The sequence below is a fragment of the Merops nubicus genome, unplaced genomic scaffold (genome assembly GCF_000691845.1).
Source record: "Merops nubicus isolate BGI_N331 unplaced genomic scaffold, ASM69184v1 scaffold11245, whole genome shotgun sequence".
In the NCBI taxonomy this organism is placed as follows: domain Eukaryota; kingdom Metazoa; phylum Chordata; class Aves; order Coraciiformes; family Meropidae; genus Merops; species Merops nubicus.
Window position 1 is genome coordinate 18,120 of NW_008607734.1, and position 69,887 is coordinate 88,006.

Genomic DNA, 69,887 nt, shown 5'->3' on the forward strand with positions numbered 1-69,887 from the left:
GTGCCCAGGTGCAAGCACCTGTCATGTCCCTGGTAAAACCTGAAAATGAAAACATTTACAAAGAAATCTCCTTCTATCTCTAGTTCCTAGAAGTGCAGCTCCTTTTCTCCAGGCTTGCTCTCAGTCTAGCAACATTCCTTGATCCCTGGAACTACAGGAAAATAATCCCTTTGTCATTTCTCTTAGGGCTTGTCTGGTCCCTGCTCCAGACACAAGTTCCTTTTGTCCCTTGAATTTCTCTTTCTGCTTTCTTTAGGGTTCATTCCCCCAAAACACATAATTTGTTGTGCTAAGATACACAGAAAGCTGTGCAGCTTTGAGTCCCAGTGCTGCCTGGCAGCTTGAAGCCCAGAAGCGTCCTTAAGCTCTCCCAGAGAGACCTCACTCTGGGCATCCAGGACAAGGCAAACACCTGAAAAAACCCTTTTTGCCTAACCACAGCCTCCTAAGGAAAGACGCAAGCAGTATCCTTCAGACTAACAAAATCCAAGCCAGATATTACATCTCCCAGCTAAAGACAGGGTAACAACAACACAGTACCGGCACAGGGTCTTCTCAGTTCTCTGAAAATGGCATTCAGGAGGATGTCCATACGCCCTACTTCTCTCATAATCTGAAGTGTTTAAATATCACACTGATAAAACCTCACTTTGTAGCCTGGCTGCCTACAGCTTTTTGTTCTCAAGCAATTGTGCTCATTAGGTGAGATGTTCAAATGCTTCTCTTCTCTCAATTAATTTTGGCAGGAGTATGCACGTACTGTGGTTTAATGCTCTTCTATGGTTGTGTAAAAGCATTTTCATCATGCACAATTCTGAAATAGTAGCATGAAATTAAAATCCCTATTATGGTAAGTGTCATAAATTTTTCAGACTTCCTAATGATGATGAGAAAACTCCAGAACTGGGGAAACCTGGTCTTGCCAAGTTGTATGCAGTGATTGCTAGTGAGATAGGAAAGGAGCTTTCTGTGCCTCTCAGCCCCACCAAAGCTCTGACTGGAGCCAGATATAGAGGTAGCTCCCTGTGACTCACGTGTCTGAGTATGACTCAGGCCCCTAAGCAGAACAATCACCTTCAGGAATTCAGTGCTTGCCAGGCATCACCCTCATAGACTATTACCAGGCTTGACAGCACTTTCCATGGAATAGGAAGCCAATCTTCAGGGTCTGATTTGCTAACATCTGGCAGATGGGCAACGTTCCTATAAGAATAGGATGGAGAAAAAAAAAAAAAAAAAGGGTAACGGTAGTGTGAAAATACCTGGGTTCCTTTATCAGCTTGTTAGCTGTTGTCATTTTTAAATTAATTTCCACTTAAATCAATCTCAAAGGGAATTAAGAGTGTTCATATACTAGATACTGCCAGCAGTATTTAGAATTTGATTGTGAGAAAGCCCTGAGGGATGATCAATATAAACTGCAAAAGGAGTGTACTCAGCTCAGTTAATATTGGGAAGATTAAAACGCTCCCAAAGTTCATAGGCGTTTCTGTTCAGAGCTCTGTATAAAACTGTTTCTAAATATATAGGAATTTGGACAGGAGTCTTCTGTTAGTTATGAATACTGTCAGGTAACATGTCCCGTGGCATACATTCTTCTAGCTAATTCTATACTCAGTTTTAGAGTTTCACAGTTAGACTGACAACCAATCAAAACTTCATATAACATGTTGTTAACAAGAAATGTTGTAGTGTGAAATCTAAGTAGAGATTTGTTTCTTTGCTTGCCACAAAAATGTTGCTTCCCATTTTTATGGAAAAGTAAATTCACGCTGTGTCAGAAATACAAAGGACCTTCCTGTATTACCTTCCCTTTCTGCTACCACCCCTTTCTGAAATTCCCACAGACCACTAGTAATACTAGTGATTTAAAGCTGATGAGCTCTCTACTGAATTAGCCTGAGTCACATATTTTCCCTTTCTCTTCATACAGGAAAAAGCTCCAGGCTAGGTGACACTTTTAGCCCAAGCTAGCAGTCATGGCTGAGCACTAGTGATGGAGAGGCAAAAAAATAAATCATCGAATAGTTTGGGTTGGGAGGGAGCTTTAAAGGTCATTCAGTCCAACCCCCCCCAGTGAGCAGGGACATCTTTAACTGGAGCAGGTTGCTCGGAGTCTTGTCCAACCTGACCTTGAATGTTTCCAGGGATGAGGCTTCTACCACCTCTCTGGGCAACCTGTACCAGCGTTTCACCACCCTCAGTGTAAAAAATGTCTTCCTTATAACTAGGCTAAATCTATTCTTCCTTATTTTAAAACCATTACCCTATATCCTGTTGCAACTGGCCCTTATAAAAAGACTGTCCCCAGCTTTCTTGTAGACCGCCTTTAAATACTGAAAGGCCAGAATAAGGTCTCCCCAGAGCGTTCTCCAGGCTGAACAACCCAAACTCTCTTAGTCTTTCTTCATAGGAGAGGTAGTCTAGCCTTCTGATCATCTTTGTGGACCTCCTCTGAACCCACTCTAACAGGTGCATTTCCTTCCTGTGCTTAGGACCCCAGATCTGGACACAATACTCCAGGTGGGGTGTTGCATGAGCAGAGTAGAGGGGTAGAATCACCTCCCTCAAGCTGCTGGGCATGCTTCCTTTGATGCAGCCCAGGACATAGTTAACTTTCTAGGCTGCAAACGCACCAAAAAGGGGAGGAGTGAGAGAAGTGGTATCTTAATGAAGAGCAAATTTCCTCATACTCCCACCAAGTAATGAACTAGAAGAGGTCAACACTCTTCTGACATTTAAAACCTTTCTCCAGGTAGTCTGCATGAGACAAAGTGATTGGTGGCTCCCAGGCCCCATTGTCTCTTGATCACTGTAAGAAGACCTGCACTGTCAGGAGATCCTTCACTTGTACTCTGAATAGCAGCAGAATGGCTGCCTCAGTATCAGGATTGATTTCAAAGAGCAAATTGGCTTCCAGGTGCAGATATATTTGTCTCTCTGTTAAATTCCAGGTACTGTGACATTTCCACAGACAGTAGCTTTATGATACTGAAAAAGTATGGAGAGGGTGCTGAGCACATAACTCACACAGAGCACTGACAGTTAACCCCAGAAGGCAGGTAAAGAAACATCACTTTGCAAACCATTAAATTGCTTTGACATGGTTGGATTTGTTCTACTTGGGTATGGTGTTTCATTCAAGCCACAATGACCATTTGATCACGTAAAGAAATTTAATGTGAACGGCCAGCTCTTAGAAAGGTCTTGGAAGCAAATCAGAAGTAGCAACAACCCCTACAAAAGTAAAATCCACAGCAAAGCAAATCAAATTGATGTTGAACAGAACAAAAACACCCAGAGCTGGCTGGGTATGTTTTTGCAGTATCATTCACTGCAGAGCTAAATTCCACTCTTCTGAAATCTTGACGTTTATGGATTCAATATATACAGAGAGGTTGGAAAGTACTTGTGTTGATGGCTCAGTACACTTCCCCTTCCAGTACGGGTTTGGCTTACTAAATCTAGAAAAGTTACTTCTCTCAGAGCACTTACCTCTTCTAAAATTGCTTTTGTTACAATTTGCTATAAATTTCAAATGATAAAGGGATTTGTTTCTAAATTCAGTTTATTGTATGACACTAGAGGCCACAGAAGAGCTTATTTTGCAGCAGGATGACACAAACCTTTTAATAGCTCTTTCAGTAGTGATGCAACACCAATTGTAACTCAAGTTTAGTTTAAGAGGTATTATTTCACTGGCAAGGACACCTGGTGTATACCACCGCCATGAAATTTCTTGAAGGGAAAGCTATTACTCCTTTGCTGATGACATTAGAAGTCAAGTTCTTAATTATCTAGAAGGAATGAATTGTAGTCTATTAAAGACACTGGAAATCCTTTTTTCACTGGAATTTCATGGCAGCTTTTTTCTTCCACCTATTTAACGTGCCAGGTTGTTTCTTACATAGATAATTTTATGATTGATGATCCATGTCGACATCCGGCCTTTGGATTAATTGAAACTAAAAGGGGTAGAAAGTAGTTAATTTCTTCTTGTAGCAATAGCTGCAATATCTGTATTTTAATTAATAAATAAGCAAAGTATTCCTCAAGCCTCTCAAAGCTAGTAGCAATACTGATAAGAGGGGATGCATGCCAGCAGGCTTTGTCTTCAGACAGAAACAGCTACAGGAGACTTAGGAGTGAAAGGGGCTCTGGGTGTCTAATCTGCAGTACTGATCCTGCTGGCCAGCCCCCAGAACTGTGACTGGACTACTGTTTTGCCAAAGTCCAGGCCCAACAAAAATGATAGCACCAGCAGGAAGATGAACCAATATGCAGACTGTATTGTGGAAAAAATGTTACTATATAAATGACCGCCGGGGGTACAAACAGGTCAACCAGCTTGTACATGATCGATGCCAACCCCAACAATCCCACAAATGACACAACTTGGCCCACAACAGGTGGTACAAACAGAGACCCGAGGTTTCTCACAGTTGGCATGGAAAACAGCCAGACCAGCAAGCTAAACACATAAGAGAAAGGTGCCCACATAGTGACTCTCACCCGATCCGCCCGCGTTCGCAAAGGTCTAAAGAGACCGGGGCCCAGCTCCAGGAGAGTCAGAAGGTCTGCCCTGAACCAGGAAGCTCTGGGGAGGGCACTCCACAGACAGACACTCCTGACCCCCTGCCAGTGGTCCCAGCTTTTATCCCCAAGCAGACACCTGACCTTTGTCAACTCAGTGCAGGACCCCTGGGGCTCATTTCCCTTCTGGCTCTCCCTGCAGGGCCGGCCGCACCCTGGGGGGAAGCTATAAGGCAAACTCACCACCTCTTTATGAAGGGCTGTGGGAATCACCCATAGGTCAACCTTAATTCAGGGGCTCGGGGTTCAAGCCCCAGCATTTCTACTACGTATGTGTCAGTGGAGACAAAATACAAAATTTCCTTTCTGTCTTTATCCATTGGAAACAGGCTTTTGGGAATGGTGGCACATGCCTGTTCCGATGTTAAGAGTGAGTGGAAGGCAAGCAGTTCAGGAATTAGTCTAGTATAGACTTAATTGAGGAGAAATTACATTTCCTTCTTTATTTGATTTGATTAAATTAAAATGGTATATTTTTAACTGTGGTTGTGGGAACAGAATATACTATTTCGCTGCAAGCACTTTTGTGTACTCTAAATGCATTAACTTTGTGGGATCTACCAGTAAAAAAAAAATTCCTAGAAGAGATAACGATACATAGATAAAAATTATCTAATCTACTGTAAGAACTAATTATTCTGCAACAGGATCAGAACTCTACTTACACTTCTTTGGAGTATTTTAACTTGTCTAACAATGAGTTGTCTGAGCCAGTTCTGTGTGGAAGATCACATAATATTTCTTAAGTGATTTTTGACCAGATTATGTATTGTAACCCAGCACTGCCAGGTCACAACTAAACCATGTCCCTCAGCACCACATCCACACGTTTTTTAAATACGTCCAGGGATGGGGACAGCAGCACTTACCTGAGCAGCCTGTTCCAGTGCTTTACAACCCTTTCTGTGAAGAAATTTTTCCTACTATCCAACCTAAACTTCCTGTGGTGCAACTTGAGGCCATTTCTTCTTGTCCTATCACTTGTTCCTTGGGAGAAGAGACTGGCACCCACCTCTCTACAGCCTCCTTTCCAGCAGTTGTAGAGAATGATAAGGTCTCCCCTGAGACTCCTTTTCTCCAGACTAAATAGCCCCAGTTCCCTCAGCTGCTTCTAGTAAGACTTGCTCTCTAGATCCCTCACTAGCTTCATTGCCCTTCTCTGGACTCACTCCAGCACCTCAGTATCTTTCTTGTGTTGAAGGGCAATATGATGAATACTAACAACGTAACTCCATTTGTTTCAGGCACCATTGAATCAACCGTTAGCAATATAACATAACAATGGTGCTATGCAAATAATAGAAGAGGGAACTTCCTGCTCTGTGAGACACCAAGATTTTCAGTAGTGCTTGATACCATTTGCTATTAGTATAAAGAAGCGTTTGTACCAAGGAGATCTGAAAGTGCTGTGATGGCTGCACTGTGTTCAAGTCAGGAAGCCCTCATGAGCCCTAATAGAAAGGTAACTCACAGAGCAGATATTTTTATTTCTCCAGAACTCAATATGCAGCAATAAAAAGAATAGATACATAAAGCAGAGTACAGTACAACTAAAGTAGAAGAGTATGGCTATCCCAAAGTAGCTAAAATCAATTTCTCAATATCACACTCGTTTTGTCCACGTAGAATCTTAAAATAACCATTTTCTCCCCAAGATTTTCCCCAGGAATTTGCAGCAACCTAAAGAAAAAAAAAAAAAAAAAAAAAAGAGAAAAAAAAATTTTAAAGTTATATTTAAAAATGTAAGGTATAAAATGCAAAAATTAATCTGTTGTGTGAGTTTTTTTAAGAAACAGTTTCTCAGATTTGTTGCACCAGAATATCAGAATGCATCTTTTTCTGATTTCTAATCATTTGTTCCTTTTTGTTTCAATCAAAATTTCAGTTCCAAAACCATAATAAAATGGAATAATATTAATAAAAGTGGAACACAGTTTCTATAAGGCAGTTTGATAAATTGAAGCAGAAATCATTACACAATTCAACTATGGGCTGAAGAAAGTGGTCTTTGAAACAAAAAATGGTCAAAATTCCATTTGCAACTAATCTGTTAAAGAGAGACCGAAGATACGAAAAAGATGACTTTTAATAAATGAAGTTTTATTTAGGTAGCTATTGACACATTGAGCAATTTAGTTTTTGGCAAAGTCAGTAGAAATTTTGCCCCAGATGTCAGTGAAACTACCTACCATAGCCCTGCCATCAGCTACGTAAACTCCAGATTACCTTCTGCTGAACACAGGAATAATGAGATGAGCTGGTAATCATGATCAAGGTGACAAAATCTGACTTATTCTAAACTGCTGAAAACAAATGTGGGGTTTTGTCTTATTTTTCTGATAGCTGGATAGCATTTGCCAACTCTGTTTAAATAGATAGCTTGACTTCTCCATGTTTTAACAAAATATATTGATTACTTTTATTAAGTTTCATTTGCAGGCATCAAAAATACCTGAGTCTTCATGGGAAAGTTGAATAATATTTAAGAATTTGAATAAGATTTGAGACAGAAATGATGGTGTAGGGGAAAACACAGATGAGAGATCAAATGAAACAGTCTTTGAAACTGAGGTAGATGATGCTATAGCTCAAGGGGCAGCATGATAAAATTCATGATACAGAATTGTGCAGAAGATTTCAAGGTGAAAGGAAATAAAATAGATGCAAAGGCAGTGAATTAAAGGAAATCAACTGATTTTAGGTAATCTGTGTTGTAGAGATTTTTTTTCTTCTGTCTCAAAACACAGTACTAAGGATTCACTTACCCAGAACTTCTGTTTACGTCCATTTTTGTCAGGTAATTCTCCCCACCTGTTACAAGAGATGGTACTAGTGAGACCTTTGATGCATAAGTTGACATGTTGTAGCTTGAAACAAGTAACAAAAAAAGAAAAGCTTCTTTAATTTAGTTAGTTGTCCTAATACCAGTATCAGAACAAATATAGAATTTCCATGTTTAAATAACTAAGTGCTGATGAAAATGAAGATAAGTATCGTTCTAGCCACAAGCCAAACTGCCATTCGGGACTACAAAAACTTAATGCAAGACTAATTTTAATTTGTCAAAGCAAAAACCAGTTTTCATTGACAGAATCTCTCCTCTGGAGAGTTTGCCAACTGAACCCAACTGAACTGTATAGGAGTACTGAAATTAATGTGAACACATTTCTTCAATTTAACTGAATATCCCTGGGAACATTTTTATTAAAGACCTCATCCAACACCTTCATAAAAATAGCTGGTGAGTTGGGACTGAAAATGTTCCCAACTTTTCTCAGTTCAAATTAAATTGCTGACAACCTAATCTGTTTTACTGCACAGTGCTAGGGATGATCTGTAAACTTACTTGATGTTTCTTTGACATCTTTGAGGACATGCTAAATGTTGTGGCAATAACCATGAAACCACACAAGGGATTGTCTACACCTGCCAGGTGACAGGACTTTCATAATTGTGTAGTTGTAGCTGGACTGCACAGTGCTCTGAGTTGTTAAGCCTCACTTTGGATATGTATGGGGTGGAAGAAGCTCCAAGGACATTGGATGTAATTCAATGAGCAAAAGCTGCACTGCACTGCACAGCTTAGATAGTTGGGTAGAAATGGTATGCCTACTGATTGCTTAAAGAGCTTGGTCTTCTTTTTGCTATTCACAGGCCGTGATGTTTGGGTGACTATAAAAGGGTCCAAAGAATCAGAAAACCAAAGATGTAATCTTTTGCAGGTTTTTCTGTAAAGAGTGTAGCCAGCAGGTTGAGAGAGGTTTTCCTCTGCTTCTACTCTGCCCTAGTGAGGCCACATCTGGAGTACTGTATCTAGTTCTGGACTCCCTAGTTTGAGACAAGGAAATACTGGAGAAAGTCCAGTGAGGTCTATGAATATGATGAGGGCACTGGAGCATCTCTCTTACAAGGAAAGACTGAGAGACCTGAAGCTGTTTAACCTGGAGAAGACTGAGAAGAGATCTTATCAATGCTTGTCAATATCTGACGATGGGTGTCAAGAGGTTGGGGCCACCTCTTTTCACTGGTGCCCAGTGACAGAAGGAGAGGAAATAGGCAGAAACTGGAACACAGGAAGTTCCATCTCAACATCAGGAAGATCTTCTTTACTTTGAGGGTGACAGAGACCTAGAACAGGCTGCCTGGAGAAGTTGTGGGGTCTCCTTATATGGAGACTTTCAAAACACAGCTGGGTGCAATCCTGGCAACCTGGTCTAAGTGAACCTGCTTTATCACAGGGATTGGACTAGATGATATCCAGAGGTGCCTTCCAACCCCTACCATTCTGTGATTCTGTGTTTCCACAGTTTGAAGTTAATCCTAAAATGCACAGAATGCCATTGACAGGGCATTTATCAGTGTATATCCCACTAATACATGTTTGAGCTGTTCTTGCACTGCTCCATTCACTTTGAAAAGCAATCAGAAAAAGTATGTGCCACACTGTGAATGGGGGTAATCAGGATTTTTGTGTCACCTTTATAAAAAAATTTGAATAGCCATGATGGCATCAGCTCTCCTTGGTCAACAGTGGACACTATTCTCTGCAGAATATTTGCACTTCCAGACAAAGGAAAAAAAGAAAAAAAAAGCCAAACAAATTGGTGACTAGTAGATTAATGAAGTCTGGATTACAGTTACAAGCACAACTTGTAGCTACTGCTCATTAAATGCAAGGAATCATAAAAACACTGTTGGTCATAATGATCATTGAATGTAATTGTTGTTCTTTAAAAAGGTTTCGTGATGCTTTTTCTTTGAATTACCACATCAAAGTTAAGGCATTAGTAATATCTTTTGCAATCTGCAGTAAATATTTGCCATTTCTTTGTGAAATATATTTCAGATAGAATCTGTTACAAGCATAAATTTTTGAAAATAGGTATCTAATAGGCTGTCTGATTTACTATCAGATTATGATTTATTTCTTTCCTCGTAACCATTTTACTAAAAAAATTACATCAGTTGCAGTGTGAAAGTCCAATATTTGTATCAGTCTTACAGAGAGAGGAAAATTGCCTTGAATTTATATTCATGTATTCCTGCATTCAGAACTACACATTATCTCTCCCACTTGTTTGAGTAGGATGATGACCTGTTCCTGCAGACTCACGTTTCTGCAATTAAATATTTTTCTAACATTTCCTATTTTCTTTAAGACAAGTCTTCTAGTTTCATACACTGGTAGAAATGTTTCTAAATGGAAGGAAACTTATAAACCAGAATGGAAAAGGATCCTTTTATTATTATTATTATTATTATTATTATTGATTGTAACATAGCCTTGAGTTTATTTGGACCTTCATCCAAATATTCTGAATTAAAAGACATTAAGTTAAAGTATACAGGAGTGCAGCCAGCGAGTCAAGAAAAATTACTAATACCTTTTACACAGGACCTGACATTCTGCGCACAGAGCGCTGAGCCCAGTTTCAGGCTTGCCCATACAGACAAGACATTGACAGGCTAGAGCAAGACCAGCAGGAGTCCAGTGAAATGTTTGGGATCTGGAGCACATGATGCACAAGGAGTGGCTCAGGGAGCTGGCTTTGTTCAGCCTGCAGGAGAGGTGACTCAAGGGAGAACTATTTGTTGTCATCTGCTCTACAAAGGGCAGGTAAAGACAAGACAGAGCAGACTCCCCTGATACATGCACAGTCAATGGTCGTAAGATGACAGTCACTCTTTTCAGCAAGGGAAATTGCAATAGGAAATAAGGAAAAAAAGTATTTTACAACAAAAGTGGTTAGGCACTACTGAAGTTGGAGGCTGTGGAATAGCTGTCCTCAGAGATATCCAAAGCACAACCTGAGAATCCCCATGAACCTTGAACATAAAGGTGCCTCTGCTTCAAGATGAAGGGTGAAAGTAGATGACTTTCAGAGATTTCAATCTAAAGTGCTCAGTGATCTAAGCAACTTGGTCTAAGATGGCCCTGACAATTTAGGGTGCAGAGATGGACTAAACAACTTCCAGCTTCCGTTAGTTTACAGTTCTGTGAATTATGAAATTTCATATTCAATGTTTAGATTTTGTGCAATAGTTAAATAACTAACTATACTAATAGATTATGATGGGGAAGTGCTTTTGCCACTTTTTTTTTTTTTTTAATGGCTGCAGTCTAAAGAGCAAATAATAATGTTGATTTACAGTTTACTGATCAACACCAGTCTTTAGGATAGTGTGTGAATTAGGAGCAGGACATAGCAGGAAAGGTGGAACGGAGTGTTCACAAATCCACAGAGTGGTAGGAGTTGGAAGGGACCTCTGGAGATCATCTTGTTCAACCCCCTGCTCCAGCAGGTCACTCACAGCACGGTGCCCAGGATCACATCCAGGTGGGTTTGGGATCTCTCCAGAGCAGGAGACTCCACAGCCTCTCTGGGCAGCCTGATCCAGGCTCGGCCACCCTCACAGCAGTGAAATTTCTTCTCCTGCTCAGATGGAACATCCTGGGTTCAGGGTGGTGCCCATTGCCCCTTGTCCTGTTGCTGGGCACCACTATCAAGAGTCTGGCCCCAGCCTCTTGACCTCACCCTTTAGATATTGATCAGTATTGATAAATTCCCACAAACACTGTTAAGATCCCAGTGTTAATAAGCAATGTTAATATGAAAAGAAAACATAATGTTTATATTCTTTTGGGATATTGAAAGCTGTCAAAACAAGAAGGCTTTTAGGATGTGTTGTCTCCATAGGTGCTGACCTTTACCAGCAGCAACTGTGGCACAAGATCCTAGGCCTGTTTACCAAGTCTTGCCTAAAACTTGGCACTCGTTGTTTGGGCTTATTCCAAAGACTGGCTGAGATTCACCAGTTCTCATTTCTCCCAGGCTAACATGCTTCTCCCAGCCTGCAAATGCACTCGGCTATAATGGAAATAGCTGTTGGTTTCTGAACCATGCTCTATACATATTGTTCAATGATGCAGTGTCTGTAGCCACTTGCCAGTTTGATTTGATGTCTTGCTTCTGGGAATAAATGCCTGCTCCACCAAGAGCTTTTTTTTGAGATTCCATGGCTCATTCATACTACTATACCTGCTAAAGGGGAAACAATTCTTTCAGAAAGCCCCTAAGTGAAAAATGATTCTGCAGCAGTATCTTTAGGAAAGGAGAAGATATTTTCTAAAATGGATTTTTCAGCATAAATATTGATCTTTGCAATTTCTCTCTTTTCTTTTTTCTGCCTAAAAAGCTATGCTTCAGTAGTTCTCATTATTTCAGCCTTACTGATAGAGTAAATTCATTCTCCATTGTATCCCTTGGTTGCACCTATCAAATGTCATGGCATCCAAGCACAGATTCCACTTTAAGCTTAATTTAAGTTTACATTCCTCAGAGAAAACAAATATCTAAGAATCTTTTCTGTTGCTAAGGCAGACATCTGAAGGTGAGTTTTCTGAGTTATAAAGAAACATATGATACAAATGAATAATATTAAATTCAGCTTGAATTTTAACTGCTCTTCTACTTGCTGTTCCGAGTACTATTCTTTGAAATATGAAAAAAAAAAAAATAGCTGAGAGGGATTTGTTTAAATGATCAAATAGTATTTAACAATCTGAAAATAAATTCAGAAGAAATGTTAACCTTCCAAAACTCTTAGCCACCCACTAGGCTGAATGGAAACTGAATGGCACAGTATTTCAACAATTCAGAAAATGGTCCTGTTTTGATGGAGTTCATGTCCTGTATGTTTTCTTACATAGACAAGACTCGGCACAAATATCTTTTCCTGAATCTGGGTAATCTTTGAGATTTGATTTCTTTATTTCGTATTTTAAAATAGATATTAGTTGCAAAATTCATTTATCCATAAATTTAAAAGGAGCATTCATGGAAGACACTACAGGAGAAAAATTTAATGTGGGATATTATTGAGAACAACTGTAGAAAGTGATAGCACTCCAGATAATTTTCCTTGGAGACTAAGAACTCAGAGAAAGTGTTGCTTAGTCCCTCAAAATCGTGAAAACCAATATTAAAATAAAATTAAGTATCTAGGAGTATAATCCTGAAGGAGCTAAATAAGCCATTTGGGTTTAAAAGTGAAACCCATGCCACCCACTTTTGGTTCCAGAAAAGTGAGTGATCTGTACAGATTATGAAAGGCACCAGTAGTACAAGGCTATTATTAATTAATGCTAATTTTTCCTTTGGGTGTACTGTAGAAAGACAGAATACCTAATCGTTCCTTTACAATATTTTCCAAAATGTAGTTAATACAGTATGCTACTGTTTTACTGATATCTTCTGAGATTTAAGCAGTACATTGGGATTATTATCTTTAGTGTAATTGTTAATATCAGAACTGGAATTAAAATTTGTCTTTTTCCTGATAGCAAAACACTGTGAGATTTATTTCAAGATTAAAATATTTACATGTATGTGTCCCAGAGTGGTAAAGTATATTCAGCTGAAATGCAGGTGCGTAGGGCTATTGGAGATGGCTTAGGGTGCCTGAGACATTCACAAGTTTCTGACAGATATGACAGAGAACCTATGAGACATCCATGTCCTTTTGGAGACACAGCCAGGTGGGAAGCTTTTCCTACTTCTGCTAGCACCACATATTTGAGGAGGGGAAGGAGGGCAACTAATGGATCTACAGGCAGCTGTAGCTCAGTTGCCCTCAAGTCTCCACTGACTTTACTGACTACATAACCATTTCTGTGATGAGAATTTGGATATCTAGCATATTACACCTGCCTGAATCTCAGATTGAACCCTGACATGATTAACTGCCTACTGAAGTGTGAGATGAGCAAAGGAGAAGACTGGAAATTATTAGGAAACATGCAGAGAATAAAGTGTTAAAATGGGAATCAGGAGGCAATAGAATGTACCAGCTTCCAGAACTGCACAACTGTAACACATGATTTCAGAACAAATTATGGGGAGAATTAAAACATTACAGTCTGAATGACTTGGATTCTGTCTATCTGAAACCACCACGGATAAAATCAAAGAATTTAGAGAAGGTAAAATTATCATAATATACAACATGGAAATTACAGTTCTGATATATATCAGGCTTTCATAATATAACACAAAATCCTAGATGTTACAGTTTGGTTGAACTAAATTAAACCAGGAATGTTTTAAAATCTTCAGCCAATCTAGGATGCACTTTATGTTTTTTTCAAGACTTGGAACAAAAGCTGGTTTGAGGGCAAACAGATTGGCAGGGAAAATGACACTTTAGTTAGTTTTTCCTGTAAAACATCTCTGCCTTAGAGTTTTAATCATGGAACAGAACCTCTTTGTGCTGGGCATTGTAAGTGAAAATGATTTAGTAGAAGAGTAAATACTGTTGCCATTATCTGCTTTCAGAAAGCAATCTAAAGAAAAGAAATATTTGCGAATCTGAAAGGTATCAATATTTTGACTATAAGTTAAAATCAATAGGAATTAATAAATTATATGCACTACTTAAAAAAAAGAACTATGAAACTTTCAGAGTTGTTAGCTGATATGACTTCATTAATACAGTCAATATTGTATCTACTCCTTCAGTTCTTTTTCCTCCTCTGACAGTTCTTGCCCATGGGATCCTGTAGCCAATGCAGCCATCATAATTTTTTCCTAAAGTATACCTATCCACACTACGTGTTCCTGACTAATGACATCATGACCCTGTTGAATTTAATCAGAGATTTCCAGTGTCTCCAGGGAAGTCAAGGCCTTGGAAGCTAATGTGTGTTATAGTGAGCAGCAAGGTACATATAGAGTCTGCTTTAGGTATATTAACAGCATTAGAAAGAGAATCTAAGCAGCTGGGATTAAAAGTAGGGAAGATCATGCATGTTTTAGTAAAAACTATGCAGTGTATGACTATAGTGTGACACTAAATCTGTTAAGTTACTGCTCAGAATAAAAAAATAAAAGAAAAATTGCGAAAAAAATGTCAAAATATATAGACATTAACAACCTAAATGTGTGTAGGGCTCATAAGCCAAGCAGAAAGAGAAACTTCAGAGTCTTATATTACCCTATAGGTAGAATAGGATGAAGTAGTCCAGAAAAGAAGATTATCAAGAAAAAATATCCCAACAATTAAGTAATTTAACTCCCAGTGGAATTAGTTCCCTAGTGGAAATGACAGAGACTGAAAAGTGAGATAAGATATTCTTGGATAATGTCCATTAGAGAACAATATTACATTTTCTGGAAGATGACCAAAATAATCTAATAGTACTTTTCTGTCTCTTCCTTTTGTACTTATTCCAGCTTGATATTTACTCCAAATGAATGACATTTCAAAAGCAAACAGATGCTCGATCTCATCACTCACAGAGAGGGGGATTTTACTGGGGTTATTTCTACAAAGCCTTAGACCATTGATGTCCCCATCTTTGGTATTTTTAGGAAAATTTTTTAACCCTACACCCTCCAAAATTTCCATTTTTATTAAGAAGAAAGATTTTAAGCAATCATTAAGGAGAAAATAACTTTAAAAAGGGAGCTTTCTTCTGCCTGACAAAAATATTCTGTAAGAAACACACTACTTCGCTTTTCCAAAAGAAACTATCATAATCTCCAATAAAAAATAACCTTGAATAAAAAGAAGTAATATCTCCAAACTGCATTCAGTCCCCTTCATAAGAAAAAGTAAGCATGGTATTTCCACTTACTCAAGGGAAACCAGCTCCAATTGTGTCTTTAAAGATAATTCTAGTGCTCTTTCAAATAAAAGAATGAGTACTTGTGTGCTTCCATAAAAGGATTTTCATAATTTTGTGTCCAGTTTTATATAATTGAGACATCTTAGCTGTCCTTTTCAGTAATAACTTTCCCTTGATATGAATTCTGTAGAAGTGGGCCCTGAATGCACAACACTGCCTGACAGTTAGAATACTAGAGTATGGAGACTGTTTCAGTATTCTTCCACAGAATGGAAATTGATTTAATTTGAACAATTCCTAGTTTGTTTTTCAAGAAACTGTACCACTACAATGAAGGTGGACTTCACAAGAGAAGCATAAAGAAAGTTTTCAGAAAAAAAAAAAAAAACATAGTAGTGGATAATTACATATAATTGAACAACACAGGGAGGGAAAAAAGGTAGCAATACAACCCAACACAACAAAAAGTTAACAGTGTGCTTACGTTCATCTTTGTAGGCAAACTGCTGTTACCAGGAGATGTAACAAAGACAGCTGAAGAGTGTTCTAAATAATATAACACACTGTCTCCTTAAGACTGAGGATGTCAGCTAAAAAGAAATAAGGCCTTAAGAGTTAAGAAGCCTCAGATCTCAGGCTATTAATTCCTGCAGATCTGCCAAAGTCAGTGGAAGTCAATGCTTTGCATTAACCAAAGAGTTAAACTCTTTACGGAACACCAGTGCTCTAGGAATCAGTATTCTGCACCATCTTTCTAACTTCTGCCACTCAACAATCTATATCCAGAACAGACTCTTCTCACATTCTGCCAGTCGCCAACTACCAACCAAAAATATACAAACAGCAAAACACATTTTAAAATCACTCTTGCAATTTTTTTTTCAAAACCCTAGAACCGTAGCTATTTAAGTCAATGTAGTGCCTCTATGCTGAATAGACTTTAGCATCTTTACATCATCAGCAAATATGCCTCATGTTTTCTTTCACTATGGACACTACATTTCTCTTCTCTCATTTTTGCCTAGATGGAAGAAAGAAAGCCAGAAGAACAGAAGGAGAAGAAGTTTAAAAAAAAAAAAAAAAAAAAAAAAACAAACCAACAACACTGTTTTTACAGAGAATCTGCTATAGAATAGACTTGATAAGTTTGCTCAGCAACTCTAGCTTAAAAGCATACATCTGAAAGATGAATCTGCTACCAAGTTCATCTTTGATGTGAATTCAGGCTACTTATATTATTAAGAGTCCTTGAAATAAAGGTGACAATTTCACATGCCATTTTTCTGTCATTAGTCTTATTAAAATAACGAAGTCTAGCTGAAAAGTGAAAATTATCACACTTCAACCAATTTGTCTTCCTTAGTTCCACTTCCATTTGCAGGTTCATTGGAGCTCTTTGTTTTCTTTCATGTGTCATTAAGAGTTTTAATTATATGTGTATATACAGAGCTCCATGTATGTGTGAGGGTACATATACACAAATATACATGTGCAAGACATTCTGAAGATACTATCTTATCATAAATACTATGTATCAGTAAGTCATTTTGTTTTTCAGCTACCTTATGATGCCATTACAAGTGGGATTCTTCTAGTCTAGCCTAGACATTTTAATGTCAGCTATGTATGTCTGAGGTTACCCCACAGGTTCTTTCATAATCAGCAAAGAGAAATAAGACCCAACAAAGCAATTCAATTCACTTTAAGACAGATACTAGGCTAGAGCAGCTGACTAAACTTGGAAAATAAAGGGAACCATTGCTGCCTAGCAGAGACATAGGAATCTAACTTTTAAACGTCAAAACTTAGCTGTTGTGAATCCCAGTCTCCGTTTTTCACTTTTCCTGCTTACCTCCCTGTCTCTGCAATACAGACACAGAAACTGCTTGAGAGATCCTGCTCTCTCTAAATGTCAGTGGGGTCAGTCTATCCCATCTTCAGATTGATGAAAGCCCTATTTCACTGTCCAGAGAGAACATAATCAAACCCAAATAGTCTGCTACCCACAACATCTAGCATCTGGCTGTTCCACACTTTCTTCTCCTGCTTCATGGTGTTCAGTCTTTCCCTATTCTCTACCTGAGCCTGATATCATACAGTACCTCACTGGAGATAGATTTGTAGTCCTATCATAGCTGATTTCATAAATAAGAAGCCTTGAAATGATGAAAAACAAGTAGCAGTTTCAGGTTGCAGAACAAGGAAAGACAATAAATGCATTTACAGTCCTTTGAGTCAATGATCAATTAAGCCATTTATATGTGCGCTTCTGCTTTTGTACAAACAGCTCTTGCAAGCTTCACCAAAATTTATTTCCATGTTATGATTCCATCACCTTATATGTTGTACAATTCATGGGTAGATTGAGGCATTCTTAAAAACATTTCTGAGAGATTACAAGTATCAATTCAATATTGTAATTCATTATTATGTCTACCTTTTACAAATATTGGATCTTTTTTACAGAAGTGGTTATAATTTAAAAAATTAGACAACGACCTACACAGAACTGCATTTTTTTACCTTGTGTAAGCATGTGTTTGCTTGTTTTTCTCTCTCCAGTAATAATCTCAGCTAAGCAGAATGCAAATACTCATCAATATTTTCATTTGAAGTCAAACTTCACTGAGATACTTATGAGTTTTTTATTTAGGTCAAGGAATTTGTATTATTCTTTGCTCAAAATATGTTCATTTTATGAATGAATTTATCATTATTAGAAACTCAAGTACACCTAGCGTTATGCTCAAACAATGTCAGTCTTGTCAAACTGTAATTCAGTTTTTACAGTTAAAGACATTTGCAAATGTTTTTATAGGCATCTTCTGGGAGGTCAGAACACATGCGTTAGACAATGAAAGGATGGGTAATTCTTTATATTGCCAGATCCATTGCATTCTTCAGCAATTTTCAATGAAAGCTAGTAAGTAAATGCATTTCCCACGTATTAAACTCTGAAACAGGCTGAAGTTTCTTAAATATCATCACCTTGAGTTTTCTTCTTTTCCCTTCACTTCTCAGGTTCTTATTCAGTGTATCAAACTGCTTGGCTTCCCTCCTACTCAGTATTTTGCACTGACCATTCAACACAATCCTCTGCAGGGAGCTGCCAGTCTCAGTCAAGGTGCTCATTTTTTTTTCTCACAAGTGGGCTGCTATCTTAGTTAGCAGCCTAAAGGCTTCTTTTCCTTGCATAGCCTATCAGTTCCCATTTAAATCAGCATCCACTTCAGCACATTAATAGCCCTCCTCCTCTGTCCCTCCTCAGCCATCACTTTGTCCCCCTGTGCTTAATCGCTCACCCTAGCAGGTTATTCACCATGTATTTGAGGAAGCATGTCTGAGGAAACAGCTGCCATCCTCCTATGCTTGCACCAAGTGTGATTCATAGCCCTCCTAACATCTGCACTCCCAGCATCACAGCAGCTCATTCTTGTACTGAGGCATTTAAACTGCATTGCATATTTTACTGTCTAATTTTAGTGGTTTCTCATGACCTTTGAGATATACCTTAAATACATACACATAAAACAATACACAATAGTAGTCCTTCATAAACAAGCTTTCCTAATTCAGTCCTCCATTTCTTTTATGCTAAATTTCAGTTTCTCTCTTGCTCTTATTGCTTCACCACATTCACTATAAGCGTACTTCAGGAGCTTTTCCTCTACTACTCTGAGCTAAAGCCTTTAGCAAAAATATAGTGTCAAGGGTGATCTTGCACAAGCCTGCTGCTTTTGTTTGCTGCTGTGCCCCTATCAGTCACATTCTTGTAATTCATAGCCAGTAGTCATTTCCACCACCATAGGCGTTTCCATGTCATTTACAAGGATATCTTCACTGAGACCAAAAACACAAGATGCACTTAAATTTGTGACTTCATTTTGTCGAACTACATGTTGAAGATTTCTTAGTAATCTTCCTAGCACATGCTTGAATTTTTATTTCATAATCTAGATCACATGTAAAATATTTGTTTGAGACCCTCCAGTTATTTCTCTATGAAACTATTCAATTGATAATTTAATAAATTCATCCTTGTATATTACCTTCATGTCAAAGAATAAATCATCATGTTGTGTTCTGTAATTTGAGTGCATGCATTATTAGATTCTTATCATCTTAATATAGTGGCACTGGTCTACATTTGAAGGGAAATCCACTAGTGTATTATATACTCTTTTCTGCACCAGTTTCAGTACTGAGTGTGGATTCCTTGTGCATCCCAAATAAAGTCAGCAGCATCCTAGCGGCAGTGATTTCTGTCTGGGGTGTAGAGATCCCAGACTGCTGTGCCAGAAATCTGTGCTTGTTAATTAGGAGATGACTGGCAATTTTTATGTTTCCATTTGCATTCTGCTTGGCAGCATGTTTGGAGGAAATTGTGTCAGTTTTATTCACAACTTGATACGTACACGATCAAGTTCTCAATACTTCTCAATACTTAGCAAAACATTTTCTCCTATAAATCGGTATATTTGAAATTTTAGAACAAATGTTAAAGCAGATTAAAAGATGATGGGTCTATACCTGTCATGGTTACAGGGGCTGGGACCAGTTTATCCTTATGTGGGTAGAACGAAAAACTCTGTATTCTATACTCTCTGTGTCAGTGCTCATGGGCTGTTAAGAAAATCATGGGTAGCAGCTGCCCAGGACAGACCTCACACCCCAGGCTATAACAGATAAGGAAAGAGGTTCAAGGTCAGGGGAGATGTTAACACCTTCCCACCCAGCAGGAGGAGTCCTCCCTGTTAATGGGCCCATCCATGCCTCGCCCCATGACTCATACAGAGCTCCCCCCAGGAGCTATTTCTGTTTAATGGACCATCAAGGACCCACTGCATGACTCACAGACTGATATCAACCCATTGTGAGATGCTCCACCCAGGGGGAGGAGCCAAGTGCTCCCACCTGGATATAAACTGGGGTTCAGTACAGCACAGGGGGCCTTACCCACTGGATTTCCAGAGGACAAGAGCTACCAGATCTTTTCTATGAGACCTCTGTTTCATCTGGACTGCTACTACCACCCTAACTACAGAGTATCAGGTTGTATTCTGACTCTATCTGTGGTTTTCCTTTGTATTATTGCTTTTATTTTATTTTTTCTTATTAAATTGTATTTCTGACTTGGAGTCTCTCACTGGTTTGTTTTCAAACCATTACAATACCTCTTTCCAATGCTCTCTAAAATTCTCGGATAGGTGAAAATTAAACAACAACTGTCTGATGTTGGGAAATAACAGTGATTCACCTCTGTCAGTGAAACCTTTGGATTCCAAAATGGTCATTGACATTTTACTATGTTCATGACTGTCAGAAGAAAAGGGTAACAAAATATCCATTACTCACCCAATGAGTTTGACCGAATGAGTTTTCCATCTAGATCCTGCTTTCTGGGAGTGTCTGTAGATTCCCTCTTTGTAAAGGAAAAAATCTCCATACACTCTCATTATAGCTAAAAAAAACAACAGGAAAAATAAACACAGTCAGAAAATATTGTTTCTATTCTTGTTTCCTCATTGCATTTTACTAGAGATATTTTTGTTCCATGTTAAACTGCAGAAGTGTACTTTGTAATTACACTAAATTCACTAATTGCTCAGAAGTTCCCTGCTGTCACCGAACCAAGGGTTATATTCCCACAGAGTTCTCTCAAAGGTATCTTGATAAGTTATCTGGGTTTCCCTGTCATGGAAACTCACTGTTGTGGACTTCTTACTATACAGTAAGAAGAAATATTGCCTTGTGTAAGCTTGCATCAGTTTTCTCAATTCCAATGAAATCCAATTCAATAAAAGAAATCTCCTTCAGGTTCCTATATAAAATCCTCAGTTCTGGCAAGCATCTGTAAATTTGAGAGAAGTACTTAACAGACAATGTATATTCTGAAATATGGTGGAGAGATATGGATGATTTTTTCTGAAACTCAGAGTTCATTAGTGTAGAGGGAATTTTAACTGCGTCACAAGATGGCGTCCTGGAAGCCGTTATGCGCAGCTCAGGCTACAAGGAAGATGATGAAATACCGGAGGTGAACCTCAAGGACATTGTGCCCTTGAGGCTCTAGGCAGGAAGGACATGGGGGACAGCTCGACAGCATCTGCGCAGATCAAATCTTGGCCAGAACTTGCAAGCAGGAGACCACCCTGTCAGCGCCTTGGCGCGTGGACAGAGACATTTAACCTATGGGGATACGGGGTTAGAGCGTGGCTGTGCAGTGTTAACCAATCCGAGTGTGTAAACTACGCGTGATCGGTCACCGAGTGTATAAATACAGCTGCCTGTGTAGATTAAAGCGGAACACTGACGCACCTTCTGTGAAGTGTGTCGTGATTCTGGGGCTCCCCGCTCAACACATTAGTACACAGCAGTCTCATTATGGAAAACGAGGATGTCTGCACATATGTTCATCTTCACTTTCAGCTAAAAGTGTGGTGAAAAAAAACCCTGGTGTCCATAAAAATATAAGGCCAAAGAGATGATGAACTTGGGGTTTTGTTCAAGAGAATGAAAATTACAATTTACATTTTATGTCTATTCATTGTTTCCTAGGAATATAATCCACTTTTTTTTGGTTTGTTTTTTAAGAAAAAGGTTTTGAGTTTCATTTCTACATTTGCTTTGCTATATGGTGTGATATCAGATCCAGAGAAACGAAAATATTTTCCAGGTCTACGTTACCTTTATATTCCAGTGAATCAGGAGCATTAAATACAAACTTAACTCCAACTTCCTTTTAGTGTATGATTTTAACAGTCTTAGACTGCCACATAGCTTGGAACATGAGAATCAGTGAAATCCAGTTTCCTAAAGTCTTGTAGCTTCGAAGTCCCATGAAGTATAAGGCTCACGGACCATTTTTATATGTTTGGATCATTTATAACACGAGCCTGGTATAGATCTGCAACATCCAGTAAGGTGAGCTCATGCTGCAGTGTTTTTTGTCTGGCACACTTTCAAATTTCTTTTTCCTGCCTGGATATTTTCAGAAACTTGAAGGAAATTAATTATCTTTATAATATTTTGGTCTCTATTATACGTGTCTGAAAACAGACAACATTCACAGATTTTAGGATGTGAAAGAGAACAGCTCAAAATATGGTCAAATGAACCCATTTGCCCAGAAGTCCTGGTTAAAAATATACTTTGCTAATGAGGTCACTCACATAAAAAATGTATGCCAATAACAACACACAGAGAATAAGCAGCCATCATGCTGCCTAGGAGGCAAGCTCTCTGGGGGAGAGCTAAATCAGTTAAATCAGAAAAAAAAAATAAAATTTACGCTTCTAATGAATAATGTTACAGCTCCTACCAAGCTACCTGCAGAACCAAAGTTCATACACACTGACAGCTACAAATTACATGGAAAATAGCATAGACTTTATCCTTGGTTTCTAGCTGCAAGCTCAGGACTCAGTTGGAGCTCTTTGCAAAGGTTTCCTCCCGCCCTCTGCCCCCAGGCTCAACAGTATATAGAGCTAGGAGTCTTAACTCCTGCATATGTCCCTGTACCGCTGCATAAAACACCAGATGCCGAGGTTTCTGAGCTGTGGAGGGAGAGCTTTAAAGAAGTACAAAGGAACAAAAAAGGGGAAGATTCCCACTGGCATTAGTCCAGGTGATGGTGCCAGAGGAGAAGTGAAGGGAATGAGTAATTCAAAAATTACTGTAGAGGCTTCCCTGGATCTTGTTTTGATACCTTGGCCAAAGGGAGACAAAGAAACAGGGGTGAGGGCAAGGACTACAAAAGATGTCTGATGTTAGAGCTCATCTATCAACAGGCTGAGACAGGAGAAGGTAGTTTCATTCCTAAATCACATTGTTCTTTGAAGTCAAGGTTCATATGCTCAGTTTCACAGCACAATTTATTCCTCATCAGCAACTCTATATCAAATACATGTTCTTGGTTCTGTGAAGAAACATCATACCTAAATTATTTCCACTAAAATAAAATAGAAAATCTTGAAGTGTGTTTCAAACATAACTCCAGTCTATGTCAGAATTTTATCCATTATTACATATTATATACCCACATTTAGTGTGTGTATGTATGTATAGATATGTAAATATAGATATAGATATACATAAGCATATATATGTATGTATCCTGCAATCAGGAAGTAAGTGATGGTACAGTCTTTGGAGTTAAGTGTGCTGGGTACATGAAGTGTAAAGTCCTCCTATGCAGAGAGACATTGGTTTCTTCAAAACGAATGGATTCAGGTAATGCATCAGAAGAGGACATAATTTTCATAAGGCTGACTGTAGTTCATGCATGAGCTACCTCGGTCATGCTGAGCTGCCAGATCTATGCATGTAAATGGAACAGATTGTGTCATTCATTCCACTATTAATTCCTCTGAAAAAAAAATTCTTAAATAAGAATGTGTGAGAATTCTTAAAGAATATATGTCTCTAAGACATAGGAAGATACGAAAGCCTAGAAAGAGTTGCTACAAAAAGAGCACTATACATTAATGTAGCCTTGTGCTTTCTCCAGATCTTTTTCTTGTGTCAAACTACTCTTTTTTTTTCCTAAGATAACGATAGCCAAAATGATAAGTTTTATAGGGTCAAAACTTTTATATATTTCCAAAATGTGTTAGCTTTTCTTTCAATTGAGGTCAACGAATGTGACAAAGGATTCTTTTCTGTCAGCACTGTAACTGTCAGAATATTTCCTAAGATCCATTAAAAAAAAAAAGGTGAATGGGCAATAATAGATTGTCCATTTTAATGTTTCCAAAGTATTAATGAAAATTCATTGTGTTTATTTGAAAGCTGACTTTTTAAGAAACTAATGTTTCATCATTTGCATCTGAAAGTGATAACTACTTAGTTTCTGTACCATATAAAACAACGAAGTATGTCAGAGAGAAATGTCATCCAAAATTTAAGCTATATAACAAAGTTTTCAGTTACATTCCTATATCTACTGTTTCACAACTGTTAAAAATTATATATTTTTCTCTAACTTTGATTATGCCCCAAAATCTAAGTACATTCATGATCAAACAGGATAACTTCCTACATCACAGTCTTGAAAGGATCTTGAATGTATTCCAGCTATTAAACATTCCTTAATACATTAGAAAAGACTGGCCTCAAGTTCTTGAGGAATGACAGGTGAATGAATAATGGAAAAATCTCTTGCAGTAGCTGAAGATCATTTGCAGGATGTTTTGGGAAAAAAAGTATGATATGATTTTTAAATTAGAATTATGTCTGATTGCATTTGTGGTACAGGAAGATAGAGGAGAGAACTGGTGACAAATAATTGGGTCATAACTGTGACTCATTTTAAAAATCTCATTATAGCAAAAAAAATATAAAATTGGAAAGTGATTTCACTCAGTGATACGCTCGTGGTTATATATTCTTTAGAGGTTGATTTTTTTCACATAAGGCATTACCTTAATCTGATAGAGATATTTCCTCTGAGAAAGCATTGACATTTCAAAAAGTTGTATGAATTATTGAGTGGTTAAAACCTAACAAAATGCTGAATGTGGACTATTTTGTATGGAAGATTTAGTACCAACAGATTAATCCAGAAAACTCTGCATACAGGGACAACAAATGCAATAGTGGAGCTCTGAAAATTTATCTTTCATTTTCTTAAAACGAGTGGAAACTACTATGTTCAACTCTAGATCAAATGCAGCGTGGGTAAGAATATTTTCCTTGAGCAAACAAATGGACAGAACAAAAAAAGACTGCTAGTACTGATCTTGTTAAGTTTGAGCTTCAAATTAGTTGCAACCATCCACATAAGGAGCTTTAAAAAGGATGTTCAGCTCCATGATGCACTGACACAGATTAAACCTAATAATTAAGACCATTTCAATAATAAATTGGAGGTTATGATAATATATTATGTAATTGGGGACAGCAGAAATCCAGAAGTCCCCTGAAGTCAAATGCTTTGGTTTTGCATCAGCCATTCATTGAAGAGGGATGCACATCCTGCACTATGACCCTTCCCCATCACCTCAAACCCCACATTCCTCAACCTCTCTAGTTACACTAGCCTGGGGTATGAGTAGGAATCTGCATTTTCAGGTGCTGGCAGCACCATCCCTGACTGCAAATGAACAGTGTTCAAGCTGAACGACTCTTCTGCGGACTCACACTTTCCAAGAGGTCAGCAATCTTCACCACAGGATTTAGCAGAAAAATTCATAACAGATAGCCCCGTACAACAAACAAGAGCATTTTAGGTTCTGAAAGGGGAAATTCTGGGAGTATTCCAGCACTGCATGCTTTGCTGGGGGGGCACATATGCTGGAGCACTGCCTTCAGGGGAGAGCAGGCTTGCTGGGTTGGCCTCAGCCAGAGGGGTAATCAATCCCAGCCCTGGAGAGCAGAGATTTGCTAACATTTAACTCCTCCCACACAGCCCCAAATTGCTATTTCATCAATGAGCAAAGAACTGATATGGGGAAAAGGTGCATTTCCAGCACATAGATTTTGCACAACTTTTCATCAAATGCAGGTTAAGGTCATTTTATTCATTACGGACTCTCATGCATGCCTTTAGGGACACTACGTGCCCATCAAATGTCCCTAGATGAACTACAGTGCAAGTATCTGTTTCATTCACTGTGTAATTCAATTTCTATTTTCTAATATTTTGATACAAGTACATTGCATATTTTAATTATTTCAATAATAATATGATCATCCTCCAAACTTAACCATACCTTGCACTGGTCCTTTGTCCATGATTTCTTTCATTATATTGGTTTCCTGAGAGGAGGTGAGAGCAGCAGCAGTGAGGGGCAAGGGAAGATAATACATTCTATTAAATAAAATTAAAACTCATACAAATTTATTGTTGTGTACATATACATACTATAAATTTACCATTGTATTTGTATTTCTGCTAGAGAATATTTGGCTTATCAAATCATCAAAACCTTCAGAAACATATTTAAGAAGAACTAATGCACATTTATGGCTACATACTTTCTTTTCTATCTCTGATTTCTATAGGACCACAAAGCAGCAGCTTTAAAGAGATGATGCAAAACTAAAAAAAAAAAAAAAAAACAACCAATTTTAACTCTTCTGAAATACAAGGGCAATATAAAGGAAAATTCACAGGTCTGGTCTTCGGGTAAACATATTTTGACATGCCTGATAATCTTCAAGCACCAAAAGAAAAAAATGTGGGTGAGACAATGGACGAACTGCATAAACTTACTTTTGAGGAGACCCTGTAGTGAGGAGCACAGCGGTATAACCGATTGGATCGTTCTAACGCATTGGGACACGGCCCATTTGTATAGTTTCTCCCATAGTCACTTGACACATAACAGCGATTTTGACCTGATGGCTTCAGGTGATCATTCCAAAATGATGGATAACAAGCATAAGATACAACCCTGCTCAGATAGTTTAAAAAAAAAAAAAAAAAAAAAAAGGGAAAAAAAACCAAAAAGCAACTTATTAATAGCCATTTCAGTAGTTTTACTTTGTTTCAAGCTTCTAACTATTTACAACTCTTGTATTTCATGTAAATTTACAGAGTCCTTCATTCTTCAAAAGTGTGAATGTCTTCATATCTTCAACTGGAAGGCATTTGCTTCAGTTCGTATGCATGATGTTTATGATTTCAGTTGCAGTAGGCCTCTCCCCACCCTTCTCCAAAGAAAGAGAAAATGTATTTCAGCACTTGTCAGCTAGTACATTGAGCTCATTGACGGTGAATGAAAATTCACACTAAATAAGATCAACGAATTACCAATTGTCAGCAGGATCCATTTAACAGATAATGGTTTGTGAAATGGGCATATTTGCCACAGAAAATTTTTAAGGGAAATAAACCATTTTCTAATTTTATCTACATATTCTACAGGAATGCTGCTGAAAAACTATAGGTCTTTTTCTTTCTTTTATTTAAAAAATGTGTAACCTTCCATTTTTCTGGCATTATAAAAGGAACCTTTTCTCACATTTTGGGAACATTTGTTGAGCTTAAAAGTCCTATATTCATTTTTTGAAGGTTTTGGTACAAATAATTGGTGTCCTGTTGGCATATGAATAAATGTGGTGCTTTAAAGCACAGGTTAAGAGCTGTCCTTGCACCCAAAAATGGAGGCAAACAATGAAGTTTGTTTCTTTCAAGAAGCTTATCCTGAATCGCTCAGCCATTTTGACCATTTGACTAACTGAACATCCTTTTTACCTCAGTAAGTTGAAGGAAACAGAACTCTTAAAATGCACTTACTAAAAATCTGAAATACTCAAATAAAGGCACACTGAATCTTCCACTTATTTTTTTATCCTTTTTATGAAATACTGGGTTCTTTTAGTTTTCTGCATAATACTGCAAGGTGTTTCCAAAACAAAATACACATTTATGTGATAATGTCATGGAAGTCTATGGGAGGCTTTCTTTTAAAGTGCATAATTAAACAGTTTACTGAGAGCATTTTTAAATAGGCAATCACATGAAAAGCATATGTATTTAAATAGTTTGCCAATTATACCGAACTTTCTCAATCTGAAGAACTGGAAACTATTACCATCAATTACTATAACTATTTAGACCAAATATCCACAGGTGTTATTGATCATATTTCTATTGCCAAGTAGAAGGAAACCTTTGGTTTATATACATATATAGTGTTCAGAAAACCTATTTATCTCTATATACATCATCATTCTATTCACCACCTCTTACAGATTTTGAAAAGAAATACAGTATTGCTGCTGAGTGCAATCAAGCCTGCAAGGGAGGTCAGGTGGGCACACACAGTCCTCAGACCACAGTCTAGCATAAGCAGGGCAGGAATAAGTGACTGCAACCCAGTGTAAGGAATGGTATGACATCAGTTCCTCAGGTGTACTTAGAAACACCTCAGAAGGAGACAACAGAGGAGAAATGCATCCCTGGGGTTGGGATGGTTTTTTCCTCTTCTTTCAGTTGGATTGTCCCACTGGGGATGGCACAGATTCTTCATGGAGGACTCTTACTTCTGTGGTATAGGAAGAATCTTATTATTTGGGCTAATGGTGGTTCTGCCCATACAGGGATAACAGTCAGAGGGAACAGAAGAGTAGGAGGTTGTCTTCTTGCTGTGTTCTTTAGGGCTTGCCCTCTAAAAATAGCTTGCTCCAGCTGTTGCAGAGATAACATTAAAATGGATCTCTTGACTTATCTACACCAGCAATTCTTGTGCTCCTGTCTTTGACATGGTAGGCAAGCAAACAGTCCAGTAAGAAAGAGCAGTATTTACTCTTAAGAGCGTGAGTTACTCATTAAAAGCAGCTTGTTCTTCTAGTTACAGAAAAAATGTTGCTTAAAATGTTAAGCTATAACTTTCACTTCTTTGTGAATGAAGCCTTTGCCCCCTGAGGTTCTGAGGGGCCTTTGCTGGGTAGAATCCACTACTACCTATTATAATCACCTAAAAGGTCACTCACTCAAAACCTAGATCAAAATTACTTTAGCATTTAAACTCTAAGATAGAAACACAGAGGAACTCTCAATGTAAACTCTCACTATTACAATACAAAATCCTTGATCAGATCAGAAATTTTTACTTTTGAAGAAAGCAAAATGATCACTTTGTATACTATGTCCATGTGAATGACAGTCCTTTGGTCTTCCCTGGAAGATCATAACTTTTTAACTTCACCTGAAGACCATAAAGACACTGCTAAACTGAGTAAGTCCAGGAGAAGGCACTTAGGAGGCTGAAGTATATGATATGCAAGAGGGTGCCGAGGCAGATTGAGTTTTCAGCCCAGAGAAGAGAAAGCTAAAAGAGAACCTTATTGCTGTCTTCAACTACATAAGGAGAGGTCACAGGAGAAACAAAACAAGGCTCTTCTTGGAGACACATGCTGAAAGGTACCAGTCACAAGCTGTAACATGGAAAATGATGTTTAGATATAAGAAAAAAATATTTGGCAACAAAAGTTGTCAAAGTGGCCTGATGAAAGAAAGGTTGTGGAACCCACATCCTTGGAGATATCCAAAATATGGCCAGGAACATAGCCTGGGCAGTCTGATCTAATTTCAGAGTAAGTCACGTTTTGTGCAGAATGTTGAACTATGTTACCTCTGAAAGTCCATTCCAATCCAAATCGTTCTGGGATTCTATAAATTATTATGTGTCATTATAAAATGGTTCTAGCAGTTCCTGTGGAGTTTGAGAGCTGTAAGCTTTGTTTAGTCCAGCCTGTTAAGGAATAAAAATTTAGGCATAGTCCTTGCTACAGTGTTGCACTCTGGCACAAGCTTGGAATGGGATAATTAAAATTTGCTTTACAGAAAGACAATGTTTGATTCTTTTAGATATTCAGAATGTTGTCCCATGCAACGGGCTGCTTACTCGAAGTTGTTTAGCACAGAGAGCCTGTATCCCAAGAATCACAGGAGTTTTGAGTCTGCTTGCAGTACTGTTTTTGACATCAACAAAAAAAAAAATCCTTTTTGTTGTTGTTGTTAGAGAGACTACCATTTTCCCCAGTTGTATTACAGATAATGACAATACCTGGATGTAATAAGGCTAGGTGGTTGTAGTGTTTTCTCACTGAGAGCCCTCATTCAAAGCGATCTTAATTTATTTCTTTGGGCACACTTCATAGTTCTTGGCCTTCATTAAAGTGACTTAAAGAAGGTGTAAATGAGACAATGTTATAATCCTGGTGAAGCAATACAGCTAATCTGACCTAGGACAGAGCTAAATGCCTCTTTTCCGAAGGGTCAGAAGTCATCCTTATAACACAAGCAACATTGTAACTTAAGCAACAGGTTCAAGTTAAAATAATCCAAATGGGTAGATAAAATATTTACCCATGTGTTTTCAGATATCTCCAAGCACCATCAATACTTCCACCGTTGCAGCCATGTTGATTCCTGATATCACAAGAGATCAAATTCTGAGCAGAAAGGTTGTCTGTGACTTCACCCTGGGAATGAATCGCTATCCTGTCTGCCGCAACACCTGTTTTGATATAATTTTTTGTCAGTAAAACCAAATAACTACTCATAACTTAACACTGATTATTGTGAAAGGGGCACTGAAATACCTCAATCTTTTCTGTTTGTGCAGATATCTTCACAAAACTATACAGATGTAAACTGTACAGACTTTTGAGAGAGAGGATTGTGAAACTGCAAAGCTGCATGAGCAACTTTGTTGTAATATTATAAATCTATAGATTTACTGTTTATCATAAAGTCCACACATCTAAACATCAGATGAAAGCATTTACAGAATTTAGCCTGATAGTCTCTGCAATGTTTGTAAATGCAAATTCATTTCTGGTTGACTTCTGCAGAAGATGCAAGTACTCCCCCACCTCTTTGCAGCTGAATTTCCAAATGTCTTTTCCTGCTTTCCTACTTTTTCTTCCTTTATTTGAGAAAAAAAGAAAAGCAAAAATGAACAGTCCTATGAATAAAATTCAAGACTGGAGACATTTATTTGATTCACTGGAAAGAATATTTGGAAATGCTCAAATTAATGTGTAAATAAAAGATTCATCAGATCTCCTTCCCTTATCACACAAAATCCTTCTCCTGAGATAGACACTTCAGATGTCTGAACTCAATTAGATAGCCATAATTCTATGTACTAATATATTTATGCACTGATTTAAAGTCAGGCTAGGTTAACTAAATTTTAGGTAAAAAGCCATTTCTCCTTTCCTTAATGAGTGACAATGAAACAATTATTAAGCCACAGTCCTAGTCATTATCTGTGCTTAAATTGCATTTGTTATTGCTAAACCTTCATTTTTTAACCTGAAAATAAAGAAATAAACCAAAACACCTTGAAATCTAAAGCCACATCAAAATCAACATTAACTTCAGTAAACTTCAGACAGGACTTCAGAAGGGTCAATCTGCTGATGACAGCTGACAACTGTGCTTTGTACTTCTATGGGGTGTCACACAGGTAATTTAGTTTCATAGGTGTAAAAGCTTTTTAGTGAAGAGTTTTGCAAAACCTATAGGATATACTTATATGATAAGAAATAATACTGATATGATAAGAAAAAAATGATAGAGCAGTGCTTGGATAATCATAGAGCAACAATTAATCTTACAAAGAAGGGTTGAAAATTCAGATTGAAGATGTTAGATGCCTGTTAGACTCAACAGCATAGGAAGGCATCTCATAATATTTAGTGCTGAAAATAATTATGTGAATTAAAATCACTTATGAAAGGGAAAATCCAGACTAAATATCTGGAAAGACTTGCCTTCAGCAAACACTGTTCATCTCTGTAGTAATCTGTCAGGAGAGCTGTTAGAAGCTCTCTTGGTTTTCTCTTTTACAACCACATTAGACAAGACATACTGGTGACAGAGTGTGCAGTCTGTCTTTTGCTGGTAGCTGGGATTAACTGACCCAAATGTTCCTTCACTTCTCTTACTGCTGTGATTTAAAGAACCAGTTGCAGAAACCTTCACCTGTAAAAACACTGGCTGGCTGAAGTCATAAAGATTGATTGCATAATTTTTTTCTCTAACCTTATATATCTAAATATGTGCTGAGATTTATTGCAGCATAACAACATAACTGATCTCTGTAGTTTCTTTGGAAAAAGTGATGCAAACCCTTGTGTCCAGTTTTCATCAAACCAGAGGCACATGAGGTTGAGTTGCATTACTGACATACCTTCGCTTACAGAATTTGAAAATAGTTTCTTCCACAAATATCTGAGCTGTTTCAGGGTTTTCTTCTCACAAAAGTATTGAAAAGATTATACTTTGTTTACTTGAATAGTAAGAGTTGGACAATGGCAGGTGCACAAATATATAAATACATATTACAAAAAAATAAAGCCTACGTGGTTTAAGCTTTCAAGTTAAGCATGTAGTTTAAGCAAAATTCTTCAAAAGCAAATTTTTTAAAGCCAATTTTTTAAAAGCAAAGTTAGTCTACAGTTATGAAACAGTGCATTAGTCAATTGATTTTCTACTTTCTGTCATCAAAAAATCTCCCTATGTTACACTAGCTTACAGAAAGCAAACAGAGCTCTACAAATTAGATTGACTTTTTAAGACTTTGGGACAACTTAGAGGGAAAGCTGCGCCAATTTTAAATGTTCCTCTTTGCCGACTAAAAAGTGAAAAGCAAACTGAAATTACTCTATTACTAATCACTACATATTTTCATCACACATCTAATAACAATTGTATTTTTAAAAGGAGAAAAAAAAATTAGTATTACTTGCAGTTGAAAAAGCCCAGGATGCTCCACAGTTCCGTTGATCCAGAGGATCATGAATCCAGTCAGGCCATGCATAAGTGGCTGCAAAAAATGCAGGAAAGTATTCTTCTGGAAGTGGGTTTCCCTGAAACAAAATGTAGGAGATCTGTATATGCTTCAATTCCTAGTTTTGTCTTAAATTTTTCCCTAATTTTGGTTTTAAAATCATTAATTTTTAGATTGAGAAAACCTAAAGCATTGGCACCTGTGGCTTCCTGAGCATCCCTGTGGTGGTTACCTTGCAACTGGGTGCTGTGGTCCCCCAAGATCAGAGGGGTTCTGACACTCCACTAGCTGCACTGGAAAGCTGAGCTCCACACCTGCCAATTTGATTAACTGGCTAGTTTCTCTCTGATTTCTCTCACCTTGTGAAACACATTAATTATATCCCAGTTAGCTTTTTTTCAAAGAAAAACATTCTGCTACAAATAGCAGTAAAGTTAGGTGCCTGTTACTATGTTCTCTTGACACATGGCTGTAGGTAGGAATTTTTAGTTACCATGGAGGAGGGATCAGCATAGTCTATCATTGACTTGTCTTTTACACAGAGGTTTTGCAATCTCCAGCACTGATTCCAAAACAAAAACCAGTGATTTTCTTTCTGCTTTGCAATCTGATGCTGAGTTGATGAGAATTCATGGTCTGCTCACTAAAGCCGTTTGGACAGCCATTTTTGGCATCTTCAGCTCTCAGCTCTATGTCCTCCAAGCTTTGCACAAATATCAGCATGTGCATGAACCATCTGGTGCAAATGCTGGTAATCTGCTCTGTCTTCAATGTATCAAAACCATTGACTCAATTGGGTTTTTACTGCTGAATTTATGGAATGATTGCTTATACTGCTCAGAGAAATAGGAATGGCCATGCAGATTTGCAATATGAGTCCCTCTAGTCTATCCATTTGTCTTAAACAATTGTTGATAACACCTGTTCCAGAGGAAAATCCAAAATCCAAAATATGATAATCTGTTCCTAAGCAAAATATTTCCCTGAAGCAAAATTTGGCAAAGGTTGTTCAGCACACTTACGCAGACAATGACCACTTACAATGCTACAAATGAGCCAGTTGAGAAAAACAAAATTCTAAATAGATCTTTGGTCTGAGACAATGGAACTTTACATGTTCCTAAACTACTGCCAATGTATTTAATAGCCTCATATTGTAAATGACAGAGCAAATCCCTCATTAACCATCAGCTTTGTCATTTAGAAATGCAGGGGTGACCTGTAGCCAGATACATCAGCTTTCTGTCTGAGAAACTGCTACCCTGATATTGAGAGGCACTGCTTCTCTGTGACAAATAGTAACAATAGTTACTAGTAATCTAGATGATAGTTTCTCAACAGATGCTCCACGGACCAGTATCAACCGGCACAACATTATCAGCAAAATGACTGGCAAACTATTTTTAAAACTTTATAGATGTTCTCCACAGTGAAGTTAGCATTCTGGATGAAGTAAGAAGGCAAGTGGATATAAAAGAACAATGATACAGCAGCTGTGACTTCAGAAAAGCTATATGGCTATCCTGATTTGAGTTAGACCAAACTCATTGTGTTCAGTGACTTTTCGGTTAGATCTCTTCTAACTGCACTTTCTGAAGTTAACGGCACATTTGCACAGATAGCTTCTGCTTCTAGCAATGATAACACTTGATGTTTACAGTTTCTACCAAGGACTGGAGTGAAGATAGGCTCTTGTTTATATTTGCTTCTGTGAAGACTCAGGTCACTGCTAAATCTTGTGTACCTCACTGGGGATGGAGAAAGGAAAAGGCTGCACCTGCAGGGGGGAGCAGACAGGACAGGTGACCCTAAACTGACCAGTGAGGTATTCCATCCCATATACATCATCTTCAGTGTAAAGCTGAGGGATCACAAGGGTCAAGCTCTCTTCTTCAATGGCCAGCACACGAGGAGGACAGTCTCTGTTCTGCCTTTGATCCTGATCTGTGTGTTCCTGAATCCAGTTCCAGTCTGCTACCAAGTTCATGTGCACTTCCCCAGTGTCTACTTCACAGCACCCGTGGTGATGTAATTGCCATCAAGGAGTTTGGATTCAATATTTGGTTTGTATAGATTCTATTTTATTATTATTTTCACTAAAGCTGGTTCAGTTTTCTAATCCGTAAGTCTCTCCCTTTGTTCCCTTTCTCCTCCCCTTTGGGAAAAGAAGGATTATATGTTAATCTGTTATCCATCTAGTGGCTGGCCCAGCCTCTAAACTTTCACAATGGCACATCAGAGACAAAAGGTTGAAGATTACTGAATTTGCAAATGTAGAAATAGTTTTTCCTGAGACAAAGCAATTTTTTTTTTTTTTCAATGTAGGAAAATGCTTCTGGACATCACTTGCTTTGTGAAGACAAAATGGACATGTATGACTTTCAGTTTGCAAGAGAGACCTACAACTGTTGAGCTTCTTTACTGTGAAAAGCCATATATCAGAGGAACAGCTGATGTACTTCGCAACCTTCACATTGTCTCCATGAGTTATTTGAGACTTAATCCAAAATGGTGCCTTATTATAAACTATGTATTCCATTTCCTTGTAAGATGGCACTTAGGTGGGCACATTATTGCCTGCAGGTGCAGACCCTACCATAGCGACGTACCTCTTGCCAAACACGTACGGACAGAATACCACCAAATGTATGTTATAATATGTTTTAAAGTCATGGCAGTTATTATTGTGCTACGTAGAACTTCAAGAATGATTACACTATCCCCAGCGGTGAGTAAACACTCTCAGAACGCCTTCTCAGATAACACGCATGACACTATTAAAAGCTTCAGCTTTGTCAGGAGTCACAACAATTTCAGTGGTGTATTGAGCAGTCAGTCCACGTTTAGGTTTAGCCATACTCTGCAGCAGTGAGTCCTCAGTTCAAATCTATTTCTTGTTCCATATCATTGTCTTTCAGGCATTCTAACATGAAATCATGTTAAACTACCCTTCCAGACATAAGCATCACCTTATTGAGCGTGTATAGTCTTTTATTAATAGCAGAGCTTTTAAAAGCTCAAAAACTTGTGTTTTCCGTAAGATGAAATGTAGCTCTGTCACAGCATTTAATTTAATGTTATATAGCTAGATATGTACTTGAACACAGTCAAAGAAACAACCGAAAAGCTTCCACTCCAAACCCAAATTCTTTAACACTGATGAGAACTGAGACTCTGTTGTAGATGTAAAGTGGTTAACACAAAAGGGCTTTTGATTCTTGGGTCTTTTTTCCATGAAATTGAGTAAGGAGACCCTTCTACAAAAAAAAAAAAATGCTTTTCTCAAGCATCCCCAGAAGACAGCAGAAAATAATCAGAATGGTAGGCCCTTAGGTACCAGAAACTGCCATTTATTCCCTAAATAGTAGACCATTAGCATGCTGAATAAATGGGAGGTTAAGTAAAAAAAAAAAAAAAAATTACATAGCAATGGTTTTCTTTCTACATTATCAAAGCTACCAGGCTTTTAATCAGGTCAGCATAAGATAGTGCTAAAAACTCCTGAACACTAATTGTAGCATTTTTATCAACTAAATATATGAGTTTGGGCAAATGGCTTGCCATTTTCTCACTTGCAAAATGGGAAAGTCAGTAATAATCCCAGAGAAAGCATGAGTATTTAATTAGTTCCAATTTATCCACAGTATGTAAGTAGTAACTTGGCCTGCAGGTGAATTACTGCTCCACAAAGTCACTTAAAGGTCAAGCCATTAAGGTTTGGAGAATATATCTGAAAAATATTAAAAAGTCATTATTTCTGAATTTCATCATTCATATCTTTTTACTCTCTTCTGAGCTGTCACCTAGTTATAGGTAAAGCTTAATGGAAACATTGTCATGGAAACTTACTTGTTCTCTATCAGTTAGGACATGTAAATGTATTAGTATGCTTCACAAAATGTCAGTGACACAAAATCATTCATGGAAGGCAGAGCAGGGGCAAGTATCTCTAAAACTCTGGCAAGATACTGTCTACGTTTAGCCCAGAACTAGGCAGTTGCGCTATCACCTGATGAACCCTCCCTAGCAGAGAAAGAGAATTAGGAAAAGGAGGGAAGAAGACCCATGGCTTGAAATGAAAACAGATTTAATGGAACAGCAAAATTAATCCCAGTACTAGTATAAAGTTATACTCAGCCTAGCGAAGGTACGATGGTCACAATAAACAGGAAAGCAGTCACCAGGAGCAAGAGGAACAGGTTCAGGAGATGCCAAAGCAGGAGGCCCCAGCAAATGACACGACAAACCACCACCTCCCAGCAAACTTCCCCCTTTATAATGAAGATGATGTCTATGGCAAGGGATACACCTGTAGCCAGCTCAGGTCAGCTGCCCAGGCTGACTCCAAACTGCAACTGCCTGCAGACCATGGCTCGTCTGGGATCCTGTCCCTGCAAAACCAGGACAGACACTTACCTTGAAATGTACCTGGAAAATAACCCCATGGCTACTGTTGGTTTGCCAATAGGAAGAATCTGTTGATGTACCCCTATGTAATCCGTGCTATGAAATTGCTAGGTCATGCTGTGGCAGTAGATATGGAGCTGTCTACAAGCCAATAAAAGCTTTTTTTTTAATAAGTTTTGTGAAGTGTTAAAATGTGGCAGATAATAAATTTTCTAAGGCAGAACAAGGACACTAAAGAGATTATATTCTTCTAGAAAACTATAGAAAGAGACAGAATCAGGGAGATTTGGAGCTTCAGAGAAAAATATTTTTACATCAAGACTGGCTAAGACAGAAACCACTGGGGTAAAAGCAAGAAAGTTCTAATAATTCTGAAGAGAAGCCAAGGGTGGGAGATGGGTTCATGTACAGTTCAGAGCAATTTTATGCAAGCTCAAAGAATTCTCCAGAAGTTAAGAAAGTCATACAGAGTTTATTATTATTATATATTTTTATCCTTTGTATTGGAAAGATTTCTTAGAATCCTGTGCAAAGCTTGTGCTTTCCATAACAAGTAGGACTTCCTGAGCACTAAACGCATGAATGTGCAAAGCTGAATTTTTAGAGAAGAATGTACTGAAGCTTCTCAAGTGTTTGGCAGGGCCCAGGGCAGTTGGGTTGTGGCTTATAAAATCCATAAAATATTTATAGACAGAGAAAATGTGCCTGAGAAACGGGTTAGTGGAATAAAGGCTGATCTGCTCAAAGGTCAGGAGGCTCTGCATAGGGATCTGGACAGGTTGGATCAATGGGCCAAGGTCAGTTGTATGAGGTTTAACAAGGCCAAGTGCTGGGTCCTGCAGTTCAGCCACAATAACCCCAGGCAATGCTACAGGCTTAGGGAAGAGGGGCTGGAAAGCTGCCTGGCAGAGAAGGACCTGAGCATACTGGTGTAGTGGACAGCCAGCTGAACATGAGCCAGCAGTGTGCCCAGGTGGCCAAGAAGGTCACCAGCGTCCAGGCCTGTATCAATAACAGTGTGGCCAGCAGGAGTCGGGAAGCGGTGAAGTACTGGGTTCAGTTTTAGGCACCACAGCATAAGAAAGACACTGAGGTGCTACAGTGGGTTAAAAAAAGGCCACTAAGCTGGTGAGGGATCTGAGGAACATATCTTATGAGGAGCAGCTGAGGGAACTGGGATTGTTTAGCTTGGAGAAAAGGAGAACTGAGGGGAGACCTTACTGCTCTCTAACTTGCCCAAAAGAAGGTTAAATTGAGGTGGGTGTTGGTCTGTTCTTCCAGGTAACAAGGGATAGGATGAGAGGAAATGGGCTTAAGTTGTGCCAGGGGAAGTTTAGATTGGATGTTCGCAAGAAGTTATTTACTGAAAGAGTAGCAAAGCATTGGAACAGGCTGGACCAGGGAGGTCACCATCCCTGAAGGTGTTCAAAAAACATGTGGATGTGGTACTTCAGGATATGGCTTAATGGTCGTGGTTGTGTTGGATTGATGGTTGTACTTGATGATGTTAGAGGTCTTTTCAAACACACATTTCCTCTTTAATTGCCTAATGTACCTACATAACTTAAAGTATATTTGCTTTGCTGCAGAACTAATTGGAACATAAATATATGGTAAGAACTGCCACAAAAATAACCATGGCCAAGAGGTTTAGGAAGCTGGTAGTAGAGAATTATCTAATTTTCCCATGCTTCCCATAATTTTACTTTTGATTTGGCCAAAACCCCAGCCTCCTACTGCATCTTTACATTACTTTATCCTATGGGCTATCCGAGCTTCTTTCAGAGATTACTGTTTAGTCTCAGTTGTCAGCCTGAATGAACTATGCCCAGATTTTATTTTTTTTTAAAATTATTACAGCTATGTTTGCAATGATTACAAAATGGAGAAGACAGTATGGAACCATCCTAAAGAAGCAAAGATTTCAAACGCTAGATCTACAATGATAAATTGATATTGGTGCAGAGCTTCCCAATGGTTAGCTTTTGCTTTTGGTCCTCTTTGTTTGATTTGCATCAATAGGACCCCTTTGTAGCTTGGAGAACTATTCTGGGAGTTTCATATTCAACACTGAAGGATTTAGTGTTAAATTACTGAAACATAATCTTAAAATTGTCCACATTTATTTTTCTATGTGATGAAGTTCTTTAAAAAAAAAAATTACACTTGTACATGACACTTACTGGAGCTTCTTTCATGTTCAGCAAGGAATGAGATGGAGGGAAGGTGCCCAGGCGTTTTTTGAAACCTTCTTCCACCGTCATTCCCCAGAACTGACTGTAGTTGTCAGCTTTCCATCTTTCCCAGAGACAAACAAAAAAAAACGGGTTAGAGATGCCACTCACTTTAATACCTGCTCCTTTGTAAGAGCGCTGCTAACAACAACACCCAGAAAGAAATCTTTCAAATTACATTTCAAAACCTTCTATTCAATAGGCATAAGAAAATATTTAGTATGGGCTCTTCAACTGCAAATGAGTGTAGGATAGGGTAGCACAGCAGTACATGAAAAGTAGTGATTTGAGGTCATCATTATGTCAGCCTGCAGGAGATGAGCATGCAATGCTTCAGTCAAGTACTAGAAAACAAGTTCAGTCATAACAACTACTGTTGTCTTGAAGTAATGCTCAGATTATGCTTCAGACCAGATGCCCATAGAGAGCTAACAGCTTCACACAGCAAGATACATTGCCTTCGAGCTCTGGTGCAGCAGCAGTGAGACACTGTTGAACCCTGCAGAAAGCCCAGCGGACAGTTTCTGCCTGAGTTTTACACCAACAGCCAGATTGCAAGTAAACATCTCCCTGTGGCTCTTAAAGAATTTCCTCTCTACTTTCAGGTACTAGACCCAGACTAGAGCATTAACCCTGCAAACTGCATGCACACCAGAAAAAAAAAAACAAAAAACAAAAAACAACCAAAACCTTGCAATCATTCACATGTGGAACACAACGAAATTTCTTATTGTTACTGGGAAAGAACAGAGCCACAAGGGAGAACATTCTCTTTACCCATTTCTTTCTTTCTTGCCTGTGAATGAGGAACAAGGAGGTGGGACTCATGCTGCCCAGATAAGAATCCTCATTGCTCCTAGTCTGTCTGTAGTCAGTGGAGAGAGCAAGCACCTGCAGAAGTTGAGTCATATCACAGGTGGATTTAAACACCCTGTGGCAAACCGTAACTCTTACCACTGACAAGAGAGAGGTGAAGGGCTCCAGGTGCCTAACTTAACTGTTTGTCCTAACTCGGTTGGTTGGACTATCTTCCATGAAGTACAAAATGTTTCAGCACTGAGTCACAGTTTGGAGTCTGGGCAGGTTTCATTGGCTAATTTAGCATATCATCTCCTGGGAAGGAAGCCTCTGTATATATGTCTGTAAACAGCCAGCAGGCTCCCAAGGCACAGCTCTGGTACTGGGGTGTCCTTATTCCCTCTGAACTATCTGGAGCAACTGAGAACTGGTAGCAAGAAAAACGCCAAACCCCACAAATTTCCTGTTCTTGGTCTCCTCTTGGTCTCTTCCAATGTTACCTGGAGTCTTGTTATGTGAAACAATACTCTTAAGGGAGGAGAAAAAATTACATTAAATATCTCTCCCAGGTAAAAAATAAGATAATCTAAATAGTGGTTTGTGAGGAGGAGAAAAAAATAAAAAAACACACAAACCCCACCACAATTGTACTGCATTTGGAGAATGTTTTACATAGGTGTTTGTTTACAATGTCAACTCTTACCACCATGAGACTTTTGGTATCCTTCCACTTAAAACTCTGTAATCTGCCAGAGATCTAGGAGGTTCACTGATGTGCATTTACTGTAAAATTGTTGTAATATTGGAAAAGGACAGAGTGGGGAGGAAAGTTGTGTAACTTGTAATTTGTACATACGTAGAATGGGCAATAGCGTGATTTACAACAAAATCTTAAAATAAAAGTGTGCTCACCCATAATCTCCAGAATTGATGTGATTAATCAAGTCTTGGCGAACAATACATACTTCTTTTGAACACTTCCAGAGACTTTGGAAGCATTTGCTGAAAAGGCAAGAATATCACTGAGCAGAAAATGAATTGTCAAAGAAAAAATAGGCACTATAACAGCAGAAGGAAGATGGACGAAAAAGGTGTAAACAGTATGAATGTCACATAGTACTTATGAAAACACATTGCTATTTCTTCTGGTTTCACTACCTAATGAATCTTAATAGGAACAACGTGGGAAGTCGTATATTATGTGAGAAAGGTCATATCTGAAAAAAATTCATTTCCATCTTCTGAGATCAAACTAAGGAAAAAAAGACAATGTGCCATAAATTAGATGTTTTCAGGACATTTCACTCTGGAAAACCAGAAAGGAGACATGTAGCTGTTAACACCTTGCTCCAAGGACTCTGGACTCAAATCAAGGCAGGGGTAGCCCCAGCCCTGTTTGGGTGCTGCTGGAGCCCCTGGGGCTGCCATGGGGCTGGAAGTGCAGGGCTGGTTTTTGGAGAGGCAAAGCAGGGAGGTGGCTCAGGCAGCTGACTGCCAGGACCAGCAGCAGAGCTCCCCTGCCTGTGCTGTCTACTCCTGTCCCAAGGGAGAGAAGGGGATTCTCAAACAGTTAATCCCTTTCCTACATATATTTTTTTTTCTTCCTTTATGAAATAATGTAAAATCTCATCATTTATGCCAAAGAAATGGAAGCAGATGTTCTAAAATGATACCTTACATTTTAATATTTGTTTTGTCTGCATCAGGTCAATACCCAGATCTAGGATGAAACCATGTTGACTCAGGTCAGAGCCATCAAACTGACTGAGCAGGAAGAGAATTAGGCCAGTGAGGAGCAGATTTTAATACTTTCATTTTCATATCTTGGATAGAAAGTCCATTGATCTCTTGCCATTCTTCTAAATTATCTGTAATCAAGTTCTACAATAGCTTAATACAGCACTACTCTTCCAGCTGTTTTGATTTGATTACATATTTAGTATGAATTTAAGGATGCTCAATACCTTAATTTCTGTTTCATGACATATGCTAAATAAAATTTAATTTACTCTTCTGTGAAACATTACCAGGAATTGCAGTTGTCTTTAATGATTGTTCCTTCTCCATAATATCGGCCATCTTTATAACAACCTGTCAATATAACATATAGGCTTGTGAAAAAAAAAAAAAATCATTTTTAGGTGAATTAACTCAAAACTCTTGATATTATTGAATTAATTCTTTGTATGTGTTATGCATGAATTATTTAGTTGAAAGTCAGCAACATCTACTCTCAGTTTGTCTGAAGCAATGAAGGCAGTTTGACGTATCTTAATTTTTTTTATCAGGTACACTGTCATACATAGTAAATAAAATCAACACCAGATTCAAACCACTCACTGAAAAATTACAACATATGTGTATAGCATTTATTCTTCAAATTAAGTTATTTTCCAGTAATAAAATTTAAAAGAATACATTTCTAATAAAAATAATTTTCTAATTGGCAATTAAAATGGAAAATAATGTTTTCAGTTATAAAATTTAAAAACTAATAGAGAGTCCAAAGCAATTGTAATATATTCTTTTTCCTTACCAGTCTAATTCCTCTTTGGAAAACAGACAAATCAATTGTGTTTCAATGCAAATATGTGTTTCATACACTTTCCAAAAACCCAGTATAAAACCTAAACTGAGTGACAATTTTTCCCATCAAATACATGCCTCTTAATTTTTTTCTTTGACAAAACTTCCCTGAAAAAAGATTCTGTGTGTGTTTTAAGATCATCGATATAAACTGTTTCTTCAGCACGCTTCATTGCCAAAGCTTCAGGAAAAAGATGCAGAATTCCTGTGCAGGGCTTTGGATCACAGATTCACAGATTGTTAGGGATTGGAAGGGACCTCAAAAGATCACATCTATAACAAACATTGTACATTTATCACATGGGTTTTTGTTCTCCAGCCTGTTCTCACACCTGCACTGGTGAGCCTATAGCTAGAGATCACGTTCCTTCCCCTGCCCAGAACCTCCAAGTTCTTCTTTCTCCTCTGTTTTCAAGAAGCTTAAACTATATTTCATATTAATATAGTGTTGACTTGCATTTGCACTATATCAGGCTTTCTCCCCACCAGAGGTGTGAGGAAGGCCAACCCCTTTCACAGCAAGGGCTGGAGTTTGTCTGCCCAGACATACACGTGTGCCTCAGCTGCCTAGACCTCCTCTATTGGCAGGAGAGAAATATGCACTTCTAAGCCATAGCTGATTTCATACCAAAGTGCAGAGACTAGAGCTGATGATTTAAAAACGCCTGTCTTCTCCTGTTAGTCACACAGTAGGTCACCTACGGTAGATATAGGTGAGATATATCTTTCCCAAGAAGACTGAGGCCCAAGTGCCTGCTCTGATTCAGCTTCTGCTAAGATCCAAGGCATTTTTCAGAGAATACCCAAAGCAAGTTACCTAAGTGTCACGATTTGTCACAGTCTGCCACAAAGTCAACACAAGACAGTAGCTGGAAGGAGATATCAAGCAAGATATTTCAAGTATATTGAGGGAAGGAAGTATTGATGCAGCATCCACGGGACAGGACTGAGCCTCACTGGAGCTCTGTTGGCAGGCCTCACTCTCTGTGCCCAACAAAAAAAATGCAAACCTAGACAAGTACAGAAGAAACTTTGTAATAATGTGTGCTTAGGGAATTAAAGATTAAAGCCATCCATTTTCTTTAGTCTAGCCAAATTAAGAGTCAGCAGGTCAGGAGTGTTGCCTGAGGCATCAGTGGCAGAGAGCAGAGATATCTAACCTAAAAGACACTGTTTGCATGAGAACACAACGAGGTTGTCTGGCCATGAATATACCAGGATGGAATATTAATATATTTAAGTAATTAATTACTTTGAAGATGCAGCCTGATCACTTTATGAATGGCATTATATGATGTAAAAATCACGATTGGAAGAGTAATAAACAAGCATTTCCCTCCCACTCCAGTGTTCCTATACCCTTACAGGTTTTATTTTGTTTGCCCCCAGTACTGATGTAAGTACTTCTGTCAGTGAAACGTCTGTAGTTTTACTCATTTATAGGCCAGATCCTGACTGTGTAACATAAAAACAACTAGAAAAATCTCTTAGCAAACTCTCACTTTTACACCACCACCAGGGTGAGATTGAGTGTGTTAACTCTGACAGAGATTTTTGTACTATCAGAGTAATAGAAACGAAAAGATAAAATAAATAAATATAGTAAATCAATAAAACTCAAACATTTCTTTTAATAACCAAAAAAAGCAATGATAATTTAAAAATTTGGAATTTCTGTATCTAAGGCAAGAATGCACACAGTTTCTTCTGAAACTACACAGGAAAGCAATTGAAACATACTGAATGCTGGGTTCATAAAGACAAAGTCAAAGCAGTTCCACATAATTAAATCAAGACTGGCCCTCAGCTTGGTGCACACCCATGGAATAAGTCACAACGTAGCTTACTGCTGCCGTACACAAAGACAAGGATCCAGAAATATAGCACTGCACAGTTTTATTGCTGCTCATTCTAGCCCATGTAAAACACTCTAGTTTACTGGTTTGTTTAAAGAAATCTGAGTTAGGAAGCACTGAGAGTGAAACCATGGACAACTAAAAGATCAAAATCTTCCAGGTGAAAAGTACTTTGGCATATGTGGTCTTCTAGTGCTTAAGTAATTCTTAGCCAAAGGCAGACGTATAGTCTCAGTTACTAAGTCAGCTAATAAACTTACACCATTTCTAAAAATATTTCATGGGTTCTTTAATCTTCAGGCATTCAGTCTTTTTTGTTTCTCCATTTTCCCCTTCCAGTTAGATTCTCTCTTCTCTGTTCCTCAGACATTCCAGTTCTAGAAAGTTCCTTTTTTTTTTTTTCTGCTATATTTTGGCTGCTTTATTATTCTCCTTTTACCCCCAAAATTATTTACACAACAAATATTCAATAAACAGATTTTTAAAAGCTACAGACTTTATTACTTTATACTTCAAGGATCAGAAAAAACAGGATTTTGTTTTGAGATGAGATATTAAAAAAAGATCTAAGCTCACCTACAGGATAAATAAAGGTTCTTGAATAGTGTAAATGTAACTGCCACCTCTGGCAGATATGTACAGTCTAGGAGTTACAAAGCTGTGAACACACATGCAAAAAGATGTCCTAAGAAAGGCAGTAATAGAATGAGTTTAGAGTACTCTTGGAGGAATTTCCACTACAAACTGACTAACAAGAAAGTAAATATGACAGAAACCCTTGTTCTAAACACATCCCTTCATCTACTCGTACAGCTGAGCTGTTGCAGGAAAAATCATGTCCCACAGGAAAGCTATGCTGGATAAAACCAGTACAGAATATTTCAGAGCACTATCATTCAGGATAACCCTCAGTTTTCTTGATGATTTATTTGTACTGATGGATACAAAAGTTCAGAGCTTGCTGTTCATCTCATGTCAATCTGTGAATTTCTATTGGAATTGTTAAGATTACTTTAATTTTGAACCATGGAGTTATCTCTGAGAATTTTCAAGTGAAACAGAAGTTTTGGCCAACAGAAATATGACACAGACAATGCTATAAATCTATTCCTAGAGACAAATAGGGGCAAGCATAATTCTCACTCCAGTTTCATACACAGTGCCTTTGTCAACTATGTAGTCACATATTTAGGATTTGTACACTCTAAAGATTAATCAGTGATTTCACTCCAAGTATGTTTTAATTGTGATGCACTAATACAAACTGAGCATTTTCTCTATACCTACCTGATGCTGGAGGTGGCCAAGGCTCATCTGACCTGGTAGGCTCAACAGGGTGGACACAGACATCCCAGTAATCACCACAACAATCTACAGGGCCAGGAGAACCTGAGGCACAGAACTGGTCACAGTAACATATAGCTGCTTTGGAGGCAATGTTAAAGGTGCAGTCATCATCTCTTCCTGTGCAACAGCCTCGTACCCTGCAGGACCTTCCCTGATACAGACTCCTTTTTAGCCTGTTCCACTTTGCAGATCCACTGTCTTCAACAGAGTAAAGTCCTCGGGGGAAATTTCTTCTAGAGTCAAGCTGCTTTGCCATCCAAACTTCACTTGCAATGCAATAGAAGATAAATAGATGACTTTTGAGCCACATTTTTCAGCCTCTAGCAGTCTTTTTTCAGACTCTCTGTGCTTCTGTTTATCAGTAGATGTTCATTTACTGTAGAGGTAATACCTTCAGTTAGTATTCAGAAAGAAATGTGAACAGAAAGCTGCAGACTATGGTGTTCTGGGAAGACTGTATGTGTTAATTATTAGTCAGATGTTGTAAACTGATTTATTTGCCCAAGATACAGAGATACTGGAAACAGAACCACAGCTATGTATTCATCATTATGAAACATTGAGTGGATTCTTCTGCAAGTAAGCAAGTGTATAGTAAAGATTTCAGAATATATGGGATATATGTGGTCCAACATTTTAGTTCTATATTTCTAACTTTTAAAACCAAAACAATATGAGGAAAGAGTATACAGTGTCAAAGGAAGCTCTCTCTCTTTCTTCATTTTGTTGTAAATAATATTCTTTCTATATGACTGGAAATTATATAACACTTAGATTGCATTTAATCTACATTTTTCTTTCTGATATGCAGGTCTATATCACTGCAACATTTCAATCTTGTTTTCAGTGATCTAGCTTAGCTTTATATGCTTCATTTTGCAATGTTTTACTCTGGTCAAATTCAGAAAAAGTCAGGTGATATTCAGTATAAATTATTAACCAAAGACATTCTTTTAAGCTTTTGAATTTCTTTAGTCAAAAGGAACTTGGCAATCATTGGAAATAACCTTAAAAATACCTACTGATGGGTGCTCATTCCTATTTAAGAAGGAAATGGCTGTGTTAATAAAACCACAAAGAAAACCAGGGCAGATATCAAAAAATAAGTCTAACAGCCTTTATTACTTGATCTCCAGGTTTTTGAACAGCAGAACTAAAGGAATATGCATGGTACTGTTGCCAAAACCTAAAAGGTTCAGAAAAAAGCAGCAAAAAACTTTGAAGTTTCTAGCAGAGATAGGATAGCACATAAGACTAAATTACAAAAAAAAAAAAAATCATGGTTTCAGATCTGAACTCTTACAAGACAATTTAAGACTCCAAAGTTTAACAAATGGAAGTAAAAAGCAGTCACCCTTCCGTCTCCATTTCGTAATGAAAGAGAGAAACCTGGAGAAGCTGATGGCAGACTGTTTTCCAGGGAATGAAGGAGTTCTTTCCCTTTGTGACCTCAGCTGGGCTGTTCCATGCTGCAGGAAGTCACAGCATCAAAGGGCAGCTACTTTGGAAAGCACAGCTGGTTTGGATTCATTGTTATGAATGGCTGAGATGTTAAGAGGGGATGTGTGTGTGTGTATGTGTGTGTGTATATACATATAGGCTTGCAATCCAAATGTTCAAGTCTTTAATACAAATTCTTGCCAGCAGTGCTTTTATTGGACCTGCCTCCCACACTGTCCCCACCACAGCTAAAGAACTGTGGATAAGGGAAAATTGCATCAATACACACAATTTTTATTTTGCTCCATTGCAAGCAGTCTTCTGTGTGGAGGTTAATAGAAAGGCCAAGGTCAGCAACATATAATCACTGTATATCACATAAGAGGACATAAATCTTAGCCTTCAAATTTGCTCTGTTTTGTTGGGGTTTTTTTATTGAGTTATGAGACAAACGTCCGAACAATGTTAAGTCCGTCACTGACTGCTATAATGCATCAAATAAATGTGAAGAAAATGAGAAAAGACATGTTCATGGGAAGTCAAGTGAAGTGCTCACTAGAAATGATAATCCAATTCTCTTCCTTATGTCTGGGTAGCTCAGTCAGTTCTAAGAGAATTACTTCAAATTTGCACTGACACTAGCAAAATGCAAATCTTTGTTATTACAGATATATGGAAATATTGTTACAAATTTATCTCCCTGCTCTGGAAATATGAGACAGAAAAAAAAGCTACTATATGTGATAAATGTTATCAGCCAGTCAGGTTAAGTGAACAGGCATATCTGTTTTAAGTTACAGACCTCTGGTTTCATTTTGTTTTGTTTGGTGTATTTTTTTTAATTTTCAACTTTAAATGCTTGCTGATGATAAACCAGAGGCAATGGATTTGCCTGGCAATGATGTGAGCTAGCCTACACAGGAACGAGATTTCTTTTAATGGAATGTGAAAACATAACTTGTGCTTCTAAACAGATTTGTTTTGTGACAAGAGAAACTGTGCTGAAACTTGATAAAATCTATTTTTCCCAATTGTTGGCGTGTCCTCAAAGCTTTAAAAAAAAATAATTATATATTCTTTTGTGGTTCAGCTAATACTTTTGTTTCAGTATTTTCCTTTGTAAATGAAAGTAGCTGTCTGTTCACTGTCTGAAACCTCATGCTGATTTTCCTGTAACCATCTAGAAACCATTAAACATGATCCTTTTTCTCTATTGAAGATTAACTTATTCCAAGCATAACTGCTCTGCTAAGCTTTTGAGCTAGCATCCTAGTCCTAGTTCTAGTCTGTACAGTTAAATAGAAAAATATATGATTTGTCCCTGTTTCAGCACTACCTGATGTCTACCCTTGAGCTTCAAAAAACACCTCACATTTGGCAAGAATTCAAACAATAATATCGTGGGACACTTGGTGGAGTAACAAATAAAAAACAGTTTCAAATGGCCAAGAATCTCTTTAAAGCTCGAGCAGGGTTATTCCATAACCTTTCTTTCAAAGGTCTCCCTGATTTGCCTGAATGAGCCTATTTGGCATCATAAAAATCTCATTTCTAATCATCTTCAGAGTACAGGTGATAGCAGTGGCCAGCAAGGCTCTAGATGCTGAAGGTCACTCCTGGAATAGATGGCAGAGCCCATCCCATCAGAATGGCACCTTCCTTTCTGCTGGCTGCTGCAAGTGAACTGGGGTCACCCAGACCCAGAGGGAGAATTGCAGGAGTGCTACCTTGTACCAGGAAAATAAAGTGACTCTTGGCCAGTTTAAGAAGAAAACAGGAGACCAAAACTCTGTTCAGTCATTTGCCAGTAGACAATCTCAATGCATCAGAGAACTCATGTAATCGCTTATCTCCAGTTTAAACTCTGCAATGATACAGGACATCCCATTCTTCAGACTCAAAGAGAAACTTAACTGGTGACTCCTTACACAAAATACATCATTTGTAATGGCTGCAATAGTTTCTACTTACTACTCTTTTTTATTGATGGCTGTAATGCAGTAAAAAATTGTAATGCAAAATACTATCCCACAATAACTTCTCCCTCCCATGTACTAATGGCAGAATAACATTCATCCTCCCAAAGTGACTCCCAGTGACTAGCTCCTACGCGTGTTTATGCAGAGAAAGGCTGTGTGTTAAAGTGATTTTCTCTGTCACTTTGGTTTCCATATGTTTGGAGCAGGCACAAGAATCAGGGTACTTTCACAGTATTTGGCAACAGCCTGACAGCTCATTACTGTGGGTTGTTGGCATGATGTCAAACAGTGCCACTTCTAATTCAAACATTTCAGGGCTGCCTATGTCAATTCTTATGATGCTAATCCAGGTTACATGTAATTCAGAATAATGATAGTTTAGCTAACAAATTTTATCAGATGTCTGAGTCCTGCCACAGTTTGACTTGCTATACACAGCTTCCAGGACTAAAGTCCTTGGTTCCTCAGACATTTAAATCAACAGATTTAGGGTCAAAAATCAGAGGTAGAGGAAGAGAAACTGGTCCAAATTGCCCATACCAAAGAAATCCCATTCCTCACACATATAGATTCACACACACAAGTGCTCAAGCACTCAGTCAACAACCAGAGGTAAAAGAAGATGACTTTATAGGTATGATATGGTACTAAGTGGTTGCTACAGCCTCACAGCCTTTTCACTCTTCCCACCACAGTAATTCACCATGCATGCTTCCCACTCCAGCTGCATCACTTTCTCAACCTCAAGGAAGTAGGTGACATCTCATTCTTGTCAGCCATACTCCAGCATTGCCCTGAGGTCAGCAATACAGATTATTGTGGATAGATTTGCCTGTGCATGGCTGCACATAACATCAGAGAGGTGATGCCTGCAGTAAGCTTGCCAATCCCAGACCTCACAAACCAATTAGAGGTGAAGAAGAAGGAGAACATATTGTATTACACTGTCAGTATGAGCTCTCAGGTGTCGTGCTAGTGTTTCATGGCAGATGTGTACCTAATGGTGTTCATCTCAAATGCATAGTCCTATCTGATCCCAGCAGTGAATGCTGGTGCCCTGAGCCTAAACTCTTCTCTTGACCACATGTAGACTGAGAAAGTCAGAGTTAGAAATAGCCTTTGGATCCCCGACAGCTGAGCCCTTGGGCCAAGGGCTGTCCTTAGTCTGATGAAGCAACCAAATTTGTTCAAGTAATGAATTCTGACCTTCCTTCTCATGGCCCATTCTGTGTCACTGCCCAGATACATACCTTGGGCTAGGCAAATCTCCCTTCCAACCACTTGGGCTTTAATAAAACTTTTTTTGCCAAATTGATTTGTTACATATAGCAACAACAGAAACACCAAAAGTATGCACAGGATGGAGTCAATATCGTGTATCACACAGTGAGAGAGGATGAAGGTAAAAAGGGACCATAAATCCTTGCTAAACATAGGCAGGCTTCTGATCCTCTGAGAGATATGTATTTTAACAGAAAAATAATTAATAAAAGCAGGGTAAATGCATCAGAACTTGGACTAAATAGATCACACTGTTGAATAAGCAACATCCACTAATTTTTATAGTACTTCTGAAAAAGCAATCAATTTTTCATGTTGAGTTTTGTGCTTTATAATCTCTCCTTAAAGGTTTTTTTTTTTTATTGGTTTTTCAGGATACACTTCCTAGACTGGAACTGCCACTATACTCTCATTTTTCATTCATAAATGGAAGCTATTTGAACAGATAAGGAAACTGTTTTTTTAATGTATGCACAGATGATCAAAATCACAAACCCAGAGGTCAACAAAACGATTCTACTTTTGCCATTCCTGTAATCACAGTAATTCTTTCTCTTGCTTGTATTCCTTGCACCTGTGGGCTTCAACCTATCACCTAATTTAAACTTAAACCATATCATGTGAATGATTCTCTTGGCTAGACATGCTAGATGGGATTTGGGCTTTATAAAAATGAAATTAAAGAGGAAGAGAAAATAAGCTTTGGCAAAAAAAAAAAAAAAATCAGAGCAAAGCAAATGCATTGAAAAAATGGGCAGGAAATCTTACTAAGACTTTTGAGAATCACATAAATCACAATGGTTCTAAATATGAATTCTGCCCACTTCATCAGTGCTCCACTGAAACCAAGAAATACTGTTAGGTCTTTGGGGGCAGACCTATTAAATCTTGTACAATATTATTTATATTTCATACAATATAGTTATATCACATTTATAGTTATTTCTAGTTACAGGTGTGTTTATATCTATGCATTTAGATCTACTTTTTAAAGTTTTCAATACATTTTTTGTTATATTTACCTATATATGCTGATTTCTGTCCCAATGAACTCTCTGTGGAACTCACTGAAATGCTTTCCTAATATATGGGTTTTTTCCACTATCTGGTTAATGGGTATTGTCCACAAGATGCAAACACGTCAATTTTTTTTCTTTGCAAAAAAAAAGTTAATACAGAAACAAACGTATGTCTATCAATCTGTTCATGACGTATGAAGGACATATTCCACATACATATGTGAAATACACATTTTACCTATATAGAAAGTCTCACTGACTGCTGAACTTTTCACACTTCCAGAGTTCAACAGTTTAAATGTAGACAGGATTGAAATTACACTAGATCAAATAGTGCAAGAAGTCGAGCAGCTTAAGAAATATTCCTTCTAAACCGTTTTTAATTTTAATGTGTTAACTGATCATAAAATCTTATAAATTAGTTCATCTCATTAATTTTAATGAAAGCAGCTGCAATTCTCATTAAAATATTAATCTCAACCACAACACGTAGCAGTGTGTCAGGAGGTAAAATGTTCCTGCACAGCAGGACAGGGCTGCAACACAAAGGCCCTGAACATATATATACATACCTGCAGGGTGATTTTTGGTTCAAAGGATCAAGGGATCAAGGGATCAGGGAGAAGGCAGTTTACTCATGCAAGCATAGACACTCAGACCATTATACTATATTTTGGAAGTGAACTGCTTAAGATCTAGGCTCAGGCAACATTTTGTGGTACCAGCACAGGATCAAAAAAAATGGTAGCACAAAGTGGAGAGGAAAGTGGTGATGCTTCCCACACGGGGCAGGAGTGCAGCTGGTAATTCTGCCTGCACTCAGCAGCTGGCATGGACACTGCCTAGCCAAAAGGGCTATGAATATTGCATGGCAGGGAAGAATCACTGTGCGTGCTGATTGTTTATTCACAAATGAGAATAATTCCTGGAGTATTTCAGAAAATGTCTGTCTTTGTGGCAGCAAAATATGACCAAGATTAAGAGTGTGGGAGCATTCCTTTCTCAACTATGCTAGCATCCGTTCTCACCGATTTGAAATATGTGGAGCTAGATTTCCAAGAATAAAAATAAGAAACACAACAAACACTCTGCAACAAAAATACAGCTTTATTTAATGTCAACATTTATATTATTTCTAAGGAAAATGTGTTGTGTTATATTGGGCATCTCTTAAATGAGCAAGCACTTCAAGAAACAATATTTGACTATGAAACATTCACATGTGTATCTTTAGGATTAATTATGCTAGTATGTAAAATTATTTCTTGAAAGAATATTTGATTGTTATTGCTGCTTTGCATTTAGCATACTGGAAGCAATACTTTTTAAAATGGTGTTTTAAATAACCTTTGTGCTGTGTATTCCTTCTCATTATAGAAACAGGCCTCAAAATACAGTTTTAGGTCTTGATCGTAATTCAGGGCTGCAAAAGAAGAGTTTTTGTGTGAACACAAGTTGTCGAAAATACAGATTAGTAACCTCTATAACATGCACTGTGATCACTTAGTTTTCCTGAATTATACAACCTGACAATCTGGCTAACAAACATAACTCACAGTTTCACAGAAAAAAAAAAAAAAAGGCCTTAAGGATATACTCAGCCACCTTGCCTGTGCTATAGCTGTGGGAGATGACAGCTGGCAGATCAAACTTACCTTGTGAGACACTTGCCTGCCTTTGCAGCAGCCCGAGGTAAACTACTTTAGCACTTAAGATTCCACATAGCTGTAACTGTCCAAATTCTAAACTAAATCTCTCCTCTTGAAATTTAGGCCCATTTCTTCATCTCCGTCTCATAGGAAAGGTGGAGACATGGCTGATATCCCTTTACCTCCATTGCGAAGAGCTATAAACTGCTGTCTCTAGTCTATCCTTAATCCTTTTCTTCTGTGAGAAGACATTGAAACCTTTACATCTTTTCTGAATCCCCCATTTGTTTCCCACGTCCAATGCAACTGATTGTTTACTAATACTGAACAGAGTTGCTTAGTTGCCTCCATGATATTATAAGCACTCCCTTCAACACCTGCCTGGAACGGCATTTTTTATGAATATCATCTCTTCAACTCAGATTCAGTTTGTGGTCCCCTGTAATCCTCAGGTTCACTCCTGCAGTATTATTACTGTCCCTTTTGTGTATTCACTTTTCATCTTCCTTTGTTTTTGTCTTCAGCTAATTTTATCATACTGTTTTCATGCCACTCCTCTAATATAAGGGACCTTTTTTGAATTCTAAGCTGCTTGCAAGTCCCCCCAAATGGCCATTATCTGCAAACTGGGTAAGCTTACAGTCAATGTGATTAAGCAAGTAATTAATGGCGAAGTTTTGTGGTGCTGGAGCTAGAGGAGAGCACTGTGGAAGCCTATGTGAGATGCTCTCTCACCTTAGCAGCAAATGATTGTTCTCAGAGTCCAGCTTTCCAATTAGTTGCCCATCTACCTTATGTGAATTTAATTTAGTCCATATCTGCTTTGCTTGCTTATGAATGCCATGTGGGACTGTGTCGAAGACACAGTGTATCCAATACATCCCCTCTATCTGTTTTGCTGTCAAAGAAGGAAATGAGATTACCTTGATAGGATTTGCTTCTGATGTGTCCCTGTGAAAGTCCTTTTATCTCCTTACTATTCTCCAGATGCCTACAAATGGGTTGTTTAATACTTTGTTCCAGTGTCTTGGAAATGCTATTAGGACTGATTTTTTGTGTAACTCTTTCAGTTTTCCTCCTTTGCTATAAGACATTCTGTTTGCCTTTCTCCAGTTTTCTGGGAACTTACTCATACTGCTAATCACTAGTGTTTGCAAAATTTTAGTTAAGTATTTTAAGGATGAGTTTCATTAGGCTGGGTCATCATGAATAGTCCAATTTACCTCAGTATTCCTTCAGGCATTCTTTTCCTTTCTCTTCATAATCCTACTCTCAAATTCTTAATATTAACTGAAATAAACTTGTAGTCCTCATTAATTTTTTTTTTAATTTTTTTTTATTTTTTAATGTGAAGGCACTGAAACAAACAAAAAGTCATTGAACATTTGAGCCTTTTCTATATCACATGTTTGCTGACCTCCCTTGTTAGGTATTACCTTATACCTACTCTCAAGCATAGCATATAATTTGCAATATACTCTTGCTTAACTCTAGCAAACCATTCATTTTAATGACACTATGTTTTAATGCACTCAAATATAAAACAATATTAATCTTATTTCAACCACATTATTTCACAATCTAATTCCAGACCATACTTCAATTTCTTCCAACTGTTTTATTGCATCCCACTTAAGATGAATTCAGTTGTGACTTTGTTCTGTGATGCTAAGTGGAATTATACTACATTGGTAAATGTTAATAGAAATTATTCACCAAACATAGCCAGCTTAATACGCAAAGATTAAATTGTATAGCTAGTGCATCCTATCATCTTTTTAAACAAAACCATAAAAACTTGTTAAAATGACACTAAGGTAGCCACATAGTGAAAATTTGACTGAAATTAAGTCAGAAAAACAGTAATACTTACCATCATAGCTAAACAGAACCTCTTTCATTGGCAACCTGGAGAAAAAAAAAAAAAAAGAAATAAAAGGTGAAAACAAAGTGGATAGAGGAATAGAAACTGCAGGATGTTAAGCAGGCAGAGTTCTACAAACTCGAGAGCACCTACTTAACTTTTTACTTAAAACAAGGAGATATCATTGGGGCTGGCTAAAAGTATTGCCCAAATGCCCTTTGCAAGTACAAATTTCCTGCTGTACATATGAAGTATTGAAATTTTCAGTTTGATGCATTGCTAAATAGAAAATATGGCTGCTGGGTTGTTTAAAGTTTGTATTTTGGGAATTTACAAAAGTACATTCTTTGGACCTACCTTCCTAGTTATAAATATCACAGAATCACTCTCTCCAGTAGTTTCCTGTCTCTCTTGAACTAGGGAATCCAGAGTTGGGCAGAGTACTGCAGATGTGGCCTCACCAGGGCAGAGCAGAGGGGTAGGAGATCCTCCCTTGACCTGCTGGCCACACTCTTCTTAATGCACCCCAGGATACCATTGGCCGTCTTGGCCACAAGGGCACATTTCTGGCTCATGATTAACTTGTTGTCCGCCAAGACTCCCAGGTCCTTCTCCGTGGAGCTGCTTTCCAGCAGGTCAACCCCTAACCTGTGCTGGTGCATGGGGTTATTCATCCTCAGGTACAGGACTCTACCCTTGCCCTTGTTGAGCTCCATTAGGTTCCTCTCTGCACAGCTCTCTAGCCTGTCCAGGTTAGAAACTGCAGTTTACTGTTCCCCTTTAGTGGCCCATCTATTTAGGAAGTTAAAGAATTTGTCACAGCTAACTAATGAAATTCGTATTCCTTTAGTAAAAGCAGTAGTTATTCCTACTTTTAATGCTCATTTTCAGGGTCATTAAATTTTCAGTTAAATGAATTCTTATGATGATATGGAGAGAGCCTAGGGCTGCAGTCCTTGGATTTGTCAAAATAAGCTAAGTGTGGTGAGACTTGTTTCAGAGAGGTACTATTAATTTTGTTCCAAAATATTTTGGAAGATCAAAGGTCAAATCAGAACAGTTCTCATTTTGGAGGTTAAATGACATCAAAGGATTTTCTAATTTGCACCATCTGAGAACTTTTTTTTCTGTGTATTGCTGTTGCTCTTTCTCTTATCATTTGCTACCTTAATCTCTATGCTTAGTCTCAGTATGCGCAGCATTCTTCATGAAGTGCCTAATGACCCCTAGTTCATTAGATAATTCATAAACTCTGCAAATCAGCAATACTGCCAAGACCACTCTGCCCCTACATCCCAGGTGTAGGAAGAGAGGAGATGCTGGCTGTGTCACAGTGCAGCACACGCATGCTCTCTGGCTCATGCCCTAGCTATGGAGCTGGCAACAATGCCCTGCCATCCTACTGTATACCAGCTCTCCATTGTCTAGAGGACAGGGTTGTAGTTTTGTGCAAGACAGAAAGTACAAAATAGCTAGTGCACCTGTGACATGTCAGATGAGAGCCCATGTTTGTGTCTCCAAGGAAACTACAAGGAGCAATGCAGTCTTTTGCCTCCATATGTCTGCAAGCAAGGAAATTATTTGTCCCAGCACCAAATGGAAGAAGTTGCTTGAACAAAGGAGTTGACGTCTGAGTAGGAGTGGCTCCCAGCACGGTTCCCTCTAGCCTATTAGCTATTCACCATACCCATGTTCATGGTTTAACAAGGATCGGCTTTACAAGCTGAAAAGCTATTAAATGGTATGTGAGAGCTGGCTCATTACAGAACACCTAACCACCATCAGCAGCATCCATCTCCCAGACTGTTAGGATAACCTGGAGGAGAAGGCAAAGTGTACCCCGCCCTCGTACCTTCCCAGCAGAAACAGGGAAGGGCACAGCCCACACTCATCCATCCCTGCTCAAGAGTCGTGATATCAGCTAGTTTTGGGGGGGGATTTCGTAAGCCCTGGGATTCTCTTTGTAAATCCAGGGTACAATTACAGTTTCTTTAACTGGAAGAACATCATTCTGTTCTGATAATGCAATTTGGGTTGGAGCTTTGGTCTAATGTAAAAAACGTTACATAAATTCTTTAGTACAAGGTCTCTTTCATAAAATGGGTGCATTTTCTTCTTATATGTAGAAACTATCAATGATTAATACTAATGTTGACCTCTGACTAGGAACACTCCTTAAGTAAATAAAGATTAAGAGCAACATATAACAGAACTTTGGACATTATTGACATTTTCATAGAATTTCAAATTTCAAGAACTTTTGTTATTAAAGCTGTTTAAAGTGAAGCAGAGCAGATTGTTTCCCTTTGGGGTGGTGGGGGGGAAAGCTTCTTTTACTAAAACTCTCTGCAAATTTTTACGAAAGACAGTCAGTGAAATCCTGTCACCACCACTGAAGTCAATGGAGTAATTTTTTTCTCATGGAGTCTTTTTGTGAATGTTGACCTTACAGATGCTATTATTATCTCAAACAATTACTGCAGATCTTTCAGGAATAACTAACAGATAAGGTAGAGTGATAGCTACAGCAAAAGATTATATGAACCTAAAGTAATTGTAAAATGGACTTGGGATTTTTGCAAGTCATATATGAATAAAGGTAATGAGTACATACTTTTAGCACTTGCATGCAATGCCTTTTTGTGACTACACCGGTACATATGCCCCACGTTCTCGTTAAACATTCTGACTCAGTACAATTCTGGGAATGATTATAACTTCATTCATACATCATAATCTGGGAAAACTCTAGGTTTACTCCAAATAAAGACAGGAAGTATCAGAAATTACTGGTATATCTCTTTGTTAGGTTTTAAAGGAGTATCCTTCAGCTCTCCTCCAACTAAAAAGCACTAGTTATACAGAAGGATTTCCAAAGCGGGAGAATGTCCCTTGTTTTCTTGCTTTCACAGGGAAGTGACAGATATGATTTTATGATTTGCTTTGCTTCACGTTGTTACAAAATGAAGCTAAAGAACAGAGCCCTGTTCTTCTGAACACAAAGGTAACCCTTTTTTTTTTTTTTCCCCCAAACTAATGCTTCACTTTAAGGAAAACTGTATGAATTCCTAAGCAGACAATAGCGGCAGCTTCCTCTCTTGCCCTCTCTCATCCCATCCTAAAGGTCAAGGAGGTGCTTACATATCACAGAGCTTCTGCCCACTTATTCATTTTTGGAATTGCCTAAGTCACACTGACTTTCTCTCACTCTCTTTTTAGTTCTAAAGGAGGAAGATTGCAGGAGAAAAAATTACATATGAACCCATATGTAATTTTAGATAAAGAAGAGCACTTTGGTAAGGTCAGAGCTTATAGTACAGATCTAAGGTTCTTATTATAGCACTAAGAGTAATGTTTGGCTTACAACTTGACATAAATTTTCCTGATCACCCAGCAGTTTGGGTTCAGCACTGAAATGATTTCACTGATAAAAAGAACATTTTAAATTAGGTGGAGACTTGTGGGTTATGTAAATTCATAAAATAAATAAATAAATAAACAGTATAAACAATTCTTCAAGACATGATAGGTTCCTAAATAAAAAGGAACAAAACAGGTGCTTGAAAGATGTGATTTTTAAAATCATCTACCAAGGCCTACCTTCTTTTCATTTTTCATTGTACTGAAAAGTGAAACAGCATAACACATAAGCACATAAAAGAGAAAATGGTAAAAATTTGGTGCAGAACGACCAAATTAGAGATAGCTCAACAACAACATATCTCAAAGAAGCCACCATTCTTGGGGCAGCTAAGAACACCCCAAATATTTTGAGCTGCTGCTTCTGATTCTGTGATGTTCTCCTGTCTGCCTCCAAGATAGCATAAATGTTGATCTCCTTTTGGGTATTGGTGTTGTACACTCTCATCTCCAGCAGTAGATCATGAGGGAAATGAATGACTTTGTTCAGTCCTTCTTGACTGAGAATAAGAAAAGGGAGTTTACTCTAGGTGTGTTTGTCTTCCCTGCCATAGGAAGACATTGCTCAGTCTCAGCTTGGCCAGCATGGTGTTCCCCAGTCACCTCTTTCTGCTAAAACTTAGATCAAAAATTGGGGAAAAAAATTAGATAACATGGCCCATACAAGTACTTTGAAGAGTTCACTGAAGAAGACTTTCTTGGTTATGTAATAGAGAAACCAGAAAATATATCAACTCTTGATGTTATTATATGTATAATATATATATAATATTATATTTCCTGACTGGCTTGTGATGAGCCTGACACTGTCCCTCCTGCTGTATCTACAATGTGGACTGGAGTCCACCTGCATAGCTCTAGTCAGTTACAAAATACACATTAGTGAGAAGCCCCAGGAAACCAGCAGATAATACCCATCTCATTCAGGTGTACTAAATGGTATCTGGCACTTTTTTTAATTTTAAACCTAACCATTTACCTCCAGCTAACATTAGTGTAAGTGGTGAATGACTGTCACCAAGTAAGATGTAAATCAAGGGAAGTACAAAGACTACTGGTAGCAGCCCAGATAAGTCCTCTTCTTTCCAACTGATTATCCTTGGTCTTTATAAATGCAATCATAATTTCATCAAGATCTTTGTTCTACAGGTCACAGTACAAATGTCGCAGCTATTGAAGTACATTGTACACAGTAAAAATTTTTAATAGATTGGTTGATAGAAATTCTGTTTAAAGTGTTTGTTTAAAATAGAAGGGAACTTTTAGAAGACAGTACTATATATTTTATCCACCTAGGAACAGGCCAAGTTGCCATTGTCAATTTGGAACAGGCTACAACTTCATGTTTTCAAGAATTTCTCAGTGGCGGTAGTCAGACTTTACTATGTCAGCGCAAGATGCTTCACTTTCTGAACAGATCTTAATAATACACAAGTTAAATTTTGAGTCTTGTTTCTTAAAAGTGTTCTCTTCGAAGAGATCTGTCTTTCCATTATATCTGCAAAGCTCTCCCTCAGAGTGTAAATTATAAAGAAGAGGGATGAGGAATGGGGATTTAGCTGTTTGCTTTTTTCTATCTTAGTTTTGAATACAGGAAAATAAGCTGCATCATCAGAGGCTACATATATATATATACATACATGCACGCATATATATATGCACACATACATGTACATGCATGTATGTGTATATATATACATATTTTAGAGTGTCTGATGTAGTGTAAATCTGTTTCATCTCAACAATAATTTTATCCTCAGAACTATTCAGTTCCTCCAATGAAATACCTTTACTTCAATAATAGTTCAGAAACTTTCCAAATGGGATGGGAAAAAACAATCTATCTGAGAAGGTCAGCAAGTTATTTATTGTCTAACTTGATTTTGTGAAGGCATCTTGGGGCTTCCTTTGCATAGATCCACAACAGAAATTGCAACTACTGCCTTCAAGAGAAACAAGAAGTTCCTCCTGGGAAGCAGAGGAAAGGGGACTAGTGGTGTAGAAACAAGCAGAAAGGTCAAAGAAAAGGAAAAGGGGAGGAGGCTGGAAGGATGTGATGAAGATTCAAACAAAAAGAGAGTAGAAGTAACTGTAGGTCCCTGAACCCCTACACAGAGAGGCCAGGGACGTACATGAGAATAAAAGGCTACATTCATGTCTCATATTCTTCTGGTGCATTGAAGATCTATTTATCCACCCAACAAGTGAGACATCTAACTTTTTTTCTTTCTTTTTTTCTTCTATTTTTTTTCTTTACCTTCTTTTCAGTGGAAGAAGATAAACTATGAGGATATATTGACAGGCTGTCAGCAAACTCAGAATTGGAAAATCTGCTTCACAAATCAACATGTGAAGGGCTTGACCTCAAAACTCCTTCATCATCTTTCAAAACAAGAAAATTACTCATGTGGTAGCAATTATTGGCAAACATCCATTTAATTTATTTAAATTGTGCTTACACATTTTGCTTCTTTTATTAAGACTAGAATATAATTTTTAAATAATAAATTAAAACTAAACTGTGTTACAAAAATGTATTTATCTTTCCTACCTATATCGTTAAACTCATCAAAAAACTTATGAATAGTTATAAGCATGCACCTGGTAACCAAAAGAGGTCTCAGCCATAAAAAATTCATTCTTGTATCATAAATATAGTCATACTGCTATTAATAGTAGTAAGTTATGCCTTCTTGATTTTCTAAAATAGTATTGAAAATGCCCTTTAATTAAAGATGCTCTATATACATTCCAAAGCTTACAGTAAAGAATATGATAGTTAATTAAATTACATACATTTATTTCAACACTGAGGCTATAATTCAGCTTCATGTTCATTACATTGTTGGAAAAAAAGACTTCTCTGTGCCAGCAGAACCTTTTTAATTTTTATATGCTCTGTCTCAAGAGAAAATTGGTGGTGTGTAGCAGATTGCTTCATCTCTCACTAAAATAATTATCTAGGGTGGTAACCACTATGGTCCTAGAGTTTAAATATGTGAAAATATTAGGGAATTGGTCACTGAATTTAGACTTCAGAAAATTTGTGTCCTTCAAAGTGATGTAAAACTGACACTGAATTTCAATACTGGGCAAACTTGCACTATGTGTTATTATATGTTTTCTTGACAATTCTTTACAAAATTCTCGATAACTAATTATCCTAAGTGCTTCTGGTAGTTGTTCTATCTGGCATTTAAAACACAGCTATACCAGAGACTTCAAATTATGGAATGCATGATTTGAATGGGGCTAGCTGCATAATTTAACAAAACCCTCTTGTTAACTGCCTAACAGCGTTTATCTGCAACCTGAAGTGTAAATGTTAGTGTTACTCCAAATTCACACAAGCAACACAGCCCACAAAACAACTCTGATTTTTTTTCTTCATTAATCATTAAGAATAATTAATACTTATCTAGTCTGTGCAAGAAGATTTAGAAGGTCAGCACATTTTTACTCATCAATTCTAAACAAACTACATAAATAAAAGATAAAGCTAGCATGCAAATTCTTAAACCCATTAAATGCCAACTGATTACCTCCTTAGAGCTGAGTGCTTCATTTTCTGGAATAGGCACTATGGGATGACTGGGCTGCCGAGCCAAGATGTCACAGGTTGGAGAGAGCATAAAGTGTAAAATAGAAAAGGAGAAATCTGTTATCAGTTCAATTTCTATGTAAGATATCACTAAACTTTAATAATGAAAGCCAATACCCTCAGTCATGCAAAAGATAGCAAGGCAATGAGATCCCATTTTTGTTCAACAGGCTCCCTGTTGGACAAGGACTCTCTTCCTACTCCTTGTCTGTATGAAAATCTATCTCAAGGCATGGCCTGTTTTCTGTTATATCATATTCTCATAATTAAAATGATGGAGAGGGGATAAATCACTTTTCCTTTGAAAAAGAGGCATCTCAAGTGAAAAAACAACTGCATCAAGGGCACCTGTCATAATACATTTAGTATGAGATAATGAACATAAAGTTATTTGAAACTGAAACCATATTTCTACTACTTTTATTATGTCTTCTTAACTCCTCTCCAAAAGATCTCTTCTTAATCTTAAATTTCTTAGACATAAAAAAATGCCATATAACAGTAATTAGTATGTGCAGAAAAGAGGTTAAAATCTCAGTAATTTTCCACCATTTTGAGTATTATATAACTTGCATCTGAGTAATGAAGCTTGATGTATGTGACTCAAGCAAAGAACCATACCAATTTCAATGAGATTTTATTTTGAATACAGTTAAATAGATAAGCCAGAGCTTATAAAGGCAATGTTGAGATCATAAACTTGTAAGGTTTTCCTATACAGTGACAGAGACATCCTCTTTAGAGCAAAGGTTGCCGAAAATGTTGGGGTTTGGGCATTTTAGAATTGTGCAAGAACGAGGTTGGAAGAAACCTGCAATCTTCAGTTTATCAAAGGCATCGCTTTGTTCTGGTATTTAATTCAAATAGTAAATTAACAAATCATGTGTTGCTTAAAAAAAATATTGCTCTTGCCCTAAGAAAATTAATTTTGAAACTATGCTTCTTGAGAAGCAAAATTGTTATGCCAAACAGGCCCTATATACAAAGAAGGATACTGGAGTGGGATATACTCTAATTTTCTGGCATTACATTATAGATCTAGGTTTTGCTCTCTTTCTTTGTAAAGTTGCCCTGATTTATTTTCAGGGAAAGGCAAGTGAATAACTTCAGGCAATGCATTTATTTATTCAATAACTTTACACAAGGGAGCAATTTTAGACAAAGGAAGGGTAAAAAATTAACAAGGAACCTTGCTCTTCTCAGCAGCAACACCTGTCCCTTTGCTGCACAGCTGGCTCCAGATTTCAGTGAGAGCAGCCACCAAGGCAGCCCCTGGACCTTATACCACTCTACTCCTGCAGCACAGCTCTTCACAACAGACACAGGAGGCGTTCAATGGCCTACATGGGAGACAGAAGGTCTGTTTCCAAACCCAGTATCCTGCAGCTACCAAGGTGATAAATAGGTACAAAGTTCTAGCAACACGTGCAGTACCTTGACAAGCTTATGTCAGTGAAATAAACCCTAGAGTTGAGTTAGTTGTAGCCTCACCAGAATAAGACATCTCTGTATTCCAGGCAAAGTAAGAAGAGTCAAGCACAAAGAGAAGAGGGAAAGTATTCATCTTTTTATGTTTACTTTCTGATGCGCAGCTAAACTCTGAGAAGAATTGTGCACTGCTTGCAAGAAAGAAAAACTCCCTAGTCAGGTAGTGATCCGAGAATGCAACAGTTCTTTTTCTCAAATCGCACAGAGAACCAATCAATGAAAAGTGCACTTTTATTGCACTATCTTATCTGGCCTTTCTTGCTGGTATTCAGTGCCTACTGTGTTAACCTGCAATGTCTCTCTGAGTCATGATTCTACCTTACCTTGTTCCTTGAGTTTGAGGTCTCAGGTCTCTCCTTAGGCCTGACAAAAGCAAAGATTTTTTTTTTTTTTTTCCCAAGAAATATATTTGCCTTCCTTTATTTTGATAGCATTCTGTTTTCAAATTAAAGAGCCAACACATATAAGTCTCCGCAGAATGGGAAAATCATCTGTATTTTATGAGCAGACTCTTAATATTGATTACTTCAGAGAGACTTCACTGAAAGAAGACAAAGAAGGACTTGAGAGGTAAACAAGGACTTCACTGACTAATAATGGGAGGGAAAAAGTTAATAATAAAAAAGTTACCAATACACAGTTCTCTGTTTTCACAAGGCTTCTCTGACATAAAACCCCCAAAGTTATTGTAGGAAAGTCTACTACTCAGATGTCTGGTGACCTGCCTTTGCAATAGCATGCGGTCTAGTCCTAAGGAAGTGACATATGGCTACATTTATGAAGAGCTTTAAGTAGTACTTTAGTGCATGTGGAGCACTTGGGTTATGTGATGCATCCTTTCTGCTCAAATAACTCTTAGTCTTGTAAGTCCCTGAAAGGAGGGTGTTAATTTTTTTTCCCTTGGAATTGTACTGCCAGCTGCAAAGCTGCCCTTGCCAGCTTCAAAGGAGCTGATGCTTTGGTGTGGATGACTTCATCCCAATGAGCTGGAGTCCTATCCTCTGTGTTGTTTCCATCAATTGTCAATGTGACAGGAAATGTTTCAGCCTTGCTATGGGAAAGATTCCGTACCAGTCCTCCTAGAGTTTAACCAAGAGGCTACAGAGGCTTATTCCTTCCTCTCTTATTTTTCCTTATAAATATAATTTTTGTGTTCTTGAATGCACACCACACCAGTCCACAAGCATGATAGAACTTGCTGTCACAGTGTGCTTGCTTTCTTCAGCTGCATGGGTAAGGACTCTTCCAGAAGACAGAAAAGTTCAAATCTCTGAAGGATGAGAGGAGCACTGTAATCAGATCTTTCACCATCTGGGCAAGTACTAAAGAAGGGCATTGGCATCTCCATGTTGTCTTCTCTGCATGGTGATTAGCCCACTATGTTCAGAGGACATTTAACAGGACAGATATCCTACCTGATTAAACTCAGCCTTGTACTTTAATCATAGTACAATTTACAGCCCAAAGCACAGGGGAAAGATCCTCACAGAGCATGGTCATCTCTCTGAAAAGATGAGCTGTCAACATTAGAGTACCAGGAAGTCAGTTTAAATGTACCAGAATGCAAAGTAGGCAGAATGAAGTGGGATTAACTGTTCCTTACTGCACATTGTGTGACTGTCATCCCTCAGAGTCAAATAGAAATGTGTCCATGTCCACAAAATCTGAAGTGTGAGTGCAACTTGGAATATGTACTTTTTACGGATGTGTTGTCTTAGACCTCATCAAGCTCTGTCACTGACAGTCTTTCATCTCCAGGTCAAAGTAGCCAGCAAGAATCATAGAATCATAGAATGTCTGGGCTGGAAGGAACCTCCAAAGGTCATCTAATCCAACCACCCCGCCACACACAGGGACATCTCCAACTAGATCAAACTACTCAGAGCTTCATCCAGCCTGATCTTGATTGTCCCCAGGGATGGGTCCTCCACCACCTGTCTGGGCAACCTTTTCCAGTGGTCTATTTTCTCCTAGAAATGTAAATGGATTGTGTCTGCTGATGGTGGAAGATGAACAATATTGATTTTGACATTTCTATTCTTGCTTCCTTTACCAGTTACAAAATCCTGCATTACTCATACAAGGTTAATTAATAATTCTTAACTTTTCTAGACATAACTCAGTTTTCTGATATCTTCTTTATTATTTCTAAGAACAGTGAAACCAAAATAGACAAATCTACATTTGTGACTTCAAAAATTGTACTGAGGAGAGCAGAGTATCCTGACAACATATAAGTATTTGCAGCATTTAAGTTCAAAGTGAAATTATATGCCTGGACAGAATAACGTATTAGAGACTCAGTCAAGGCTTTAAAAAGAGGTGGTTAAATAACATCTTAGTTAGACCTTTGTTCATTTAGCTCTGTAGAGTAATCAGCAAGATATATTTGCCTTTAAAAGGTCAGTTTATCTTTATTGTGCTATGAATCACAGCTGCCTCTGAACTAATATAGAGCTTTCTGGGTTGTTCTCAATGTAAGAGCTTTTCCATAAATTCAAGTCACTCTTTAGAGGGTCTGCAACCTTACTAATTGAGAGACAGGTTTAAAACTCTGGAACCAGTGAGAGATAAAGTACATAAAAAAATAAGAGTGTTTCCACTGTAATGTGCAGAGAACATATACACTATTCTTTCAAACTCCTCTGTTAAGTATTTAATACATTTTGAAAATAGATTAGATACTATAGACTCTTATGAAACAGTTATTCCTTCACAATAAGAAAAATTACTGATTTCTCAAAGACAAAAAAAATGTTTTGTTTTTACGTGCATAACAAGTAAACCTTTTTTATACCACACATTTACAGATAAACACTTTTTCTGAGTACAAGATCATGAAATCTAGGGTATCAATGTATGCTAAAACACCTAGAGTAGAAGAGCAAGGACTGCCTCCAACTAAAGGGAGAGAAAATATATAATGTAGAGGAACAATTTATAATTATTTCAACAGTGTCTCTGAAAAGACACGGAATAAAGTCCATTATAAAAACTCAGTTAGTTAAGAACCCATTTTTTTTGCACATTTCACCTCTCTGTAAAATGAAATATAAAGTAGAAATGGTGATCACAACAAAGATTTACAATGTGGCTTTGGCCACATATGCAGTAGAACATCCTGACTAACTTGCAGATCATTATTATACACTACTGTGCACTTTTAACTTGAAATTTTCAAAACTCTCTCCAGATACTGATAAGTACCTGCACAAGAGGAACAACTCACCTACAGACATTTCCCTGACAGATTCTCACAGGACACAGGCTTGGAGGACACCAGAGTGGGGTGAGACTGAAAGGTGTTTATCTGAATACCAGAGGCTGGAGGAATTACAAGGCTCTGCAGTAAAGATTCCTTAGAGATCTCCAAGTGCAGCTAGAGAGAGGGAGAGGCATGCAAGCCCAGCAGTGCATCAGTTTTCCTTGCACTGCCTTTTCCCAGGACAGGTTCAACTTCTCATGGAGAGCTAGTCTACAATGGAATTGGATGGGGATTTTCTGCCAAAATGATTTTTCAATGAAAAATACTAGAAAAAGAAAAGCTAAGCTTTCTGCAAAACGTTTTGGTCTCTCTTGTGAGCTCTCAATAGTCATTTAGAAAATTAAAATGAAGTATTTAATCATAAGAAATCCCATCCGTAACTGGATTATTGCGTTTTCTGACCAGGATGTTTTGGTTTAGATCAATTCCATAAAATATCAAGACATACCTCACTATCAGTGCACTTTGTGGTAATCGTGGTAAGTGCCTCTAATTTCTGCTGTGGGCTAATCAAGCTCTGCAGTTCCTCACAGGGCTAATTTCACTAAAGGTGATCATGGGAGCTAGTGGCCAGCAAGTATACTAGGCCCGTAACGAAGACCTGACTCCTGGCAACCACAACCTACATATCCACAGAGTAAGGCAGCAGAGGAGACAAACATCTTCTAATCACATGGATTAGAACTGTCTGCTTTGAGTTAATTCATATAACCCAAATGATGCATATAGGTTTCTGGGGGATTTACATATTTTCAAATTTTCATCCATATTAGAAAGAAAACGTCAGAAATTCCCATGACACAAGTGTTTGAATTATCCCTCAGCGTAATGCCTGTTCCCTATTTATGAACTCACAGAAAGTGAGTCATTGCTTAGAAGAGACAACGCTTCCCTGCCCCAGGAAGGGGCTCATTGCCCATTGACTAATAACAGCTGAAGAACTTTATCTGCTTGCCAGGTGAGAGTGTGAAATGAAATGGATGTAATTATTGAGCTGACCCTCCCCCCACATATTTTCTTCCCAGATTAGCTGCAAAACTGAATAAGCCCTGGTTTCTGAGTAAGCTTCTCATGCAACAAAGAACTTTGACCTTAGCTACTTTAAATCCAAACCACAAACTTTGACTGGATTTTCAAGAGTATACTTGCATAACTGTCACCTGCTATACTAGAATTTGTATTAAGACCAAATTTTGCCTATCATATAACTTCTAAAAGAACAGCCACTGCTTAATTAAGGAAAAGAGAAAGCTAGTACTATGATTTACAGTTTTAAAATTTACAGTTTGTATGACCTCTTTATCAAAGTTCAGAACACATTGCCAAAAAGAAAACAACTTACTAATACCTTGAAGTTCATAACATCTCTGTAACATAGGTAAATACTGGTTTATTTAATTCAAAGTCTAAGTATGTACTTGGAGTTTCAGCAGAACTAATTGGATTTTATACATTTTTTTAACATAGCTCTACGTGGAGTTAATTAAGGCCACATGTCAGTATATACATTATATCAGTACCTGCAATAAAAGTTAAGTGGGTTCTAGTTGTGCCAATTTGTCCTTTAAAACGTACAGTTTCCAAAGGTGCGTTGGCTCACTGTTTACTTTTCCTCAGTACCTTGGAGGAGTTTTTTACAATTTAAAAAAGAAATAGGAAATTGTCTAGAAACCTCTGTGTTCAATGATAAAATGTCTAGAAACCTTTGTGTTCAGATACAAATTTCTCTATAGCTCTGGGTATTTTGAGATAGTTTCCATTTATTATAGATTTTTTTTTTCCTTCAGAAATTGTTTTCTCACTGTCTTCAGTAAAAAACATGCAAGTATCCTTTCTGTTTCTCATACAGGTTACATGCCCACCAAATTTTGTTTGATATTTTTTACTTAATTGTAAATGCCTGCTTTTTTTGTTACTAACAACCTTTACCTCTAAGTGGCTTCTGTTATTTGTAATTTTGTCTTTTGTTTTGCTTCCTCTATTGCAAGCAAAGACGTCTCCAGGTTGCAGTTCCCGTTTACTAATTCATTCATAGAGATTAACTTTTAACATTCCCATTTTCTATGGTTTCAAATTCCTCTAGAAACAGAGTTGTATCCAGTCCAAAACCAGTCATGAATCAGGATCCCAGCATCAGAAGCAGCCTCCAAGCTATGGCAAACTTGTCCTCATCACTATGGGTCATGTCATAGCATCCCCTTCACAAACCAACAGAGATATTAGAAACAGATACAAGGAGTATTGTAGTATTTGGGCTGTTGCACTACCTTTGATTGTTCTCCTTAAACTTGTGTTCACATATTAATCTCAGAAATTAGCAGTTAGCTAAGGCCAGAATTTCTGTTATATTTGATAATGTTTTATATATTACAAATGTCTGCCTGAAATCCTCTATGCAGAAGACTAGATGAAATCGACCTAGAAAACCAGGCTTAAAACTGAAGACAATTTTTATATTAGGTAGAGACTTCTAAGAATGCAGACAAAGTATTTTGAAGCTTTTTGGGGCTTGAGACTGCTTTAGGCTGTCCCAGCAGAGACAGGCTGTATAAATCAGAAGGCAGAAAGCAACAGAACTGGCTGTATGTTCCAAGAGGAAACCTGGACAATTCTAGGTACATCATTCACTGGGAAGCACTTCTTGATTTCTAAGTATGGAAAATGTCTGCTGGGGTCTAATCCTATGGCATTTAAAAAACCAAGTTCTTGTGTGCACGTTTTCTAAATGAACAGAAGTACACAAAAGAAATACCAGGGTTCTACCCTCAACAGCTTCTCCTAGTGGAAATAAGACAGTAAGGTTCTCAAAAATTGCCTAACTGTCCAGGCCAAAAGGAGAAATCAATTCTTTATTTTACTTTTGGAAGAGCCGTCTCGGCAGGAGTGGGTAGAAGAGTTCTTTCCAGGCAGTGCCAGGCTTAAGACACCTCTATGTTAAGTGCATGCTGATGTGTCTCCTGTTCAGCCTAAGTGCCTCCGTGCTCTGTTTCTAATTTGATGCCTTCAAAGAAGGAAACTGATTACCAATTTATGATCCTTCTAAAGTGCTTTAGGAGAAATGCCTTTCTTTAAGGATGAGCTGAGCAAGAACTCTAGAGGCACTTTCTGCAAGCATTAGCAAACCAAGTCCAAGCCGACAGAAGTGTCATTTAAGTATGTGTAAGAGTCGGTCAGAAGAGGA

At 37.9% G+C, this 69,887-nt stretch overlaps 1 protein-coding gene across 1 annotated transcript; it reads right to left on the bottom strand.

The window, feature by feature from the left end:
- Window positions 1-6,074: 6,074 nt before the first annotated feature.
- On the bottom strand, window positions 6,075-46,010 carry TINAG (tubulointerstitial nephritis antigen). The gene is made up of 11 exons (XM_008940049.1): window positions 45,641-46,010; window positions 41,939-42,002; window positions 40,824-40,913; window positions 39,063-39,177; window positions 32,428-32,551; window positions 30,039-30,189; window positions 26,436-26,616; window positions 25,933-25,978; window positions 20,576-20,681; window positions 7,359-7,404; window positions 6,075-6,273 (listed from the first exon to the last, which is right to left on the bottom strand). Exons 1-11 carry the CDS (start codon window positions 46,008-46,010, stop codon window positions 6,163-6,165), a joined length of 1,404 nt encoding a protein of 467 aa, XP_008938297.1. The 3' UTR covers window positions 6,075-6,162.
- Window positions 46,011-69,887: the final 23,877 nt, after the last annotated feature.

Bases quoted from the DNA above. Each gene is read 5' to 3' on its own strand.
- TINAG (XM_008940049.1), bottom strand. From the start codon at position 46,010: ATGTGGCTCAAAAGTCATCTATTTATCTTCTATTGCATTGCAAGTGAA. The intron at 42,003-45,640 runs GTAGGTATAGAG...TTATATTGACAG, and splicing joins TTGGCCACCTCCAGCATCAG to GTTGTTATAAAGATGGCCGA. The intron at 7,405-20,575 runs GTGAGTAATGGA...CTCTTGTAACAG, and splicing joins CATTCGGTCAAACTCATTGG to GTGGGGAGAATTACCTGACA.